Here is a 72,089-nt window from a genome sequence, read left to right as displayed (position 1 = left end):
TTATATGTGTGGCTGTAGAGGAAGAGAGAGAGGATGTGTGCCACGTGGCTACACATGATAGGAAGAGAGGGAAAATAAAAAGAAAAGAAAAAAAGAGGATGGACGTGCAAATGTGTTTCTGATGCTGACGTCGTGATCCTGATGCTGACGTCAGCAAAGTCAAAATATTTTTCTTTTCTTTTCTTCTTCTTTATTCTTTCTTCTTTCTTCTTTCTTCTTTCTTCTCTCTTCTCTCTTCTCAATGCACTTCCGCAAATACTACCGGAGGTAATTGAATTCCGCTCCCTTGATGGCGTTGACCACGGTTGACCCGCATTGATAATTTCGTCCTTTTGTCGGAAACTCCATTTTGCTCAATTTTTGCGTCATTTTCTTTCGATTTCCGCAACTCCGCTTATTTCCTACAAATAAATAAAAATGGATTACTTACATAATAATTGACTTAAAGATTAGCTCAATTCTAGTATTTAGAGTACAATTACGAGCATAGAATTGCGTGTAATCAGTTGCACCTCAGGAACCTCAACTGTAAGACCTGTCTCGCCAACAGCTTGGCTGGTTACCTCCACCTCTCCGCTATCCACAGTGATGACTTCCCGCGAGACGGGATCGCTAATCTCATCACCAAAAACTGTTTCCAGCTGTTCCAGAACCGCATCCTGCACCAGGCGAGCACGAGCACTAGTATCGCTCTGACGCCGCTCCACCTCCTGCAGCTCCTCGACGGAGATCTCCACCTCCACCGTGGGCTCCGAGGCCCGAGCCACGCCACCAAGATCCTCCCCTCTTGTCGAGACCCGGGGGGACTGCCTCATCACTTCCTGAGTCTCGGGGGACTGACGCTCGCCAACGCGCACTCGGGGAAGCTCACCCACCTCACCAGCCTGCACGAGCGGCTCATGGACATCTCGAGTTGGCTCCCGAGCACCGCGAACCTCATGCCCCTCGGCACCAGCTTCTTCCTCGGCCCGCTGATTGAGATACTCCAGCACGACATCGGGAAACCGCAGATACATCTCATCGGGCATCGACATACCTACCCGATGATTAGTCACACATACAGTATCCGGCAGGTCAACGTCCACTCGCCTCGCCATCTGCAATTCTCGCAACAACCCCTGAATAATAGTATCAGGATCGACATCGTCGTACGGGGCGTCACTTTTGCTAGGGGCCTCGTTCGGCATATCCGCTGCAAAATAAGCATACAGTGTCAACAAGGATACCACACAACATACAACAATACACCAAACAAAAAGAGAAGCCCTCACCTGGAAACCTCCCCAACTCAAATCTCTCGTATATCGGGAGCCTACACAGATGATAGAACCCTCTCGTCCCCTTGGGAAACGCACCCATCACCCTCGCCACACGCTTCCGCTCCAGCGTGGTCAAATCCACCTCCTGCCTCACTACGATGCACAAAAACGCTATTAGTATACACCAAAGGCAAGGAAACCCACCAAAAAAGGCAATCGCGATACTCACAGATAGGTTGAAATCGGCTCGGAGCACGGTGCACCATATTCGGATTCTGCCACCGGCCGCCTACTAAGCATGCCCCCCCCCCCCCCCCCCCCCCGCCAGCGCATCGCCGGCTTTAGTTGAGTACTGCCTCTTGAACATGGAATTGAACTCGCCGATACTAGGACACAACAACTTGCTAAGCTTCCATAGCAACAATACTCCCATTATTTGCCTCAACGCATTGGGCGATAGCTGCCCTACCGATATATTCAGGTAAGACAGCAGATACTGTAACTCCTTGGGTAATGGGAACGTCAACTCACACCTGAGTTGATACTAGTAAAAGCATGCCCACCCCAACTCGGGGTGACTAAAAGTTTCACTATCCTTCAACGGGCGCAACATGATGTTGTCTGGAATTGCCCAAGTGGTCCTCATCTCAGCGATCTGCTCCTCCGTCATACTCGGACCAGGCTGATCAATAGGTGTATCACCTATGAGCAATCGCCTCCGGGGCAAACACGGGATCTCCAATACCTCGACATCATCTCAGTCAAATACATCGGGCACGATGGGTTGCTCAACCCTATCCGGAATACCGTGAGACGAACCCTCGCCACTTCCTCGGGAACTCCCCATGTTACTCCCGCGAGGAGCTCCCCCACCACCTCCTCAAGAAGCGCCCTCGCCAACTCCCTGGGAACCACCTCCACTGCGACTGCGAGAAGCACCCTCTCTCTCGCCACGAGAAGCACCGACACCACCACGGGAGGTTCCTTCCCCTCCACGAGAGGAACCTTCTCGCCTACCGCGACTGTGGTTCTCACGCGCCATACTCCGTGCGATACAGATAACTGGTCAGTCGTTTTCCTTTTAAATCGCCTCCCTCAAGACTCCCCAGCAAAATTTCAAGTCTTCAAACCTTATCCGGAGCAACCAAGTGAGGCTCCGCCCAACCTGAAACTCAACCCCCCCCAACCCAGAAACCGCTGGCAAATCGCTTTCCCGGAGTACGACCCCTTACAAAACCCACGCACACCAATACCCTCAGATAAACCCAGAAAAGTCAAGAGACGGCGTACATGTTTGCTCCTCCGATCGAAACACAGAGACAACGACGACCACGTCACGACCAGTTAAGAGCTCTCCACACAACTATGGCCCCAATGTCACCCAGTTCTTATCTCAAGCTCCAACACAAACGCAGGAATAGTAACCATCCCCACATCTCTCCTCTGTCCTTATATAAGGACCTCGAGAACACCGGGACCGTTGGACGTGCAAGGACGACGACCCCAGATCTCACCACGTGTCCGACATCCCTGAGCGTTACAGAAGTCATGCGGCGTCGCCTCGGCTCCTCACCATTCCGCCATTATTACACGTTACGGATCCCAGTACACCGGTCTTCCCGCACACGAAAACAAATAATCTCACCACACGTGTCACCGGGGCATAGCCTATGCGCTAAAAGACGCATGCAACCCCACCACCGATTCGCGATAGCGACACAACGTCGAATGCCAACACGACTAACTCACCTCAGCCAAGACTCCTCTTAGGTAGGGACTTAGGGGACTGGGGGTAATGGCTCTACGGAAGCCACGTGGCATAAACTCGCCTTGAGCTTCCGATACTTTTACCAAAGACAAACTCCCCACCCAAGAGAACTCTTGACCGGGGACTTGGGGGACTTGTTGGTATGCACATACCTCCTAGGCACAAGTATCGGAAGCACAAGACTAGTATCGCCAATACACAAGCAAGGTGAGCTCCCAGCCGAGGGTCCTGATACCCCTCGGGGTGATATCGGGAACCCCGAGCGTCCCACACCGAAAGAAACGGAACCAAGCTCCCACAAATCTGCTACATTAAGGTCATCTCCAACAACCCAAAGAGGTAACTGTTTACTATCACTTTCCATTATCACTATCTTACTCAATATTGACTTAGGCATCGGAGCGTTGAAGGCCGGCACACCAGGTCTTCCCTCTGACCTTCGTCTGTTTTGCAGGTAAGAGAGACTGATAGCGATAGTTACAAACCGATACAACCTGTGTTCAGCTGGACCAGACCCCTCTCGAGACCACTGAAACATATATGTCTCAAAATTGATAACTTTAGTGTTTATTGAATATTTTGACAAACTAGTAATATTTGATAATTAAATTTTTTTTAAGTAATAATTTTTTTTAAAGTAATTAAAGGTCAAAAATCATAAATGTACTGAAATGACAAAAATGCCTTTAAATTTTAATGGTATTAGTAATCAAGTATCAAAATAATAACATAAGAATCATGGAGATGTTCCACTACCCATAAACCATGGAGATGTTCTTATCCCCCGTCTGACACAAGTACGTTCTTTCTATCAATTAATATTCTAGACTCTAGCGCCAAGGAAGAAGCAAATTAGTCTTAACTTGTCAATCGACCCCGAGAATGTACACAAAACTACAACAACTAACTTTAATTGCAAACATAGAGCAACACTTTCAATTACCTGATTGAAAAGCCCTCATCCAACAATAACAAAATGATTAGCTCATATTTTGTAAGATTGTATAACCTGATGGCAGTTGACACAAAAGATTGAAGATTGAAGAACTTAAAATTTGTTTAAAGTGTCCAACATTCATCCAAAACATTACATAAGAGCATCTATAAAGAATAAAGATTATCTAGCTACTCATCATGAATTTTTAACCCATACAACAACCATATCAATGCAGCTCCATAGTAACCAGAGGTCGTCAAAGTCTTGATGTCATCCTCCAAGAAATCATCGAAGTCATTGTCATTGGAATTAATGATTGTGGTTCTTGTAGTTCAACTCCGAGTAACCAAAATTTTCAATGTTATTTTCGAGGTCATTGTTGCTTTTGACTTCACCTTTATGACGCCCTTTGAGATGCTCAAGGAACTCAAATGAGGATGATGTTTTGTTGCGAGTTTCTTCTAGAATTGCATATGAGAGGAGAGAAAAATGGGTGAGAAGGAGAAAGAGTGTGAAGAGAGAAATAAGACTAGATTTTGAAGCCATTGTGGTTTAGGAAGGAATGTATTGCAAAAGCCTCCATATAGGATTGCTATTTATAAAATAGGACTAAATACTCGTTACTCCTCATACTTTTCCCTGAAAAACAGTTTGGTCCCTCGCCTTTTAAATTAAACTGAATAGTCCTTATTCTCTCAAATTCTCATATAACAAGTCCAAAATGATCCGAAATGACTATTATGCCCCTCATTTTCTATTTTTATTATTATTTTTATTTTTTTCTCTATTTTTTTTAATTTTTCTCCCCTTTTTTTATACTCTCTCTCTCTCCCTCCCTCTCTCCCTCTCTCCTAGCCGCACGGTCTCTCTCTCTCCCTCGACCTCTCTTCTTCTTCTCTTCCTCTGCCATCACCGGAGACCACCACTTCCGGCCACCATCTCACAGCTCCACCATCACCAGTCGAATCCAGACCGAAACCCGAGGCGAGAGCTCCGGTAATGGCGCCGGTGGTGTCGTCCGGCTGTGGTGGGTGACGGGGCTGCTGGGTTTTGATCCTTCTTGTTTACTGAGTTGAGCCAAGGTGGTGGTGAAGTAAGGAGATCGCCAGAAATTGAAGGAAGGTGAGGAGCAGTGGCGATGGAGCTTGCGGTGTGCGTGTGGGGATCGGGATCGAGGTATCGCCGTGATTGGCTCGGGTTTCGGTCTGGATTCGACTGGTGATGGTGGCGCTGTGAGATGGTGGCAGGAAGTGGTGGTCTCCGGTGATGGCAGAGGAAGAGAAGAAGAAGAGAGGTCGAGGGAGAGAGAGAGAGAGAGTATAAAAAAAGGGGAGAAAATTAAAAAAATAGAGAAAAAATAAAAATAATAATAAAAATAGAAAATGAGGGGCATAATAGTCATTTCGGTTCATTTTGGACTTGTTATATGAGAATTAGAGAGAATAAGGACTATTCAGTTTAATTTAAAGGGGACATGTGAAGGAATTGTGTCCTAAAACAATCATTTTGATGTAATTATTATTGTAATTATTATTAATCAAAAGGGCAAGTTTATTGTTCATTGCTTATATTTAATATTTGATTGAACAAGGTCCAAGGAATATGAGTTAAAGAGAAAGTAATCTAAAGAGTTAGATGTGTGAGACCTTTACTCTTTCACACTCTTATCCTAAAAGGTTCCTAGTCATATGATTATCACTTGGACATTGATAATCCGGAAAGACTAGCACATACTATGTATGCTCAATATGGAGGATGATATGTCTCTTGTCATTTGTGTAGAGACACTAATACAAGTATGTGGGTGCTCTTAACTTAAAGAGTACACTGAACGCGATCATTAGAGTTCTTGTATGGAGTCTTACTTACATGTCAAACTTGAACTCTAAATTGCAATAATACAAATTAGTCATTTGACCTGAGACACCATAGTTGTCTTATGAGTGAATGGATTATCTCTTGATGATGCAATAACATTGTGTCCCTTAATGGATATAATAGATGCATTCATTGGTATAATCAATTCGGTCATGGAGACATGTGAGTGTACAATAAGGAATCTCTATCCTTAAGTAAATAAGGTGTATGTTCAAAGATGTGATTCAATGAGTCTTTGGCCAAAGCATTGAATGGGATTAAAAAGGAGTTTTTAATCACATTCTAAGAATCACATAAGAATGAAAATCACATTAGGGGATTGACATATCAATTCCATACCCCGATGATGTGATTTAGAACATAGTGTTAGAGAAGGACCGTATTGTATTGTAATTCCAATTGAATAGGTTTTTTGTCATTCTACATTAACTAGGGTAGTCATGATATGTTGCAAGACGTCACTCATGACTTGTGAAGTCCCCGAGGATTAATAAACATTTATAATCCTAATAACAAGGGAGAATCAAAAATGGAGTTTTTGATTCGTAAACAAAATAGAATGGTTTCTATAAACTTCACTGCCTTGTTAATTAGAACCTAAGAGATCGCACACCATATAAGTGGATCCTTGAGATTGTATATGAAGAAGATTAAACAAGAGTTGGTTATGACCAAATAATTAATTAGATTTATTATTTGGACATAATTAGGTTTTTCGGGTAAAACCGAACCTATTGGGCCTAAACGATTGTCGGGCTTTTCGTGTGGACTTGGGCTTCACTAAATGAGATTTAAATGAAAGCCCAAGACACATTTTTAGTGCCCAATAACAAGTATGGACCAGCCAAAATATTGGCTTTATGAAAGTCAATATTTTCTTTTAGTAATTGGAGTTATTTCCTATTATATAAAAGTGAAAGCATGGACAAAGAGAATAAGTGTGTCTCCACACTATTATTTTAGATTTGAGATTAGAGAGAGAGAAAGAGAGTTCTCTCTTGGTCCATTTTTCAGAAATTAAAGGAAAGAACAACACTTGCATAATTTCTTCTTTTCTTTCATCTTTCTTCATCTCTTGATTCACTTGGTGAAGATCCTTAGAGGCCATATATTTTTGTGGCTCTACTTGTTACATCAAGGAGAATATTACAAGCACAAGGAGTACAAGAAGGAGCTCTTAATTCAAGGTGCTTCAAGGTGGAGGAAACACACACAAGGAGAGATCAATGAGAGGAACTTTGGTGGTTCACTTGGATCGGATTAAAATCACGCTCCAATGGTGAGTAGAACATAAACTCCCTCTTTGTTCTTCCTTACTATGCATGCTATGTTTATATACATATCACAATAAGCCAAGATCATGGGTTAAAGGAATGGATTTTATGTTTAGTTAGTAGTTTAATTGTTAAACTAATTCCGCACTAATTAAAAAGTGTTGAAATCCATCCATTCCTTCAATTGGTATCAGAGCCATTGGCTTAATTTTGATATGTTATAAACATGGCTAAGTATGTTGGTTGATGTGATTTTCTTAAGCTTAGAGTAATATGTAATTTAGATCATAAAATTTGCTTTATCATAAAAGTTATGAAGCATGTGATGTAAGGTAGATTTTATGATAGCTAGAAAAAGTTTTCTGGAAATTACATGTAAGAAGTGGTTTAAGTTTTATGAAACTTTGATGCATATGAGATATGCATTAAGGGATTCTATATGTTTCTTAATTAAGGTGTTAATCTTAGAAACATGTTAGATTATATATGCTTTAGGGTATGCATGATTTTTGGCTTCAAAGATGAAGTAAACAAGTGTTCAATGGAAGAACACAAAGCTGAAATTTTATTTCCAGCTTTGGAACATGTCTAATCTAGTTATGAACTAGCTAATTTTTCATGGTGTTTGTTTTTCACTTTTGATCCATAAATTCATGAATTCAAATTTACCTAATAGTTAATGATGACATAAAATCATTTCCATGTTTCCCTCACCAAAAGGTTGGTAGAGTTAGTCATCTTTACTATTAGTTTCTCTAAATTACTCACCAAAAGTTGGAATGAGATAAAAGACATGTCTCCCTAAATTATGAGATAAAAGACATGTCTCCCTAAATCACTCACCAAAGGTTGGTGAATCATGATGTAAAACATCATCCCCTAAATCACTCACCAAAAGTTGGTGATGCATGATGTAAAACATCATTCCCTAAATCACTCATCAAAAGTGATGTGAGACATCATCCCCTAAATTACTCACCAAAAGTTAGTGTTGCATGATGTAAGACATCATCCCCTAAATCACTCAATTAATTTACTTGCATTAAATTAAAGTAATTTAGTGGTTAATTTATTTTGAATAAGTTAATTATGCTTGTTTAATTAACCTTATTAATCTTGGTTAATTAAAGGATGATTATGGACTATGGCCTAATATAATTGAGCATGAGATTGACCGACTATTCATTTTGAATGAATGTGGTTATGTAATTAAAGTAGTTAATTCATTTGGGCTATGTAATTAAAGTAGTTAATTCATTTAGGCTATGTAATTAAAGTAGTTAATTCATTTGGTTGTGTAACTAAGTAGCTTATTTAATTTATTCAAGTTTGATTAAATTAAATGGGAGCTTGTATGCCCCTCATCCACTCTTGTAATCGAAGATGGAGGCACATGAGGATGATCCAAAGAAGAAGTTTGAAGTCATCAAGCCTTGAAAGGAGTTCAAGTGCAAAGTGTAATAGCTTAGCTTAGTTATTTAATTCTCGTAATCGTTACGCGTAATTAAAATCAACCACCCAAACATAACCTTGATCCAACATATTGGCTCATGTTGGATCAAACAACAAGTCCATAATCATCCTATGTGACCTATTATAATTGCATGTTCGTTGCACTTGATCAAGTAATTTTATACTTCCCATGATTCCATTTGAAAATGTTTTTGATGAAATCAAATTGTTTTTCCGAAAAACAATTAAGTGGGAGTATTTTATTATAGATCAAGTATAATGAAAATGTGATTGCATTAGGATCAAAGCAAATGCAATGTGATTGTTATTAATGAGATTATTAAAGATGAGACCTTAAAATTCCCTCAAAGTGATATTAAGTTGAAAAACGAAGAAGTCATTATGAATGCTTCTTTGTGGCCTTCCAACATTGTAATCTCCTAGTAGATGTTCTTGCATGTGAATATCATTCCGAACGGAGGTATTTCTTGCTAGGAGCATTAAAGAGAGGTTATTCAACATTTGATGTTGTAAGGTAGGGACAAATCTTGGTCAATATTCTATTATGATGAGATTTAATTTTTGATCCCTATACTTACATGAGATGAAGGGTATAGCTTAACTAGAGTAATTTATCAATATCCTATTATGGTGAGACTTAATTACTTTAGAGGCCAAAGTTATGGATATTCACATTTGATGTGATTGGATAAGAGTATCCTCTCATGGAAATTAAGTTGACTTATAGTTCTATTATGATGCGGTTGGCTTAATGAAAATGAGTCTTCCATACTCACTAAGAGTTTTAATTTATACTCTCGAATTCCTTTGAGGGATTTGGAATTTGTTAAAATAGTGAGAGGGTGCCATTTGATTCTTAAGACCCGAGTCACTTGGTTTTAAAATCAATCTCACTTCTTTTATTTTATGTTATGTAGACTGCAATATGTCAGGACATCCTATCACCAAAATTCTCAATGAAAATCGTCTTGAGGGCCCAAACTTCAATGACTGGCTCCGCAATTTGAAAATTGTATTGACATTCGATAAGATCGCTTATGTCTTACAAAATGCACCTCCTCACACTCCATTGGCTCAAGATGCAACCGATGAGTAACGTGTTGCTTATCAAAAGCATAAGGATGATGACACGCAAGCTAAATGTGTTATGCTTGCATCCATGAACTCACAACTTCAGAAGCAACATGAGAATATGGATAGCGCCAGTTCTATATTACTTCATCTCACTGAATTGTTTGGTGAGAGAAATAGAAATGTGCGCTTCACAGTAGTCAATGAGCTTGTTAAGACAAAGCATGTGAGGGGTACACCTGTTCATCAACATGGTCTAAAAATGATAGGCCTTATTGAGCAAATTCAAGACCTTGGATTTGCACTTGATGCGGAGCTAGCTCAAGATCTTCTTCTTTCCTCCCTAGATGATTCATTTTCTCAGTTCATAATGAACTATAATATGCAACAAATGGATCATACTCTTTCTGATCTTCTCAATATGCTGGTAACAGCTGAGAAGCAAATTAAGAAAGAGAGTGGGAGTGCGGCTATTATCGCTTCTTCTTCATCCAGTAAGTCCAAATGTAAAGGCAAAGGGAAGAAGAAACAAGTGATAAAGCCTAAGGGAGTAGTCCAAAAGAAGAAGAAGAAGGAACAAAAGGAACCAAAAGGTATTTGTTTCTTTTGCAACAAAGATGGGCACTGGAAGAGGAATTGCAGAGCTTATCTTGCATCCTTGAAGAACAAGTCTTCAACAGAAGGTATGATCAATGTGATTGAATCAATATTTACAGTTAATAATACTTCCACTTGGATAATTGATTCAGGTGCATCCCACCATGTTTGCACTTCGTTGCAGGACCTAGTGGGAGCAAGGAAGCTTAAAGCTGGAGAAATTTCCCTACGTGTAGGAAATGGCACAAGAGTTGATGCCAAAGCCGTGGGGACTTATATTTTGAAGTTACCATCAGGAGATACATTGGAGTTAAATAATTGTCTTTATCTTCCTATATGTATAAAGAACCTTATCTCCATCTCCATGCTTTTGAAGGATGGTTATAGAGTAGTTTTTGATAAACTAAGTGGTTTTGTATCTATTAATGAACGCATGATATGTCATGCTAATATTATTGATGGTCTCTTTCATCTAGCTTTAGATGGTAGTATTAACTGTATGAAGGAAAATGCTTTGGGATCTAAGAGAACTCGAGAAACGGTTAACCCCATTAAGATGTGGCACCTTAAACTTGGTCATATTAGCCAAGATAGAATTCACAAATTATCCAAAAATGGATACTTAGAGTCATTAGGATCTGATCCTATGCCTACTTGTGAGTCTTGTCTAAAAGGAAAAATGACCAAGTCACATTATGGTGGACAAAGAACAAGAGTTAAAGAACTCCTAGGCCTAATACATACCGATGTATGTGGTCCCATGTCTACTATTAGTAGAGGTGGATTCTCATACTTCATAACCTTTACCGATCATTATTCTCGGTTTGGTTATTTATACCTTATGAAGAACAAATCTGAAGCCTTTGAAAAGTTCAAAGAATTTAAGAATGAAGTTGAGAAACAAACCGACAGAAGTATTAAGGCTCTAAGATCTGATCGAGGAGGCGAATACTTAAGCAATGAGTTTATTGATTATCTCAAACAAGAAGGCATTGTTTCTTCATTAGCTCCTCCTGGAACACCACAACTCAATGGTGTCTCTGAAAGGAGAAATCGAACTTTGTTAGACATGGTTCGTTCCATGATGAGCTATACTGATTTACCTATATCCTTTTGGGGATATGCACTTCAAACAGCAATTCATTTGTTAAATAGAGTGCCTTCCAAGTCCGTCCCTCTTACACCATATGAGATGTGGCATGGGAAGAAACCAAGTCTCAATCATATTAAGATTTGGGGTTGTCCAGCTTATGTCAAAAGACTAGAAGCAAGCAAGCTTGATGCTAGATCAAGCAAGTGTTTATTTGTGGGATATCCTAAAGATAGTTTAGGATATTATTTCTATCAACCTGAAGAACAAAAGGTGTTTGTTAGCAGGAATGCCACTTTCCTTGAAAGGGACTATGTCCTTGATGGAAATGTTGAGCAAATGGTAGAACTCAAGGAAGTGTCCAACAAGCCACAAACTAACACTTCATTTCCCGTTGAACAACTTCCTGAACCAACTATAACACAAACTCCAAGAATATCTAGTAGGATCCGGATACCTCCCAAGAGGTATGGTTTGTGTCATGAAAGCCTTGGGGAGTTAAATCTCCTTGGTGACAATGAAAACCTGCATGATCCTTCTAGTTATAATGAAGCAATGTCAAACGTTGACTCAAAGAAATGGCAAGAAGCCATGGAATCCGAGATTGACTCTATGTATACCAATCAAGTCTGGACTCTCGTTGACCCTCCACCTGGTATTAGACCAATTGGAAACAAATGGGTCTTCAAGAAAAAGATAGGCTCAGATGGTAAAATAGAAACCTACAAAGCTAGGTTGGTGGCAAAGGGCTATAAGCAAAGAGAGGGCATTGACTATGAAGATACGTTCTCTCCTGTTGCCATGGTTAAATCCATTCGGATATTATTTGCTATAGCTGCTCACTATGATTATGAGATATGGCAAATGGACGTAAAGACTGCCTTTCTGAATGGCAACCTTGAGGAAGAGCTTTATATGGATCAACCTGAAGGCTTTACGTCTAAAGATGACATTCATAAAGTGTGTAAGCTTCATAGGTCCATCTATGGACTCAAGCAAGCTTCAAGGAGTTGGAACATCCGTTTTGATGATGCAGTCAAATCTTTTGGTTTCACACAAAACATGGATGAACCTTGTGTTTACAAGAAGGTCAGTGGGAGTGCTGTTGTGTTCCTTGTACTTTATGTAGATGACATCCTACTCTTTGGGAATGATGTAGGAATGTTATCTTCAATTAAAGTTTGGTTGTCCAAGACCTTCCTTATGAAGGATCTTGGAGAAGCTGCCTATGTACTAGGAATAAAGATCTATAGAGACAGATCAAAAAGATTAATTGGATTATCTCAATCCTTGTACATAGACAAAGTGCTGAATAGATTTCACATGGAACAATCTAGGAAGGGTTTTCTGCCTGTTAGACATGGCATTCACCTTTCTAAGAAAATGTGCCCACAAACGATTGAGGAAGTGCAAAAGATGAGCAAGATCCCATATGCATCTGCAATAGGGAGCCTCATGTATGCGATGCTATGCACAAGACCTGATATCAGTTATGGCGTAAGCATAACTAGTCGATATCAGTCTAATCCAGGTTTAGAACACTGGAATGCTGTTAAGAATATCCTTAAGTACTTGAGAAGGACTAAAGATTTATTCCTCGTTTATGGAGGTGGTGATTTGCAATCAGAGTTGCAAGTAGAAGCATACACAGACTCAGATTTTCAATCTGATGTGAATGACAGAAAATCCACATCAGGGTTTGTCTTCACCTTGAATGGAGGTGCAGTAAATTGGAGAAGCTGCAAACAAAGCGTTACTGCAGATTCCACTACTGAGGCAGAATACATTGCAGCTGCAGAGGCTGCAAAGGAAGCAGTTTGGATGAAAAAGTTCATCAATGAACTTGATGTGGTTCCTACCATTGAGTCACCGATTCCACTTTACTGTGACAACAATGGGGCAATTGCTCAAGCCAAGGAACCAAGGTCTCATCAAAAATCCAAACACATCGAAAGACGTTTCCATATCATAAGGGAGATTGTTAATCGTGGAGACGTTAACATTCTCAAAGTAGCATCTGTTGATAACATATCGGATCCATTCACTAAGCCTTTATCACAAGCAAAGCTAGAACAACATCTTGAGAAGATGGGTGTACGTTTCATGGCTGATTGGGTTTAGTACAAGTGGGAGATTGAAGGAATTGTGTCCTAAAACAATCATTTTGATGTAATTATTATTGTAATTATTATTAATCAAAAGGGCAAGTTTATTGTTCATTGCTTATATTTAATATTTGATTGAACAAGGTCCAAGGAATATGAGTTAAAGAGAAAGTAATCTAAAGAGTTAGATGTGTGAGACCTTTACTCTTTCACACTCTTATCCTAAAAGGTTCCTAGTCATATGATTATCACTTGGACATTGATAATCCGGAAAGACTAGCACATACTATGTATGCTCAATATGGAGGATGATATGTCTCTTGTCATTTGTGTAGAGACACTAATACAAGTATGTGGGTGCTCTTAACTTAAAGAGTACACTGAACGCGATCATTAGAGTTCTTGTATGGAGTCTTACTTACATGTCAAACTTGAACTCTAAATTGCAATAATACAAATTAGTCATTTGACCTGAGACACCATAGTTGTCTTATGAGTGAATGGATTATCTCTTGATGATGCAATAACATTGTGTCCCTTAATGGATATAATAGATGCATTCATTGGTATAATCAATTCGGTCATGGAGACATGTGAGTGTACAATAAGGAATCTCTATCCTTAAGTAAATAAGGTGTATGTTCAAAGATGTGATTCAATGAGTCTTTGGCCAAAGCATTGAATGGGATTAAAAAGGAGTTTTTAATCACATTCTAAGAATCACATAAGAATGAAAATCACATTAGGGGATTGACATATCAATTCCATACCCCGATGATGTGATTTAGAACATAGTGTTAGAGAAGGACCGTATTGTATTGTAATTCCAATTGAATAGGTTTTTTGTCATTCTACATTAACTAGGGTAGTCATGATATGTTGCAAGACGTCACTCATGACTTGTGAAGTCCCCGAGGATTAATAAACATTTATAATCCTAATAACAAGGGAGAATCAAAAATGGAGTTTTTGATTCGTAAACAAAATAGAATGGTTTCTATAAACTTCACTGCCTTGTTAATTAGAACCTAAGAGATCGCACACCATATAAGTGGATCCTTGAGATTGTATATGAAGAAGATTAAACAAGAGTTGGTTATGACCAAATAATTAATTAGATTTATTATTTGGACATAATTAGGTTTTTCGGGTAAAACCGAACCTATTGGGCCTAAACGATTGTCGGGCTTTTCGTGTGGACTTGGGCTTCACTAAATGAGATTTAAATGAAAGCCCAAGACACATTTTTAGTGCCCAATAACAAGTATGGACCAGCCAAAATATTGGCTTTATGAAAGTCAATATTTTCTTTTAGTAATTGGAGTTATTTCCTATTATATAAAAGTGAAAGCATGGACAAAGAGAATAAGTGTGTCTCCACACTATTATTTTAGATTTGAGATTAGAGAGAGAGAAAGAGAGTTCTCTCTTGGTCCATTTTTCAGAAATTAAAGGAAAGAACAACACTTGCATAATTTCTTCTTTTCTTTCATCTTTCTTCATCTCTTGATTCACTTGGTGAAGATCCTTAGAGGCCATATATTTTTGTGGCTCTACTTGTTACATCAAGGAGAATATTACAAGCACAAGGAGTACAAGAAGGAGCTCTTAATTCAAGGTGCTTCAAGGTGGAGGAAACACACACAAGGAGAGATCAATGAGAGGAACTTTGGTGGTTCACTTGGATCGGATTAAAATCACGCTCCAATGGTGAGTAGAACATAAACTCCCTCTTTGTTCTTCCTTACTATGCATGCTATGTTTATATACATATCACAATAAGCCAAGATCATGGGTTAAAGGAATGGATTTTATGTTTAGTTAGTAGTTTAATTGTTAAACTAATTCCGCACTAATTAAAAAGTGTTGAAATCCATCCATTCCTTCAATTGGTATCAGAGCCATTGGCTTAATTTTGATATGTTATAAACATGGCTAAGTATGTTGGTTGATGTGATTTTCTTAAGCTTAGAGTAATATGTAATTTAGATCATAAAATTTGCTTTATCATAAAAGTTATGAAGCATGTGATGTAAGGTAGATTTTATGATAGCTAGAAAAAGTTTTCTGGAAATTACATGTAAGAAGTGGTTTAAGTTTTATGAAACTTTGATGCATATGAGATATGCATTAAGGGATTCTATATGTTTCTTAATTAAGGTGTTAATCTTAGAAACATGTTAGATTATATATGCTTTAGGGTATGCATGATTTTTGGCTTCAAAGATGAAGTAAACAAGTGTTCAATGGAAGAACACAAAGCTGAAATTTTATTTCCAGCTTTGGAACATGTCTAATCTAGTTATGAACTAGCTAATTTTTCATGGTGTTTGTTTTTCACTTTTGATCCATAAATTCATGAATTCAAATTTACCTAATAGTTAATGATGACATAAAATCATTTCCATGTTTCCCTCACCAAAAGGTTGGTAGAGTTAGTCATCTTTACTATTAGTTTCTCTAAATTACTCACCAAAAGTTGGAATGAGATAAAAGACATGTCTCCCTAAATTATGAGATAAAAGACATGTCTCCCTAAATCACTCACCAAAGGTTGGTGAATCATGATGTAAAACATCATCCCCTAAATCACTCACCAAAAGTTGGTGATGCATGATGTAAAACATCATTCCCTAAATCACTCATCAAAAGTGATGTGAGACATCATCCCCTAAATTACTCACCAAAAGTTAGTGTTGCATGATGTAAGACATCATCCCCTAAATCACTCAATTAATTTACTTGCATTAAATTAAAGTAATTTAGTGGTTAATTTATTTTGAATAAGTTAATTATGCTTGTTTAATTAACCTTATTAATCTTGGTTAATTAAAGGATGATTATGGACTATGGCCTAATATAATTGAGCATGAGATTGACCGACTATTCATTTTGAATGAATGTGGTTATGTAATTAAAGTAGTTAATTCATTTGGGCTATGTAATTAAAGTAGTTAATTCATTTGGGCTATGTAATTAAAGTAGTTAATTCATTTGGTTGTGTAACTAAGTAGCTTATTTAATTTATTCAAGTTTGATTAAATTAAATGGGAGCTTGTATGCCCCTCATCCACTCTTGTAATCGAAGATGGAGGCACATGAGGATGATCCAAAGAAGAAGTTTGAAGTCATCAAGCCTTGAAAGGAGTTCAAGTGCAAAGTGTAATAGCTTAGATTAGTTATTTAATTCTCGTAATCGTTACGCGTAATTAAAATCAACCACCCAAACATAACCTTGATCCAACATATTGGCTCATGTTGGATCAAACAACAAGTCCATAATCATCCTATGTGACCTATTATAATTGCATGTTCGTTGCACTTGATCAAGTAATTTTATACTTCCCATGATTCCATTTGAAAATGTTTTTGATGAAATCAAATTGTTTTTCCGAAAAACAATTAAGTGGGAGTATTTTATTATAGATCAAGTATAATGAAAATGTGATTGCATTAGGATCAAAGCAAATGCAATGTGATTGTTATTAATGAGATTATTAAAGATGAGACCTTAAAATTCCCTCAAAGTGATATTAAGTTGAAAAACGAAGAAGTCATTATGAATGCTTCTTTGTGGCCTTCCAACATTGTAATCTCCTAGTAGATGTTCTTGCATGTGAATATCATTCCGAACGGAGGTATTTCTTGCTAGGAGCATTAAAGAGAGGTTATTCAACATTTGATGTTGTAAGGTAGGGACAAATCTTGGTCAATATTCTATTATGATGAGATTTAATTTTTGATCCCTATACTTACATGAGATGAAGGGTATAGCTTAACTAGAGTAATTTATCAATATCCTATTATGGTGAGACTTAATTACTTTAGAGGCCAAAGTTATGGATATTCACATTTGATGTGATTGGATAAGAGTATCCTCTCATGGAAATTAAGTTGACTTATAGTTCTATTATGATGCGGTTGGCTTAATGAAAATGAGTCTTCCATACTCACTAAGAGTTTTAATTTATACTCTCGAATTCCTTTGAGGGATTTGGAATTTGTTAAAATAGTGAGAGGGTGCCATTTGATTCTTAAGACCCGAGTCACTTGGTTTTAAAATCAATCTCACTTCTTTTATTTTATGTTATGTAGACTGCAATATGTCAGGACATCCTATCACCAAAATTCTCAATGAAAATCGTCTTGAGGGCCCAAACTTCAATGACTGGCTCCGCAATTTGAAAATTGTATTGACATTCGATAAGATCGCTTATGTCTTACAAAATGCACCTCCTCACACTCCATTGGCTCAAGATGCAACCGATGAGTAACGTGTTGCTTATCAAAAGCATAAGGATGATGACACGCAAGCTAAATGTGTTATGCTTGCATCCATGAACTCACAACTTCAGAAGCAACATGAGAATATGGATAGCGCCAGTTCTATATTACTTCATCTCACTGAATTGTTTGGTGAGAGAAATAGAAATGTGCGCTTCACAGTAGTCAATGAGCTTGTTAAGACAAAGCATGTGAGGGGTACACCTGTTCATCAACATGGTCTAAAAATGATAGGCCTTATTGAGCAAATTCAAGACCTTGGATTTGCACTTGATGCGGAGCTAGCTCAAGATCTTCTTCTTTCCTCCCTAGATGATTCATTTTCTCAGTTCATAATGAACTATAATATGCAACAAATGGATCATACTCTTTCTGATCTTCTCAATATGCTGGTAACAGCTGAGAAGCAAATTAAGAAAGAGAGTGGGAGTGCGGCTATTATCGCTTCTTCTTCATCCAGTAAGTCCAAATGTAAAGGCAAAGGGAAGAAGAAACAAGTGATAAAGCCTAAGGGAGTAGTCCAAAAGAAGAAGAAGAAGGAACAAAAGGAACCAAAAGGTATTTGTTTCTTTTGCAACAAAGATGGGCACTGGAAGAGGAATTGCAGAGCTTATCTTGCATCCTTGAAGAACAAGTCTTCAACAGAAGGTATGATCAATGTGATTGAATCAATATTTACAGTTAATAATACTTCCACTTGGATAATTGATTCAGGTGCATCCCACCATGTTTGCACTTCGTTGCAGGACCTAGTGGGAGCAAGGAAGCTTAAAGCTGGAGAAATTTCCCTACGTGTAGGAAATGGCACAAGAGTTGATGCCAAAGCCGTGGGGACTTATATTTTGAAGTTACCATCAGGAGATACATTGGAGTTAAATAATTGTCTTTATCTTCCTATATGTATAAAGAACCTTATCTCCATCTCCATGCTTTTGAAGGATGGTTATAGAGTAGTTTTTGATAAACTAAGTGGTTTTGTATCTATTAATGAACGCATGATATGTCATGCTAATATTATTGATGGTCTCTTTCATCTAGCTTTAGATGGTAGTATTAACTGTATGAAGGAAAATGCTTTGGGATCTAAGAGAACTCGAGAAACGGTTAACCCCATTAAGATGTGGCACCTTAAACTTGGTCATATTAGCCAAGATAGAATTCACAAATTATCCAAAAATGGATACTTAGAGTCATTAGGATCTGATCCTATGCCTACTTGTGAGTCTTGTCTAAAAGGAAAAATGACCAAGTCACATTATGGTGGACAAAGAACAAGAGTTAAAGAACTCCTAGGCCTAATACATACCGATGTATGTGGTCCCATGTCTACTATTAGTAGAGGTGGATTCTCATACTTCATAACCTTTACCGATCATTATTCTCGGTTTGGTTATTTATACCTTATGAAGAACAAATCTGAAGCCTTTGAAAAGTTCAAAGAATTTAAGAATGAAGTTGAGAAACAAACCGACAGAAGTATTAAGGCTCTAAGATCTGATCGAGGAGGCGAATACTTAAGCAATGAGTTTATTGATTATCTCAAACAAGAAGGCATTGTTTCTTCATTAGCTCCTCCTGGAACACCACAACTCAATGGTGTCTCTGAAAGGAGAAATCGAACTTTGTTAGACATGGTTCGTTCCATGATGAGCTATACTGATTTACCTATATCCTTTTGGGGATATGCACTTCAAACAGCAATTCATTTGTTAAATAGAGTGCCTTCCAAGTCCGTCCCTCTTACACCATATGAGATGTGGCATGGGAAGAAACCAAGTCTCAATCATATTAAGATTTGGGGTTGTCCAGCTTATGTCAAAAGACTAGAAGCAAGCAAGCTTGATGCTAGATCAAGCAAGTGTTTATTTGTGGGATATCCTAAAGATAGTTTAGGATATTATTTCTATCAACCTGAAGAACAAAAGGTGTTTGTTAGCAGGAATGCCACTTTCCTTGAAAGGGACTATGTCCTTGATGGAAATGTTGAGCAAATGGTAGAACTCAAGGAAGTGTCCAACAAGCCACAAACTAACACTTCATTTCCCGTTGAACAACTTCCTGAACCAACTATAACACAAACTCCAAGAATATCTAGTAGGATCCGGATACCTCCCAAGAGGTATGGTTTGTGTCATGAAAGCCTTGGGGAGTTAAATCTCCTTGGTGACAATGAAAACCTGCATGATCCTTCTAGTTATAATGAAGCAATGTCAAACGTTGACTCAAAGAAATGGCAAGAAGCCATGGAATCCGAGATTGACTCTATGTATACCAATCAAGTCTGGACTCTCGTTGACCCTCCACCTGGTATTAGACCAATTGGAAACAAATGGGTCTTCAAGAAAAAGATAGGCTCAGATGGTAAAATAGAAACCTACAAAGCTAGGTTGGTGGCAAAGGGCTATAAGCAAAGAGAGGGCATTGACTATGAAGATACGTTCTCTCCTGTTGCCATGGTTAAATCCATTCGGATATTATTTGCTATAGCTGCTCACTATGATTATGAGATATGGCAAATGGACGTAAAGACTGCCTTTCTGAATGGCAACCTTGAGGAAGAGCTTTATATGGATCAACCTGAAGGCTTTACGTCTAAAGATGACATTCATAAAGTGTGTAAGCTTCATAGGTCCATCTATGGACTCAAGCAAGCTTCAAGGAGTTGGAACATCCGTTTTGATGATGCAGTCAAATCTTTTGGTTTCACACAAAACATGGATGAACCTTGTGTTTACAAGAAGGTCAGTGGGAGTGCTGTTGTGTTCCTTGTACTTTATGTAGATGACATCCTACTCTTTGGGAATGATGTAGGAATGTTATCTTCAATTAAAGTTTGGTTGTCCAAGACCTTCCTTATGAAGGATCTTGGAGAAGCTGCCTATGTACTAGGAATAAAGATCTATAGAGACAGATCAAAAAGATTAATTGGATTATCTCAATCCTTGTACATAGACAAAGTGCTGAATAGATTTCACATGGAACAATCTAGGAAGGGTTTTCTGCCTGTTAGACATGGCATTCACCTTTCTAAGAAAATGTGCCCACAAACGATTGAGGAAGTGCAAAAGATGAGCAAGATCCCATATGCATCTGCAATAGGGAGCCTCATGTATGCGATGCTATGCACAAGACCTGATATCAGTTATGGCGTAAGCATAACTAGTCGATATCAGTCTAATCCAGGTTTAGAACACTGGAATGCTGTTAAGAATATCCTTAAGTACTTGAGAAGGACTAAAGATTTATTCCTCGTTTATGGAGGTGGTGATTTGCAATCAGAGTTGCAAGTAGAAGCATACACAGACTCAGATTTTCAATCTGATGTGAATGACAGAAAATCCACATCAGGGTTTGTCTTCACCTTGAATGGAGGTGCAGTAAATTGGAGAAGCTGCAAACAAAGCGTTACTGCAGATTCCACTACTGAGGCAGAATACATTGCAGCTGCAGAGGCTGCAAAGGAAGCAGTTTGGATGAAAAAGTTCATCAATGAACTTGATGTGGTTCCTACCATTGAGTCACCGATTCCACTTTACTGTGACAACAATGGGGCAATTGCTCAAGCCAAGGAACCAAGGTCTCATCAAAAATCCAAACACATCGAAAGACGTTTCCATATCATAAGGGAGATTGTTAATCGTGGAGACGTTAACATTCTCAAAGTAGCATCTGTTGATAACATATCGGATCCATTCACTAAGCCTTTATCACAAGCAAAGCTAGAACAACATCTTGAGAAGATGGGTGTACGTTTCATGGCTGATTGGGTTTAGTACAAGTGGGAGATTGAAGGAATTGTGTCCTAAAACAATCATTTTGATGTAATTATTATTGTAATTATTATTAATCAAAAGGGCAAGTTTATTGTTCATTGCTTATATTTAATATTTGATTGAACAAGGTCCAAGGAATATGAGTTAAAGAGAAAGTAATCTAAAGAGTTAGATGTGTGAGACCTTTACTCTTTCACACTCTTATCCTAAAAGGTTCCTAGTCATATGATTATCACTTGGACATTGATAATCCGGAAAGACTAGCACATACTATGTATGCTCAATATGGAGGATGATATGTCTCTTGTCATTTGTGTAGAGACACTAATACAAGTATGTGGGTGCTCTTAACTTAAAGAGTACACTGAACGCGATCATTAGAGTTCTTGTATGGAGTCTTACTTACATGTCAAACTTGAACTCTAAATTGCAATAATACAAATTAGTCATTTGACCTGAGACACCATAGTTGTCTTATGAGTGAATGGATTATCTCTTGATGATGCAATAACATTGTGTCCCTTAATGGATATAATAGATGCATTCATTGGTATAATCAATTCGGTCATGGAGACATGTGAGTGTACAATAAGGAATCTCTATCCTTAAGTAAATAAGGTGTATGTTCAAAGATGTGATTCAATGAGTCTTTGGCCAAAGCATTGAATGGGATTAAAAAGGAGTTTTTAATCACATTCTAAGAATCACATAAGAATGAAAATCACATTAGGGGATTGACATATCAATTCCATACCCCGATGATGTGATTTAGAACATAGTGTTAGAGAAGGACCGTATTGTATTGTAATTCCAATTGAATAGGTTTTTTGTCATTCTACATTAACTAGGGTAGTCATGATATGTTGCAAGACGTCACTCATGACTTGTGAAGTCCCCGAGGATTAATAAACATTTATAATCCTAATAACAAGGGAGAATCAAAAATGGAGTTTTTGATTCGTAAACAAAATAGAATGGTTTCTATAAACTTCACTGCCTTGTTAATTAGAACCTAAGAGATCGCACACCATATAAGTGGATCCTTGAGATTGTATATGAAGAAGATTAAACAAGAGTTGGTTATGACCAAATAATTAATTAGATTTATTATTTGGACATAATTAGGTTTTTCGGGTAAAACCGAACCTATTGGGCCTAAACGATTGTCGGGCTTTTCGTGTGGACTTGGGCTTCACTAAATGAGATTTAAATGAAAGCCCAAGACACATTTTTAGTGCCCAATAACAAGTATGGACCAGCCAAAATATTGGCTTTATGAAAGTCAATATTTTCTTTTAGTAATTGGAGTTATTTCCTATTATATAAAAGTGAAAGCATGGACAAAGAGAATAAGTGTGTCTCCACACTATTATTTTAGATTTGAGATTAGAGAGAGAGAAAGAGAGTTCTCTCTTGGTCCATTTTTCAGAAATTAAAGGAAAGAACAACACTTGCATAATTTCTTCTTTTCTTTCATCTTTCTTCATCTCTTGATTCACTTGGTGAAGATCCTTAGAGGCCATATATTTTTGTGGCTCTACTTGTTACATCAATGAGAATATTACAAGCACAAGGAGTACAAGAAGGAGCTCTTAATTCAAGGTGCTTCAAGGTGGAGGAAACACACACAAGGAGAGATCAAGGAGAGGAACTTTGGTGGTTCACTTTGATCGGATTAAAATCACGCTCCAAGGGTGAGTAGAACATAAACTCCCTCTTTGTTCTTCCTTACTATGCATGCTATGTTTATATACATATCACAATAAGCCAAGATCATGGGTTAAAGGAATGGATTTTATGTTTAGTTAGTAGTTTAATTGTTAAACTAATTCCGCACTAATTAAAAAGTTTTGAAATCCATCCATTCCTTCAAAATGATCATTTACCCAATTTCAGCTTAAAAATTGCCCACTTGCTCCACTAACAGTTTTTTAACCCCATTTACCCAAAACACTCTAAGAGATTATTTCCCTAATACCCAATTAATTCTTTTTTTATTCTTTTTATTTATTTTTGAGACTTTTTTGCCCTCTCCTTCTTTCTCACTTAGAGAGAAAAGTCATCCTCCACCTTGCTATGCTCCGCTGACCAGTGGCCGGCCGCGGACTCCGGTGACCGGTGACCGGAATCCGGCAACCGATGACCGGAATCCTGCTACCGGATGTTGAGTCATAAATTACTTATGCAATTGTGCCCCATAACTTAGAAATTGATTTGTCTTGCAGGCTATTTTACTCTTTTTAATCCATTTCCTTTTATTTGTAGGAATCCATGCTTTAATAATAAAATGACTATTTGAGGCTTGAAATGCGGAGATTTGAAGCAAGGAAAAGAAGACACGGAGATTGGAAGAAAATTACAAATCGGCATTTCCGGCGACTTTTCCGGTGAACTTTTCCTCAAGCCGCCACTCATGGAGGATCATTTCTCCAGCAATGGAGGAGCATAGTTATGTGAATCTCTCACTTGAAATTCAGATATTTTCCCTACACATTGTGCTTTTGTCTCTTGCACACTTTGGAGCTTTGTGGGGAGACAAGGTGGTAGACAACTTTTGCACACTTTAACACCAAGGGGAACATGGATGGCTGAATTTAGGGAGTCCACTCACTCAACTCCATCCAGCTGCAATCTCTCTCTGACACTCACGGAAGGAAGGCTGGAAGGAATCTCTCATGCTCTCTCTCATCTCTCAAGGAAGGCCACCATTTTTGCAGCAGCAAAAACCTCCATTTTTCCACCTTTACACTCATCTTCTCACCACTTTCATAACCCTCCATCACCACAAATCATCACTAGCTGCTCTTACTTTCACCATTCCCACATCATCAAGAGCTTGGAGCAAGGAGAAGGAGACATCCACCACCTCATGAGCTTGGAGACCCATCTCCACCACCACTTTTGGCATCATCAATAATCACTCTTTACTCCTTAACTCTTTATTCTTGATGTATCTTAGAATGTTGAAGTTTGTTTATCTAGTTATGAGTGAATAGTGAATTTGTTGGGGCTAGGGTTGAAAGCCCTAGCCAATCTTGTATGATATTGATGTGAATCCTATGTTTTATGCAATTTTCCATTACCACCTTCACATGCTAATTCAAGAAGTGAATGCTTATATTGGAATTTGACTAGTTCAAGTATAATGCATTTGTCATCTCATGATTAGTGTTTTGAGATTAGTCACCTCTAGACATTAAGAGCATGAAAGCACACCATGTGTGCATATGAAGGTTGTGAGTTAAAATCACCTAGATCTAGGATTGGTTTGCTTGCATGATTATCTAAACTCAAAGCTTTATGCATCTAGGAACAATGAATTGAGACTTATCCGGTAATAGGAATTGTTCTTAGGTAGTTAATTCTAGACTTATCCGGTTAGAATTGATAACATTAAAGGAGTTTAAGCCTTTGTAATCTTATCCGGATGCAAAGAGGGTAATTGGGTATTTGGGATTGCATCACTTGTAGTTTAAGCATCAATGCATACAAGGGAGGCTTTGGTGGACAATCTAAGCTCTAACTCTCATCCATTTGACAACAACTTGTTTAATTAGCTTAGTTTACTTTTCTTGCTCCTGTTGTTTGAATTTGAATCGAAACCACTCCCAACATCAAATCAAATCTCTACACACCATCTTGCACATACTCACCATGAACTTGTACTCACTTGTGAGCCTTTGTTTGTGATTGTACATTTGCATATTCTTCTAGTTTTCCTTTAGGTTTTTTCCCTAGCTAGGAAAGGATTTACCAATCCTCGTGGGTTCGACATCCTTACTTAATCCTCTAATCTATAACTTGTACCTCTTGCACTTGAGGGTAGCTATTTGGCTTAACAAGTTTTTGGCGCCGTTGCCGGGGATTGGAGTGAAATCCGATTCCTAGCTCGGTTTGCCTTCGGGGAAGCTAGAAACTTTACTTTTTCTTTGAATTTTTGTTGTTGTTGAAATTTCCCAGAAAACGATCGATCTCAGCTTTGAAACGATCGATCTTTTCAAGTGTCAGAGAGGAAAAATACCAAAAACGATCGATCGTTTGGAAAAAAACGATCGATCTCGACTGGACGTTCCAATTTTTTTAAGAAAACGATCGATCTCAGGGTATAAACGATCGATCGTTTACCCTGTTTCAGCATTTTTTTTTGTTTTCTTTTGTGTTGCAACTTGTGTACTTACCTTTGCTTTGAATTCTTATAGGTGTGCATGAATCTTATTGCTCAATCAAGTGAAGAGCATCCATCTCCTCCAAGCACACCAAGTGACGATCAAGACTATATCATTCAAGAGAATAGTGGTGAAGAAGAACCTTGTCCCATCGGTCCACCCACTCTATTTCAATACATTGATCAAAGAGCACAGGAGTTGTTAAGGGAACTAAGGGAGGAGTGTCCTAAACTAAAAATGGGTGATGAACCAAGGCCATTGAAGGACTACACCGTTCCTACTTTCACAAATCATCCAAGTTGCATTGTCTTGCCACCATGTGCTCATGCCTTTTCTATTATGCCAAGTACACTACTACAAAAACTCAATCAGACGACGCCTCTCACACGACGTATCATAATTTTCCGTCGTCTGATTGATTTTTATTTTTTCAGACGTCGTTTTTACAAAATTTGTCGTCTGATATGGACTTGTGAATTAGTTCAGACGGCGTTTAAGGAAAAAACCGTTGTGTGACGCTTAAAAAATTGAGCGGCAACTTTCCCACCATGTAAGTGGTGCCAAACCCCATCTGAAACCCCCAATTTCCCCCCAACATGTATTAATCCGACGACGAAAAATAACAAAACTGTGGTGTGATCAGTATGTTTGGCTGAAGGAGGGAGATTTCCCACGCCACAATTTTTCTCCAACTCCCGAAGGAGGGAAGTCCAATTAATAGGATACAACCCCCAAATTTAAATGGCTTCATTCAGACCACCTTCTTACACAAATCTGTTGTGTGAGTCCTTTTCCAAATTGATAGGGCATTAGGGCCTCACAAATCTAGCTGAAACCCTAACAAGTACTTGGAGCAAAAAACATAACAAAATAGCAAAACCCTCTCTCGACAGCTAGCGCCTCGCTCTATCTTAATTGACCCGTCTCACTGTCAATTGACACACCCAAAAACAAAGCCCTCCTCTTGGTCGCCTCACTGTCGACAGACCCAGACGAAAACTAGAATCCTCACCCTCTACCCTAAACCTCACTCTCCCAAACCCTCATTCTTCTCTCTATCTCGACAGACCCAAACCAAAATGAAAATCCTCACTCTCTAGCCAAAACCTCACTCTCCGAAACCCTCATTCTTCTCTCTAACCAATCTCATCTCTCTGCGAATGGGATTGAGCCGGTGAACTGAGATTGAGCCAGTTTAGCCTCTCCGGATCGAGCCGATTCCCTTAGAGCGAAGCACTATTGGCCAGTTTAGCCTCTCGGACTGGTTCCCGTCGCATGCAGCCTCAGGTATCAAAATCGTTTCTTTTGATTGATTCTCTTCGATTCTGTAACTGGGTTTTGATTATTACGCCTTGTTTTCAGTTGGGTCCTCTCAAGTTTTGATCTTTTTGGTGTAATTATCATGGGCTAAGCTTTCGGCTTTTTAATAATCTGTGAATATGCTTGATTCTGTTCCTCCATGTTGATTCTGTTTAATTATCTTCTGGGTTGCTTAAATTTTTGTTTATATGTATATACATGCGGTGATGATAATGAGATGCAGATTTGAATATTTGATTTCATCATCTGAGTTGTTGTTCTTAACTGGTACAACACCGTATGAGCTATTATAATACTGGGCTAGCAGTTCGGGCATACACATGCAAACACAGAATTTTATTCTTCTCCAACTCGTAAGAGCTAGTTGTTACTGTTATGTAGAGGTAAAGTAAAGGATTTAAAGGTTACACGTGTTTGGATTGATTTGAATCAAAGAGTCTGATTAACTGGTTTTAGCTAAGCTAGGAATGAAAAAGCTGCATATATATGCTTAAATTTTGATGGGGTTGGAACTAAAGAGTTGCATGATGGTTGTTGGGACAGGTGGATGAGTTGAGTTGGATATGTTTTTGTGTGGGGATTCATTATGAAAGTCTGAGCTAAAGTGTCTGCCTCCATCACTCCATCTTTAATTGTCTCTTTCTTTATTGAACCACATTGAACCTCTGCTCGATCATACACCTTAATTTATTTTTACAGTGCAGTTTTTGAAAGATAAGTTACTAATGGCTTGAAAAAAAAAAAAATTATCTGATTTAAAATATAATTAGTTTGGGGAAAGATTTACGAAAAAATAAAGTTCTGTTCAGTAAAGATGTAATGTGCCATTGGGGGAATTTTAAATGGATGATTAATACAAGCCTCAAAGATCTCATTGATTGTAGTAGTGTAGAGAGGGTCTATTATTGGAGGTTTGTTATTAATTTAGCAACCTAATGAGCATGTTATGGTCTAGATGAGTTGATATTTGTTGCTTTATTAATTTGGATTGAATGATACGGGGAATTTAGGAACATTGTTCAGATCACATGTAGTTCATCTTTAGGTGTCGTTTTGATCTCCTATTTGAAATTCTAACTAAGATACTTGATTGTTGTTCTATTTGTAGGTTTTCTCAAGTGCAGCAAGAGTTGGAGGCTTAGATGGAGTATTGGTACCTTGGGCTTGGGATTAAACACGGTAACTTTACTGGTCATGATTTTCTATTTTCATTTGGTTGGTTAATGATTGAACAATGAGAAGTTGATGAGGATACATCAACCCTATGTATTCATTGCACTTACTGGTTGAAATTGCTTATCAAATATTGATATTGGTTCAATTTTATAGTGATTTGCATCAGTTTTGCATACTGCTCTTACTAAGTAATGATCTTATTATAAGTAAGCTCAAGAAGTTTAGATATTTTGTTGATCTATGAGTGTCATTACTGTCTTCCAGTCCAATAAGTGTGATTTATTTAAATGCTTAGTAGGTAAGCGTCCGTTTTGCTTAACTTTTGTACTAAAGTACCGCTTTTGTTAAATTTTGGCAGGAAACTTGTGGTGATTGCAAGGGTGAGAGAGAAAGGGAGCTCAAAAAGCTGCTTGAAAATTTTAATAGCAAAATAAGGTTAGTCAATTCAATCCTACAATTGATTTTCTGAACTTGCTTAATTTAATGGGGTTGATAAGATATTTTATTGAATGCTTAAACTTTGTGGCAGCATATAAAATGGGTTGTTGATAAGAATTTTTTGTATATATTTTGTGCAAAGTATAAGTACTATAGATACAACTTATTGTTTTTTGCTTGGTTAATGATGGATTTGGATTTTGAAGGCTGTGTATTTGCATATGTGTTTAGAGGGACAGCATAATGATATAGTCTGTTTATTGTTGTCTTCTTTGCTTAGATGGAAGATAGGTCTTGGATGCATGCGGATAAAAGATCTTTAGCTTATGAGTTAGGGGTGGGAAGTTTCTTGAAGTTTGCTTTAGAAAATGCGAAAAATCCTAACAATGTCGCTTGTCCATGTTCAAAATGTGGGAATATGGATTTCTTTCCCATCTCTGTTATTAAGACTCATCTGTATTATAATGGGGTTGATGAAACTTATAAGGTGTGGAAGTGGCATGGGGAGAAAGAAGATACGTCTTCGGGTAGTAGTGAAGATTCAGCCTCAGGTTCGATTGAATCTGAATCAGTGGATGAGAATGTTGGGGTAGATTGTACAATGGATAGGTCTGATGATGACAATGAGTTTTCATCAGAGTGCAATGATTTTAAAGAGTTTGTTGAGGATGCAAATAAGCCATTGTACCCTGGCTGTGTACGATTCACAAAGTTGAGTGTGCTGGTGAAGTTGTATAATTTAAAAGCTAAACATGGAATGAGCGATGCAGCTTATTCCGATTGGCTGATTGCTTTCGGTGAGCATCTTCCCGAAGGTAATGAAATTCCTACATCTGTGTACGAGGCCAAGAAGACTTTGGGGGCACTAGGGATGGATTATAGGAAGATACATGCATGTCCTAATGACTGCATTTTGTATAGAAAACAGTACACAGATAATATCAATTGTCCTACTTGTGGTGTCTCTAGGTGGAAAGTTGGAAAAAATTCGAAGGAGAGAGAGGGTGTACCCGCTAAGGTACTCTGGTATTTTCCACCAATTCCTAGGTTTAAGAGAATGTTTCAATCTACAAAAACAGCTAGTAGTTTGACTTGGCATGCCACTGATAGACCGAAAGATGGGTTAATGCGTCACCCGGCAGATGCGTTGACCTGGAAATCAGTTGATGAGAAGTGACCTGAGTTTGGTTTGGAGTCAAGAAACCTTAGGCTTGCGCTATCGTCAGACGGGTTTAATCCTCATAGTTCCCTAAGCAGCAAATACAGTTGTTGGCCAGTCATTCTTGTCAACTACAATCTCCCTCCTTGGCTTTGTATGAAAAGAAAATATATGATGTTAACGTTGTTGATTTCCGGGCCTAAACAACCTGGAAATGACATCGATGTCTATTTAGAACCATTAATCGATGATTTGAAGGTTCTTTGGGAGGGAGTAAAGGGAGTTTATGATGCCTGCAGCAACGAGTATTTTACTCTCAAGGCTGCACTATTTTGGACAATCAATGATTTTCCAGCCTATGGTAACTTGTCTGGGAGCATTGTTAAAGGGTATAATGCATGCCCAATATGTCTTGAAAAGACATTACCAAAGAGGCTGGTCCATGGAGGGAAGATGGCTTATATACGGCATAGAAGGTGGAAAGGAAGAAATCATCCTTACCGAAAGCAACGGGCTGCTTTTGATAACCAGCAAGAACTTGAAGCTGCTCCTGTTCCATTGAGTGGAGAAGAAGTTCTAAAAAGGATGGAAGAAGAAGTGTTAATTTGGCCGTTTGGGAAGAAACATCCTCCTCCTCCGTACAAGGGTGATGAGGATGAAAATAGACCTTGTTGGAAGAAGAAGTCGATCTTTTTTGAACTTGAATACTGGAAATTTCTTCCGGTTCGCCACTGCCTAGATGTGATGCATATTGAAAAAAATGTTTGTGACAGTCTTTTAGGCACATTGTTAAACATTCCAGGAAAAACAAAAGATGGCATCAAGGCCCGTTTGGATATGGTTGAGATGGGTATTAGAACTGAACTTGCACCTAATCTTGATGGTTCGAAAAAAAATCGCTTGCCATTAGCGAGTTGGAATCTGACCTTAGATGAGAAGAAATCAGTTTGTGGTTGTTTTTGTTGTATGAAGGTCCCTCAAAACTACTGTTCTAACATTCATAATCTGGTTTCAATGGATGACCTAAGGCTTAGTGGGATGAAGTCTCATGATTGTCATGTGTTAATGCAACAACTCCTTCCCGTTGCATTAAGGGCTGTATTAGACAAACCGGTTAGAGTTGCTGTTATCAGATTATGTCTTTTCTTCACTGAGATTTGCAGCAAATCATTTGAGGTATCTAAGCTGCCCAAAATTCAAAGTGATATTGTTGAGACATTGTGCTTGCTTGAGAAGTATTTTCCCCCTTCATTCTTCGATATAATGGTACATTTGACGGTTCACCTAGTTAGAGAAGTTGAATTATGTGGACCAGTTTTCTATCGGTGGATGTATCCTTTTGAAAGATACATGAAGGTTTGCAAGGGTTATGTTCGCAATAGAAATCGGCCTGAGGGTTGTATAGCAGAGAATTATATTGCAGAAGAAGCTGTGGAGTTTTTAGCCGAACGCTTATTGTCCGACCAAACTATTGGAATTCCAAAACAGCGTTCTAAGGAGTGCAAACCGACTTCTGGTGCTAAAGTCTCCTCTATCTATGGCAGTGAGTTCAACCAAGCGCATCTTTGTGTTCTACAAAACACCGAAGAGTTCAGAACCTACTTTATGTAAGTCCAACTTTTTGTTTAGCTTTTCTCTTTTATATATTTAATATTAATCTCTTCATAAGCACTAAGTAACCCTGCAACTTTTCTTTGGCTTTTTGTTTGCAGCGAGCATACGGAATATTTGAAGAGAGCTTTTCCGAGGTTCAAAAAGAATAAGAAGTGGCTTAAGGACAAACAAAACAATTCATTTGCAGATTGGGTGAAGATAAGGGTAAGTCATGGGATGTATCAAGTTCTATATCATCTTGTTAGTTGCTTTCAATTAGTTAAATGATGCTTGTTTATGTAGACCTGACTTAGTAATAATTTATCTTTACAGGTGGGGCAACAACTGGATGATCCTGCAAGCAACATATCTGAAACAATTAGGTGGATTGCAGATGGACCAAGCCATGAAGTAGCAAAATTCAACAGTTACAAAATTGATGGAGTTCAATTTTACACAAAGTCACTTGACAATGTTCGAGTGTGTCAGAATAGTGGCGTTTACCTAGAGGCTGAAGCTATGGTTGTTGCTAGTGCTAGGGACAGAAAACCTGTAGATGACGATATGGTCTTCTATGGGGTGATAGATGAAATTTGGGAGCTAGATTATGCTAAGTTTAGGCTGCCCCTCTTTAAGTGTGATTGGGTTGAGAGTTCAAAGGGTGTCAAGGTGGACGACATTGGTTTCACTTTAGTGAATTTGAATAGGAGAGGCCATCTAAATGACATATTTGCTTTGGCTACATCTGTCTATCAAATTTTTTATGTCCAAGATCCGGTAGATCCTAGGTGGTCAGTTGTTCTAAGAGTCCCACAAAGGGATTACAATGACTTGGCTCATGATGATGAGCTTGGGGACACTATAATTGATCACCAGCCCTTTACTGATAGAATGCCATCTATTGAGAGTGGAGATGGAGAAATAGGATACATTAGAGCAGACAATGAGACTATTTTGGTTAATGAATAATAGAACTGCTCATTGTAATGTTATTTGAAGAATGATTATGTTTGTTAATGTAAGGAATTTCATATTACGGTGCCTTTTATGGTTGTTTGTTCATGTTTATGTTGAAGTTAATATACTTGGATTATGGCTGATTTGATTTTACTTGAATGTACTTGGATGATTAGTATGATTAGTATGAAATTTGAATGTACTTGGATGATGACTGATTTGTTTTTATTAAAATGATTAGTAGGTAAGCGTCCATTTTGCTTAACTTTTGTACTAAAGTACCCCTTTTGTTACATTTTGGCAGGAAACTTGTGGTTGATTGCAAGGGTGAGAGAGAAAGGGAGCTCAAAAAGCTGCTGGAAAATTTTAATTGCAAAACAAGGTAAGTCAATTCAACTCTACAATTGATTATCTGAACTTGCTTAATTTAATGGGGTTGATAAGATATTTTGTTGAATGCTTAAACTTTGTGGCAGCATATAAAATGGATTGTTGCTAAGTTACAACTGATTGTTTTTTGCTTGGTATAGATAATGGTGCATTCAAAGGCTGTCTCAAATCCAACAAAGAAGACTTCAAAAACACATAAAGTAAGGAAGTCGAAGTCTTCAAAGACCAAGGATAGGGAATCTGTTTCAAATAATTCTGCTGCAAGTGTGAGTAAATCAAAGAAGCGCGGGAAGAAGAAGACGCAGGAGGAGGATGATGGATGTACTGGAGGGCTTAAGTTGCTCAAGCGTCACCGCGTTACAATGTCAAGGATGACAACGAGCAGGATTCTAAAGAAGAGACTTATAGTCGAGTTTGATAAGAATGGGGATCCAATAGGGAATAATGCAGATGCATTGCAATCCTACATCGGTGTTTTGGCAAGGACTAATATCCCAATTTCAATAGTATCTTGGCCTAAAGTATCGAAGACAAAAAAAAGCAATCTTTGGGAGACCGTTCTGGTAAGGGTTGATTAATTATTAGTGAAGCTTGTTTTTATTAATTCACATTCATGTTAGAAGCATGTTGTAATATTATTTATGCAACTGAAGCTTGTTTTTATTAATTCACATTCATGTTAGAAGCATGTTCTAATATTATTTATGCAACTGAAGCTTGTTTTTATTAATTCACATTCATGTTAGAAGCATGTTCTAATATTATTTATGCACTGATGGTTCTTTTTATATAGACGTCATTCGTATTGGGACCTGAATGCAAGAAGATGGTTTTAAAATCTGCTGGAACGAAATGGAGAGAATTTAAGTCAAGACTCACAACATTGTATGTGTTGCCATATTTGGATGCTCCTGAATCTTTACAATTTCCCCCCGATGACTATAGGTTTATAACTGTTGATGATTGGAATGTTTTTGTAAAGGAAAGGACAAGCGATTCATTTTTGGTAAGTTTACTGATCGCATTTTTAACTGTATTTCAGAAAGACTGATTGTATTTATGTGTGCTTATTTATGTAAATGAAATGCAGAAAATGCATGAGGAACAAAAGGCAAGGCGTCACAAAAATGTGTATGATCACCATATGTCGCGTAAGGGATACGCGGGATTGAGAGAAGAGCTGGTTAGTACAAGTGTCAGATATGTTTAATTGTAAGGCTACATCATATATCATTTTAATGTAAAACTGATAGAGCTTTTTTGATATATATATAGTCTAAAACTGTGCCAGAAGAGGAAATCGATAGAGCAACGCTTTGGGTCAAAGGACGCCAAACCAAACAAGGAACTTTTAAACATGATGTGATTAAAGATACTGCTGAAAAAATTGTATGTACCTTATACTTGTTTCATTTTGCTATTCTAGTTTGGTGTCATTATTGAATTTCTTAAATTTAACCTGAAACCTATATTGCATATGGTAGGAGACACTGAAACGTAAGGAACGCGATGGCGAACTGACCGTAAATGGAAGTACCGATGTGCTGACATTAGCTTTGGGGACTCCAGAGCACAGGGGCAGAGTTAGAGGCATAGGGGGTTATGTTTGTAACCCAAATGGATACTTCCACCTCCCAAAACGCAGAAAGGAGAGCGTTAATGAGTCAATGAGACAAAGTGTGAGGAAGATAATTGAAGAAGAGAAACAGAAGTTGGAGGATGAGTTGAGGGAGAAGATATATGCTGAAGAGAGAGAAAAGATAGTGGCCGAAGAGAGGGAAAAGAGAGTTGCTGAAGAGAGGGAAAAGATAGCAGCCCATGAGAGGGAAAAGATAGCGGCTGAAGAGAGAGAAAATATAGCAGCCCATGAGAGGGAAAAGATAATGGCATCTGAAAAGGCATTCTTGCTTTCTAGGATTGAACAATTGGAAGCAAGAGTTGATGTAAGGAGCCATGAGGTAGTTACCACTGTTGGAGAAGCAAAAGTTGTAGTCAATGACCACACATCTGGGCAAGCAAGTTGTTCACATGCGGTAGATTCATGTCTCAAGGCTGCTAACAAACAAGACAATGTTGTGGAAGATGGTGCAATGACAAATCTGTTGGATGTGATGGAGAGACAGTTGCTGCAAAATCAGAGGAAGAAGACTTCAAAGGTCAAGAAGTCCAACATTGATTTTGAAGCAGCAATTGAAGAAGTTGCCCATGAAGATAATGCCGGAAAGAATCAGGTGCATGTTGATGGGGTGATAAATGATAATGAGGAAATGGAATCGGTGGATTTGACCTTGCTAGATAAAAGAACAAAGGTATATTTAGTTGCATTATTATTTACATATTGTTCTAGTTGTATGTACGTGTGATTCAATCCTTGATCAGTAATTTAGTGGCTAGGTTTCGATTATAGTATGTATGTTGAATTGTTTAGCAATCAAAATTTGTAGATTGACAACTCATGCTCAAAACTGATTGTTCTTTCATTGTTGCACAAGTTTCTGCATATCATTGTGTTCATATGATTATGTGTATTATTATTTACTTATTGTTGGTGTAGGTAAATCCTACTGAGAAGAAATGCAAGTTAGCATTGGGTTCAGCTGACCATATTGTTGCTCTTGCAACGGTTATGACAAGCGATGGTCCATTAGAAGTTTGTCATGGGACTCCATTGGGAGATGACAGATTACGTGTTTCTGTTTATGCTGCTTTGGAGGAAAAGGCTGTGATTCCATTTGTTGTAGAAGATGAGATTACGACAGTAAAGCAAGCTATGGGGAGCTGGGTAATGTGGCCGAAAAACCTGATCATATTTGATGAAAAGGTAAATATATTTGTATATGAACAGTGAGTTTTTATTTAGATAATGTGAGGTTTTTTCCATTGTTAACTGTCTTGTTTCTTCATTTAGAAAAAAGCAAGTGGTAAAGCAAGTAGGAAGCAGAAAAGGAATCAGTTTACGGAAGATGTAGAAGAAGAGTTTGACTTGCAGTCACTCGAATTAAGCTTGCCAGCCGCATTGCAGAAGTTATGTCAGTGGGGAAAAGAAGGATTCAAAGATAGGAAAGCTGTTTGCTTTTATAAAGAAGAGCGGGTATTTGGTATTAATGCTAAGAGCTATCTACTTGACTTGGATGTTAAGAGGCTTGCAAACATGGCAGAAGTAACAGGAACCCTTATAGTGTTGTACATGAGGTAAATTTATTTTTTTAACATGAAGTTCCATGATATTTATGTATGGTTGTCCCAAGTTCAGAACCTTTCTTGGTTATTAATTTATTAGTATGTGATGTATGCATGTTCCCTGTGCTTTAGGTACTTATATGATGTACTAAAAGAGTCTATGATGCTAGACATGGTTGGTTTCATTGACCCAGCATTGATTGGTGAGATAGGGTGTGGGAGTGCAACAACGAGGTCCCGAAGTATAAAAGATCGCCTGATAAGTTCTTCTCCAAATCAGATTTTCTTGTTGCCTTACAATGCATCGTATGTGTGCTTAAACCAAACCTTTGTTATTCATATGATTGCCGCTTTTACATGCACATGGATATTTTCCTATAATGATTTGAATGAATTGTAGTGCTCATTGGATATTAACTGTGATTGATCCGGACAATGAGACTGTCTATTACATGGATCCATTAAAAAGACGCCTTGGGGGTAACGGAGAATGGAAAGATATTGTTGACACGTAAGTTGCTCGAAACTGAATTGTTCACTAGAAGTTTGTTCCACTATATATGCTGGTCCTTTCTATTGTTGGTCAGCTTAATTATATATTGTTGGTCTTTTCTAATGTTGGTCTGCTTATATATAGTGCCATATCAATGTTTAGAGGGGACCGCAACAAGAAAGGACGGGGTTCTATTCAATGGAAGAACATGGCAGTATGTGTTAAATATATTTATTTCCTTTTGAATAATAATTCAGTCAATAATTAGTATATATATGTATGTTGTTGATTGATGGTGCACGTTGTGTATTTTTTTAGGGTATTCCATCACAGCCAAACGACAAACAGTGCGGCTATTTTGTGATGAGATATATGAGGGACATCATATATGATACAAACTTGGGTTTTGCAGATAAGGTAACTCATGAAACTTTTCATTTTGAAAATGACAGAGTCTGCATGTTTGCTTTTAGTTTTCAAAGTAGTATTGTTTCAGTTTATCAAATGGCATGGCATGAGTTTAAATTTGTAATTTTTAAACTGTTACAGTGGGGTAGGAGAGCCAACCATGTTTATTGTCAAGTGGAAATTGATGAAGTGCGTAATGAGCTCGCAAGTTATGTGGTGAAGAACATCCTCAAGTTGTAGTCTGCAGTTGCTCATGGCCTAGAAGCTCAGAAGTGAAATAGGCTAGAAATGTGTTTTTGTGGTCTGAAGTGACAATTTAAAGTACATTTCTTCACTTATTTTGCTATTGGAGTAGCATATACAGATGCACGTGCTCCTTCTTTTGCTATTGGAGTAGCATATATAGATGTGCTCCTTATTTTGCATTGTCTAATCCATTTAGGTACAATTATGTGGATTATAACAATATTAGATAAAATTATATATTAATCTAATTACTGTTCATTTGGTAATTTCTGATTTCGGCGTGTCGTGTGAAAGCCTACATTTGGCTAATTTTCTGTCGTCTGAATTCAAAACAGACAATGCAATGCTTATAAAAAAAGAGTCGTGTGAATGAAAGTCCCACAACGCGCACAAAAATAAACAACCATCGTCTGAATTCAAAACAGACAACATATGCTTATAAAAAAAGAGTCGTGTGAATGAAAGTCCCACAACGCGCACAAAAATAAACAACCATCGTCTGAATTCAAAACAGACAACATATGCTTATAAAAAAAGAGTCGTGTGAATACAAGTCACACAACGGACACAAAATAACAACTGTGGCCTGAACTCAAAACAGATAACGGATGCTTTGTAAAGAGCGTTGTGTGAATAAAACTCACACAACGGCCATAAAATAAAGCGACATCTGAATCGCAATCACACAACAGTTTTTAAAGTCGCCCGTTGTCTGAAGAATAGTCACACAACAGCTAATGCTGTCGACAGACTGCCAGCATGCTGCCGACATGCTGCCGACATGCTGCCGATCCCTTCACACGACGGTTCCCTATAATCAACCTTCATCAGACGGCGCCTCGATATACGACGGTCAGCATCCATATCAGACGACAGTTTTTGCCCGTCGTCTGTTTCAATTTCTGTAGTAGTGGTACCTTGCAACTTCTACCGGCTTTTGATGGTGGCTTCACCGGTGATCCATTTAGGCACATCAAGCTATTCAATGAAGTTTGCTCAACGGTCCAACTCAATGGTATTGATGAAGACAACCTTAGGCTAAGGCTTTTTCCTTTCTCATTGAAGGATAAGGCCAAAGATTGGTTGTACAAGATTCCGGCGGCAAGTATCAATTCATGGGATAACATGAAAGCCGCATTCCTCAAGAAGTACTTTCCACCATCAAAGAGCAATGCATTAAGGAACTTACTCATGACTTTCCAAGAGTTTCCATCTGAATTGTTTCACGAGTCTTGGGAGAGATTCAAAGACATGGAGCAAAATTGCCCTAATCATGGTGTCAAGAAATGGTTGTTATTGAGCACTTTCTACAATGGGTCAAGCCAAGATACCAAGAGAAGAATTGACAATGCTTGTCAAGGGAGCTTCATGGAGAAGAATGAGATCGAAGCGGAAAGTGTTCTTGACTCGTTAGCCGAGTCATCCCAACTCTATGATAATCAAAGTGATAGAAGACCGGTGAAAGAAGCCAATGTCATTTTGAAGGATCAACACAGAAGAGGAGGTATGTATGAGATGGATTCACCAAATACTCAAATGCAAATTGAGTTGAAGAGGATTGAGACCAACATGAATAAGAAGCTAGACTTGATTCTTAATGCTCAAGGAAACCGGGAGCAACTCCAACCTATGTCGAGCAAGATGGTTGAGCAAGTGTGCTTAATTTGTGAGAGTGATCAACATGAGACAATGCTTTGTCCAAGAGGAGGTGCACTTCAAGTTGATATGGAGCAATGCAACCAAGTTGGTTTCCAACCAAGGCCAAGAAATGATCCATATAGTAACACCTACAATCCCGGATGGAGAAACCACCCCAACTTTGGGTGGGGAGGCAACCAAAACCGAGATCAAGGGTTTGGCAATCGTGAGCAAGGCCAAGGTTTTCAAAGGTCTAGTGGTGGCTATCAAGGTGCAAGCTCCTCCAACTACAACAATCAAGGAGCCAACAATCAATTCCAAAGGGCACCTTATCAACCTCCACCTCAACCACAACCTATAGTACCACCTCAAGAGTCATTGAAGAAGCCTAGTGTTGAAGACATGTTGATGAATTTCTTTGTGGAGAACAAGGGTACTCAAGCAAAACAAGATGAGAAGATTAATGTCCTTCACCAAAGCATGAGCAAGCTTGAGATACAAATGGGACAACTAGCCCAAGAGTTAAGCCAAAGGAAGCAAGGTGTGTTTCCAAGCCAAGTGGAGAACAACCCAAGGCATGAAGCCAAAGCCATTACTACTTTGAGAAGTGGGAGGCAAGTTGAGAACAATGTGTACATGCCTAAAAATGAGGAAGTTGTAACTCCAAGGGAGCCACCTGGTTTTGAAAAGAGAGAAAAGGGTAAGGCAAGAGAATTGTCACATGGAGAAGTCATCTTGGGGTTTAATGATGGTGAAGAAGAAGCTTTGAATGACAAGATGAATGCCTTTGACAAGCCTTTGGGTTTGAGAGTAGCCTTAGAAGAAGAAGTGCAAGAGGAAGCCTTGAAGAACGAATTTAATGTCAAGGTCGGAACTCATGACAAAGAAGGCTCTACATCTACTCCAACAGAAAGGCCATTCAAAAGAGGTATCACCTTCAATCCTCCTATGAAGATAGTTCAAGAGAAAGAAATTTCCCTTCCTTATCCTCAATTTCAAAGGAAAGAGGTATTGAAGCAAAAGAATGAGAAGGTGAAGAAAGAGTTCCTTGATTTATTTAGGAAGGTGGAGATTAACATCCCTCTTTTGGATGCAATCAAAACCATTCCTACATATGCCAAGTTTCTCAAGGAGCTATGTACCCACAAGAGGAAGTTTGAGAAGGATGAGAAAGTGTGTCTAAGTGAAGAAGTTAGTGCGGTTTTGCAAAGGAAGCTTCCACCAAAGTTGAAAGATCCGGGTTCATTCACCGTTCCATGCAAGATAGGTAAAACTTTCTTTGATAAAGCTTTGATGGATTTGGGTGCTAGTATCAACTTAATGCCTTATAGTATCTATGAGTCTCTTGGAATTGGTGAAATCCGGCCCATTGCTATCTCTTTGCAAATGGCGGATAGGAGTGTTGTTTACCCAAGAGGGGTTGTGGAAAATGTTCTTGTGAAGGTACAAGACTTGATCCTACCGGCCGATTTCATCATTCTAGACATGGAAGAGGCTCCTCTCCATGAGAAGGAGTTGCCTATCATCATTGGGAGAGCATTTATGGCAACCGCCGGTACTAAGATTGATGTCAAGGAGGGGTTGATGACCATGACCGTTCATGATACTACCATTGATTTTAGAATCTTTGATGCAATGAGTAAGCCATCAAATGCCTATGATTGTTTCCGGATTGACGTTTTGGATGGTATTGACAAGATGGTGGAGAAAACTTTCATTGAAAATGCATCTCAAGATCCATTGGAGACATGTTTGCATCATAATGGCATAGAGTTCATTGAGGAGGCAACCAGAGAAGCCGAGCTTACACTTGAAGCCTTAAGGCCTTGCACTCCACATTTGCAACCAAAGGTTGAGATACCTCTTGCTAACTCTACTCCTTTACTTCCATCAATTAAATATCCTCCTACTCTTGACATGAAACCACTTCCTTCTCATTTAAAGTATGCTTTTATTGGTGAAAACCACAAGTTGCCCGTAATTATCTCTTCATGTTTGAGTGCTTTGCAAGAACAAAAGGTACTTAGAATGTTGGATGAACACAAGGAGGCCATTGGTTGGACTATTGCTGATATCAAAGGCATAAGTCCAAGTATGTGCATGCATAAGATCCTCCTTGAAGATGATATGAAGCCTAGGAGGGATCCACAAAGGAGGCTCAATCCTCCAATGCAAGAAGTAGTGAGGAAGGAAGTAATGAAGCTACTTGATGTTGGTGTCATCTACCCCATTTCCGATTCAAAGTGGGTGTCACCGGTTCAAGTGGTTCCTAAGAAGAGTGGCATAACGGTTGTGGCCAATGATAAAGGAGAGCTTGTCCCTCAAAGAGTGGCAAATGGGTGGAGAGTGTGCATAGACTACCGAAAGCTCAATAATGCCACACGAAAGGATCACTTTCCATTGCCATTCATTGATCAAATGCTAGAAAGACTTGCCGGCCATGAGTATTATTGCTTTCTTGATGGGTATAGTGGCTACAATCAAATCCCCATTGCTCCAGAAGACCAAGACAAGACTACCTTCACTTGTCCATATGGTACCTTTGCCTATAGAAGAATGCCATTCGGTTTGTGCAATGCACCGGCAACTTTTCAAAGGTGCATGATTTCCATTTTTAGTGATATGGTGGAGAGATTCATTGAAGTGTTCATGGATGACTTTAGTGTCTTTGGGGATTCATTTGATCAATGCCTACACCATTTGGCACTTGTGCTTCAAAGATGTGAAGATTGCAACTTAGTCTTGAATTGGGAGAAGTGCCACTTCATGGTGAATGAGGGGATTGTTCTTGGGCATGTGGTGAGTGCAAGAGGAATGGAAGTTGACAAGGCCAAGGTGGAGCTCATTTCTAAGTTACCACCTCCACATAATGTCAAAGCAATTAGAAGTTTTCTTGGACATGCCGGTTTCTATAGAAGGTACATGAAGGATTTCTCCAAGATCTCTAAGCCTCTTTGTGATTTGCTAGCCAAAGAAGCTCCTTTTGTGTTTGATGAACATTGTTTGAAAGCATTTGAGACAATCAAGGTGATGCTCACTCAAGCTCCTATCATGATTGCACCGGATTGGTCTCTTCCTTTTGAGTTAATGTGTGATGCTTCGGATTATGCTATGGGAGCGGTTTTGGCTCAAAAGAAGGAAAAGGTACTTCGTGCTATTTACTATGCTAGTCGTACCTTGAATGATGCACAAATTAACTACACCACAACGGAGAAAGAATTTCTTGCAATTATCTTTGCTCTTGAGAAGTTTAGAAGCTATTTGCTTGGTACCAAAGTTGTTGTGCACACGGATCATAGTGCCTTGAAGTATCTTTTGTCAAAAAAAGAGGCTAAGCCAAGATTGATAAGATGGATTTTGTTGTTGCAAGAGTTTGATATTGAGATCAAAGACAAACCGGGAAAAGAAAACCAAGTGGCGGATCATTTGTCAAGATTGGTTGAAGGAGGTGATGACTCCTCCATTCCTTTGAAGGACACTTTTCCGGATGAGCAATTGTTCAATATCAATGTCAAAGAGCTCCCATGGTTTGCTAATTTGGTGAACTACCATGCAAGTGAAGGGAAGTACATTCCAAGTGAGCTTGATTATCAAGGAAGGAAGCGATTCCTCAAGGAAGCACGCCATTATTTGTGGGATGACCCATATTTGTTCAAGTTTGGCAAGGATCAAATGTTGAGAAGATGCATAGCTCAAGAGGAGGTTCCTAGTATCCTTTCTCATTGCCATACACTTGCTTGTGGAGGTCATTTTGGAGGGAAGAAGACGGCATTCAAGGTACTAAGTTGCAGTTTTTATTGGCCTACTCTTTTCAAAGATGCACATGCCTATGTTAGTGCTTGTGATAGATGCCAAAGAAGTGGTAACATTGCTTCAAGGAATCAAATGCCCCTCACCAACATCATGGAAGTAGAAATTTTTGATTGTTGGGGTATTGACTTCATGGGACCATTCCCAAGCTCTTATGGCAACCAATTCATCCTTGTTGGAGTTGACTATGTTTCTAAGTGGGTAGAAGCAATTGCAAGTGCCAAGAATGATCACAATGTTGTGCTCAAGTTCCTCAAAGAGAACATTTTTCAAAGGTATGGCACTCCAAGAGCCATCATAAGTGACGGAGGATCCCACTTTCTCAACAAGCATTTTGAAGCTCTATGCAAGAAGTATGACATCAAGCACAAGGTTGGCACTCCCTACCATCCCCAAACAAGTGGTCAAGTTGAAATCTCAAACCGAGAAATCAAGAGCATTCTAGAGAAGATTGTGGGGATCACAAGGAAAGATTGGAGCACCAAACTTGGAGATGCTCTTTGGGCATATCGGACCGCCTACAAGACTCCACTTGGCATGTCACCTTATCGGTTAGTTTATGGAAAAGCATGTCATTTGCCTGTGGAATTGGAGCATAAAGCATATTGGGCTATCAAGAAGCTCAATTTTGATCTTGCTAAGGCAGGAGAGAAGAGGAAACTTGATCTATGTGAGCTTGACGAAATTAGAATGGAGGCATATGAGAATGCCAAGCTATACAAGGAGAGAACCAAGGCCTATCATGACAAGAAGTTGATCAAGAAGACATTTGAGGAAGGACAACTTGTTCTTCTCTATAACTCAAGGCTCAAACTCTTTCCCGGAAAACTTAGATCAAGGTGGTATGGCCCTTTTGAAGTTGTGAAAGTCTTTCCCCATGGTGCCATTGAGATCAAGAACCCAAGTAATGAGAGCACATTCAAGGTTAATGGCCACCGATTGAAGCCTTACTTGCTTGGTAGCTTGGGAGTTGAAGAGGAGGTCATGTACTTCATGGATGCTCCTCTTGTTCCTCTTCATTGATTTGGAGAGTCAACGGACCGGCAAGATGTCCTTAAAGCAAAGCCCTACTTGGGGGTAGCCATGCTCTTGATGCAAGACGAAGGAGAAAGAAAACTCTTGGAGTAACACCAAAGATGACAAGCTTGGTGGCAAGACTTCGGTATTGTTTGCTTGGTGATTGGAGGTGTTTATAATGGAAACCGTGGTCTTCAAGGGGGAGTTTCTCATAATCCTTTACTTACATCTTTCATTTTCATGTTTACTTAGTTGTTTGTAGTGTTAAAAGTTTAAGTTTGGTGAGTGGTTTTGAAAAAACAGAGCAAACGATCGATCTTCACTTCCAAACGATCGATCGTTTAAGAGTCACAGAGAGTTTTGAAATCAGAAACGATCGATCTTCACTTCCAAACGATCGATCTCAAGCCATTCCCAAAAAAAAAAAAAAAAAAAAAAAAAAAAAAAATTGAATAAACGATCGATCTCACCATTTGGTGCGATCGATCGCTGAAAGAGGCAGAGAGTTCACAATTTCAAAACGATCGATCGTCCAATTGGAACGATCGATCTCAAGCCACTTCAAAAAAATAAAAATAAAAAAAAAAAAAAATTCGGGCCAGATTTTAAAGTTCTTTTTCTTCTCTTCTCTTCTTTTCTCTTTCTCCCTGCTTTCTTTCTTATTTCTTTCTACCCAGTTCGACCCTCTCTCTACGGTGTACTATTCATCATCTTCCTCCTCCATTCTCCTTCATCTTTCACTCAACTTCAAGCCAAAAACTTGGGTTTTTGTGGGATTTTCGGGTTTCTCTCTAGATTTCTAGGTGTTCTTGAGTCTTTGGTGAAGCTTTTGAGCTTTCTCCAAGAGGTAAAGCTCTATCTCTTAACTTTGAACTTCTTGTGTGTTGAAGGTGTACATTCCGATTTTGTTCATATTGTAGGTTAATTCTAGGTTGTTAGAGTTATGGATTGATGGAATTTGGTGTTCTTTTGTTGAAACTTGATGATTTAGATGTTGGGCACCATAGCTAAATTTCCAGATTTTCTAGAATCCTAGATTTCCAGATTTTCTTTTGCTTTGATTGTTTTTCCAGATTTTCTTTTGCTTTGATTGTTGTTGTTTTTGCTTTTAGTTTCTTGTTTCTTGATTGTTTAGTTATGGGTTAATGGAATCTAGTCAATGAGCTTCAAGAATTTTGATATTGTGATGATTGCCATGATTCTTTAAATCCTAACTTTACCATTGTTTCCTTGCCATTTGTTTATGTGATTGTTGGATTCTTACCTCAATTTGCTTTAATTTCATGATGAATTTGATGGTGGTGGTTAGGAATTTGGTAACCCATAGTGAATTTTGTGTTCGCAATAGTCATAGTTACTTGAGTTGTTCTCTTGTTCAAAGGTTGCTTTCTAAAAATGTTTGTGTGTAATTGTTCTTGTTTTTAGGTATCATACTCATCATCGCTCATCTAGCCAAGATGTCAAGACGTCAAACCGAAGCGAGCAAGAGGCCTAGGGAAGAATCCTCCTCCGGCCCCGTGAGGAAGATTCATTCTGAACGGAATGTTGACTTGGTTAGAGCCACCTCCTATCCTCCTCTTGTCACTCTTAGGGCTTATATTTCATCTAGAGGGTTGACCAACTTAGCTTCCAAAAATGATGCATTTGATGAAAGTTGTGTTAGAGACTTCTATAGGGGTTTTCCTCCGGCTAAGCCTACTATTAAGGAAGTTGTGGTTAAGATTCGAAAGAAGCAAATCACACTCAGTCCGGCATTCATCCAAGATTTTCTTGATTTGCCACATATTTCGGAGGATGAAATAGAAAAATTTGAGGACAAATACAATGCGTTAACACTACCTTATCTTGCGGAGCATGTGCTAGAGAGTAAAGATGCATATAAGAGTAGAGTTGGCCAAAAAGTTCATCAAGGTGATTTTCCTCAACCTTATCGAACCTTTTGGCAATTTGTTAGGAGAAATATTAGTCCTCACACCCAAAAGTCCGAGATCCCTACGGTTGGTGGCAACATTCTTGTTCTTATGGTAGCGAATGAGATTCCTATCTCATTTGCCCTTATTATCTATGAGGCCATCATTTCGTGTGCTTATGGTTCGCCTAGGAGCCAATTAGTCTTTCCTTGTCTCATCTCACGCATTTGTAAGACCAAAAGGTTCCACAAATGTCACGTGACGATAAGTGGCTCAAGGCTTATTCTCCATTAGATGATGAAGCCATTCTTAGGAGTGAGGCCCAAATTACCAATGCTAGACATGGTACCCCATCTTCTTCCTCCATTCCCACTCCATCTAGCATTCCCACTAGCTTTTCTTTGAGTTCCTTTGACATTTCAACTTTGAAAGGTCGGGATGCTAGATTATTGGCACGCCTTCAAATCCGTCAAAATGAGGAAATAATGAGAGGAATTGGTACTATCATGGCTCGGCTTGATTTGATGGGATCTCCACCGGCTCCTATGGGTCCCTCCTTTGTACCACCTTCTGGCGACATGGATGTTGATGATGATGAGAATGGCAATGACGATGATGGGGGGGATGCTTGAAGACTTTGTTTGCTGTTTGTTTAGTTCTTTTAGTCAATTATTGTTAGCTGTGTTTAGTACACTTTTTATTTCTCGGTTTTATTTTGTAACCCCTAATGTTTTAGGGGGGGGGGCTTCATTTTAGTTATAGCTTCATATTGCTTTTAGCCATTTTTGCAACATTTTATGGCTAAGCATTTGTTCATTCACGATCATATTCTTGAAGCATGTTGGTACTTTTGTTTTCTTCTTCACTTTGTTGTTTGAATAATGTTGGGTTTGATGTTGATTCTTGATGGAGAATTTCTTGCTCAATGACGATGTTTGGCACTATTGGAGTTGGATTGCAAGGCCCTTGCCTTGTTGGTTATATGTTGGTGTCTTGCTTGGAATTCATGGACTTCAAGGGGGAGAAATCTCTAACTTACTCTTGTCATTATTTACTCTTGTCTCTAATTTCAATTTGTGATTATTTACTTGTTTCTTTTTGTTTTATAAATAACTTGTGTTTTTCTTTCATACTTGGACTTTTCATTGAAATTGCTTTCAAGAAAATACTTTGTAACATTGAGGACAATGTTAAGTTCAAGTGTGGGGGGATTGTGTGTTATTGTTTTATGATTAAATAAATAAATAAATAAAAAAAAAAAAAACATTCATTCAGTCTTATTTACAAAAAAAAAAAAAATAAAAAAAAAAAAAAAATTTAATTTACATATATTTACAAAATAAAATTGTAACTAAGCCATGTCAGCAGATCCGGAGGAGTTGAGGCTGAGCTCAAGAACAATGCGAGAGCCACCGTTGTAGCCGCCACCTGAGTAATCATCATAGCTGCTACCTCCCTCGGAAGGAGTCTTCTTGTTGCCAATGTCCTCATCGTGCATGGGGAACAGTGGAAGGGTTTCAATCTCCTGGTGATCTTCTCCTCGTTGTTCCATGGAAGTTTGTTCTTCATTCCTGCCAAAGAAAGTAGTACTAGTACTAGTAGTGAAGGGTGAGGAGAAATACGGGTCAACACTGCCTGGCCCAAAATTGAGATCAATGGATCCACCAGCACCAGTGGAACTAGTGGACCCAAAATTGATGTCAATGGATCCACCAGCTGGCCCAAAATTGATGTCGATGGATCCACCAGCACCAGTAGAACCAGTGGACCCAAAATTGAGATCAATGGATCCACCAGTACCAGGAGAACTAGTTCCCATGGGCACTTGAGCAGCCTGATTACACCTCTTCATCTGCCTCTCTCGAGCCCTGACGTTCTGGAACCAAAAATAAATGTTCTTGCCCTCAACCTGTCCATACTGGTTCAGCTGGAGACAGATCTCGTGAATGTGCTCTGTAGTTGGGCACTTAACTCCCTTGTCGTAGTAAAGATCCTTGAGGATTCTTATTTGATCTGGAGTAGGAATCCACCTGGTACGGCTTCACCAGAAATCCGTGTTGGCACTACTCCCGGCTGCTTGGTTGTTTCCTACATCCTCGATTTGTTGCTGGGTTGGTAGCTCCATTAGTTGCAGAGTTCGTGGTTCCATGGTGATGAGTTGAGAGGAAGTGTAAATTGAAGAACAAAGTTGTTGAGTGTTTGTGGGAGATTGACCTTAGAAGGATTAAGGTCGATGAAGGGGTGTTGGAGATCTGAAAGTTCAGAGAAAAGAAGAGATTGAATCTACCAGATGGAAGAGAAGATCGGGAGAAGAAGGATTGAAATTGATGAAAAAAGGATTTGAGTTTCGAGAGGACGGTTGAAGAGTTTGAGAGAGAATGGCTGGGGAAAATTTCTTTTCTTTGGTGTGAACAGTTTTTCTCCAGGATGCACCTATTTATAGAACAAGGTAAGCAGATCTCCACCGTTGGATGGACGATCTCTGAGATTCATTCTACGCGTTGGATTAAAGTCGCCTGAAAACACGGAAAAGCTGTTGGCGCGTGGAGAGCGTGTGAGGGGACTGAGAGGATCTCGAGGAGCTACAACAGACAAGCTACAGCCGAAAGCAGATCTAATTACCGTAAATCACGGAAAAGAAAGGAATATTTACGCGTGGGGGAGTTGTTCATGTGCATACGTGTTTCTTGGGCTGTGAACTGTCATAACCCTTCTCTTTCCCGGAGAAGCTTTGTTCAAACTGTGTGCCTTTTCAAATTCCTTCTCCTTCATCATGGTTCGAACCAGGGTTACTGCTCGCATGGGCGTCAATCAACGCCATGTTCTCTCTTTGGAGGAAGAAGGTCGTCAAGCGGCCGCTAGAGCTGGCCTCACTCGTCCTGGGGACCATCGTCCTATACGTGAGCGTAGCCGCAGTCCCCCTCCTCTGCCTCGTCGCTCTCCCAAATTGCATCCCGGAGAGTCCTCTTCCTCACCAGCTGCTCATGCTCCTCGGCCTGTGGCCACCCTGGAAAGCTTGTCGGATTCGATTGATGATTTGCGTTCCTCTCTCCGCGATGGTATTATGGTGACAGATTGGAGAGTCACATGCATGATCGATTACATCTCTGAGATGAACCTCTCTTTGATCCGCTGTCACACTGCAATAAACAAGCTTGCTCAAGAAGTCAATAACTTGCAGAGTTATCCTCCTGGATTTCCTCGCAAGGACTCTACCGCATCACACCATGAGGACCCTCCTCCGGAGGCTGAAACCAGCAAGAGGGCTGCTACTCGCCCGCATACCGCTCCTCCAAAGGAGTAAATGGAGGTATAAGTCTAGGCTGAAAGACTTTAAACATTAAGCGCTGCATGGGAGGCAACCCATTTCAACTGTAGCTGTGGAGGAGCCATCAAACACAGATTTGCTCTCTTGAACTCTTCCTTCTATTTTATTTTCATGAATTTTAAGTTGTTTTAGGTTTCGTTGCGTTAACTTTCTCTTCTATGCTTGATTTATGCTTTGCATGCTTTATATTTGTTTATACATTGAGGAAAATGCATGAATTAAGTATGGGGGAAAGATTATTGCTTTATTGTGTTTTTAGTAGTTAGTATATAAAAAAAAAAAAAAAAAAATTGCAAAATAGTTGATATTGGATTGTGTGTGTTTTAGTTGATATTGTGATACACTAAGGTATATTGGATTAAACATAGTCTTGAAAAAGGGTAGCTGTTTCAGTCTCATTGCACATCGAGACTCCCTGTTCCCGTACCTAAGTGTTGAATTTGAATTATATAAAAAAAAAAAAAAAAAAAAAAAAAAAAGTCTTTTCTTTTCTAGTTTTGTGTGTGTGTTCTTTTAGGTTCCTTCCAACACCAATGATGAACTTGAGCTTAATATAAATGTGGGCTAGAAAGCATGTTTGGGTCTTATGAGCTTTATTTTTCAAAATAAATCATTATGGATCAAGTGCTTGCTTTCATTTATATCCATATTTGTCATGTCAATATATTGAGCTAGAGAAGCATAGTGAGACTTGTGGGAGCCATTACATGCCATATAGTGAGATTTGAGCTTAATTGGAGTGCATACATGCCTTATAAGCACTGATTTCTTCATGAGTGAACATCTCATTTGCTTTGCATCTCTAGAACTTGCTTCATATCTTTCGAAACTCTTTGTCTCAATGTTACATCTTGGAAATGATTTAGGCAACTAGGAATCCACCATGGCCAAATGAGTATGTCCCAAAAGATTGAATATCCTTAGATTGCCATTTTGAGCCTTTGTGTAATTAGCCTTTCAATTCTTCACACCATAAATGTTTACCCTTAACTTAAACACTTGCCTTACCCTTTCAAGTTTTCTTAATGAGCAATACGAGATTGTTTGTGTTATGATGCTAAAAGAAACAAGTTTGGGGGTACTCGGAAAAGAATAAGTTTGGGGGTGTTCTTTGTTTTGCAATTTTACTTTTTATTAGTGAAAAAAAAAAAAAAAAAAAAAAAAAAAAAAAAGTGAAACAAAAGAAAATCTCAAAAGAATGTTATTTCAATTCAATAATTAGTTTTTGTTCAAGTTTGGGGGAGTGGTGAGAAAGTGAAAATTGAGCATCTTTAATTTTTAAGTTCTTAATCTCAAAAGGATTGTTGCTTATTAAGTTGCTTGAAAATTGTTATTCCATTCCATTTCATTTCTTTAACCCCTCACCCCTAAGCCTCATTACATCCAATAAAAGTCCTTTTTCATCCAAGGTGTGATTTTGTTGATAAGTGGAGATAAGATTGAAGAGCAAGCATATGGCGGTATTGCATGAGATTGTTTTGAGTGTAGAATAGATAACCCATAAACACTTGTGTGAAAAACAGAGTGAATATCTTGTGAGTTTATGGTTAACATGGTTTGACATGCATTCTCAATTTCGGTATGTTGAAATGACAAATTGAAGACATGCTACACATTTCAAAACGCAAGCATTTGATCCATGATCCATGAAGCTTTAAGACTTAACTTGATTTCCATGCCCTATCTATGTTGTGTTCTTTGAGGAAATTGTTGGAAGGATTAGGTAGTTGTTGTAGTGTCGGATTTGGGTTAGTTTGCTTGAGGACAAGCAATGTTTAAGTTTGGGGGTATTTGTTGAGTCATAAATTACTTATGCAATTGTGCCCCATAACTTAGAAATTGATTTGTCTTGCAGGCTATTTTACTCTTTTTAATCCATTTCCTTTTATTTGTAGGAATCCATGCTTTAATAATAAAATGACTATTTGAGGCTTGAAATGCGGAGATTTGAAGCAAGGAAAAGAAGACACGGAGATTGGAAGAAAATTACAAATCGGCATTTCCGGCGACTTTTCCGGTGAACTTTTCCTCGAGCCGCCACTCATGGAGGATCATTTCTCCAGCAATGGAGGAGCATAGTTATGTGAATCTCTCACTTGAAATTCAGATATTTTCCCTACACATTGTGCTTTTGTCTCTTGCACACTTTGGAGCTTTGTGGGGAGACAAGGTGGTAGACAACTTTTGCACACTTTAACACCAAGGGGAACATGGATGGCTGAATTTAGGGAGTCCACTCACTCAACTCCATCCAGCTGCAATCTCTCTCTGACACTCACGGAAGGAAGGCTGGAAGGAATCTCTCATGCTCTCTCTCATCTCTCAAGGAAGGCCACCATTTTTGCAGCAGCAAAAACCTCCATTTTTCCACCTTTACACTCATCTTCTCACCACTTTCATAACCCTCCATCACCACAAATCATCACTAGCTGCTCTTACTTTCACCATTCCCACATCATCAAGAGCTTGGAGCAAGGAGAAGGAGACATCGACCACCTCATGAGCTTGGAGACCCATCTCCACCACCACTTTTGGCATCATCAATAATCACTCTTTACTCCTTAACTCTTTATTCTTGATGTATCTTAGAATGTTGAAGTTTGTTTATCTAGTTATGAGTGAGTAGTGAATTTGTTGGGGCTAGGGTTGAAAGCCCTAGCCAATCTTGTATGATATTGATGTGAATCCTATGTTTTATGCAATTTTCCATTACCACCTTCACATGCTAATTCAAGAAGTGAATGCTTATATTGGAATTTGACTAGTTCAAGTATAATGCATTTGTCATCTCATGATTAGTGTTTTGAGATTAGTCACCTCTAGACATTAAGAGCATGAAAGCACACCATGTGTGCATATGAAGGTTGTGAGTTAAAATCACCTAGATCTAGGATTGGTTTGCTTGCATGATTATCTAAACTCAAAGCTTTATGCATCTAGGAACAATGAATTGAGACTTATCCGGTAATAGGAATTGTTCTTAGGTAGTTAATTCTAGACTTATCCGGTTAGAATTGATAACATTAAAGGAGTTTAAGCCTTTGTAATCTTATCCGGATGCAAAGAGGGTAATTGGGTATTTGGGATTGCATCACTTGTAGTTTAAGTATCAATGCATACAAGGGAGGCTTTGGTGGACAATCTAAGCTCTAACTCTCATCCATTTGACAACAACTTGTTTAATTAGCTTAGTTTACTTTTCTTGCTCCTGTTGTTTGAATTTGAATCGAAACCACTCCCAACATCAAATCAAATCTCTACACACCATCTTGCACATACTCACCATGAACTTGTACTCACTTGTGAGCCTTTGTTTGTGATTGTACATTTGCATATTCTTCTAGTTTTCCTTTAGGTTTTTTCCCTAGCTAGGAAAGGATTTACCAATCCTCGTGGGTTCGACATCCTTACTTAATCCTCTATTCTATAACTTGTACCTCTTGCACTTGAGGGTAGCTATTTGGCTTAACACCGGACTGCTGACTGGATTCCGGCGTCTGAATTTATTGCCCCCTAATAACACCCAGTAACCATATTATTGCCCCCCAGTAATCATATTATTGCCTCCCAATAATCATATTATTGCCTCCAACAATCATATTATTGCCCTCCAATGAATTGCATAAACTCCCAAAACCAAAATGAATACACTACAGGCACGTCTGAATTTATTACCCCCTAATAACACCTAGTAACCATATTATTGCCCCCCAGTAATCATATTATTGCCCCCCAATAATCATATTATTGCCTCCCAATAATCATATTATTGCCTCCAACAATCATATTATTGCCCTCCAATGAATTGCATAAACTCCCAAAACCAAAATGAATACACTACAGGCACAATTGATCAATTTATATACATATTATTGCCCCCCAATAATACTCATATTATTGCCTCCTAATAATCATATTATTTCCCATAATAATCATATTATTGCCATCCAATAATCATATTATTGCCCATCGGTGAATTGCATAAACTCCCAAAATCAAAATAAATACACTTCACGCACAATTGATCAATTTATATGTTCAATTTTACACACACACACACACACACACACACACACACACACACACACACACACACACACACACACATATATATATATATATATATATATATAATAATTAAAAAAATTTCTTCCTGGCGGCCTACCCACCAGATCGTCCTTCATCCCCGTCAGCCCATAAGGAACTGCAGCACCGCCTCCCTTTCACCGGAGTCATCTGCAGCACCAACCACCTGCAGCACCGATCCCAACCGCCTGCATTCCGGCCTTCGATCCAGCCTCCTCATCGGAGCCTCCCAGCCTTTGATCTAGCCTCCACCCGTGCATAGTCCCCCTCCTGCTCGCACAGCAGCATCCCATCGTCCTCCTACCCACGCGGCCAGCACACCCACGCCGGCCAACCGCGCAGCCCAGAGCGCAGATCCCAACACAGATCGCTGCAGAATCCAGTAGCCCTGCCCCGCCGCCTGCGCAACACAGCACACCCACGTCTTGCGCAGCCCAATGCCTGCCCAGCACGCTGCCACAGAGAGGGAGAGAGAGAGAGATAGGAGAATGGGGGATGAGAGAGAAAGAGCAGATCGGGGAGAGTGGAGAGAGACAAGGAGATGCACATGTAATTAAATAATTGAGTTAAGCGCAAAACTGTACTTAAATATTAAATTGGGTAAATGGGAATAAAAAACTCTTAGTGGAGTAAGTGAGAGTATATTGGCCCAAATTTGGGTAAGTGGTCACGGCCCCTAATTTAAAAGGCGAGGGACCAAACTGTTTTTCAGGGAAAAGTATGAGGAGTAACGAGTATTTAGTCCTATAAAATAATTACAAAAGCGAGAACAAAAATAATAGATAATTTATAATGGGAAGAATACGTTGGGTTTCTAACGAAGTAGTCTTTCTAAGGGACTATTAATGTAAGAAGGCTAGTCTTGCGTACGTATGCGTATAGTTTGGGTGGCTAACTGCTTGAATGAGTCAATGAAGCCATTAAGGAGATATAGATGTTGAAAGTTGTCAAAGTTTCTATGTCTTACAGTGAAGACATGAAAAGTCATCAAATTTGGTTACTTTCAAAATTGGGTCCATTTGCATTCCGATTTACTTTGTGTTAGTAAATACATGGAAAGTAATGTATTAAAATCATTCATCTTATTCTCATACTAATTTCAAGTTAATAAACGTATCATAAGTTCGTAATAAGAAAAGTCGATGATCATCCATAGAAGTACCGTGCAACGGAGGTCTTCATGAACAGTAGCTACTTATTGGGAGCCTAACACTGATTAATTGGTCGAAGGATGAACTGGTAATTGGTCTCATTTTTACAATAGGAAAAGGATTATCAAAATTGATTTGTATCATTTTAGTTTTCCTTTTTCTTGTTCAATCAAGACTACTCTCCCAAAATTCTCTGAAAGAAGCACATAGACACACCCCTATGTTCGTCTTCCATCAGTTAAGGAATGATATGAAAACCAAAAAATAAGAAGAAAAAAAGTGGTTAAAGCATAATAAGAGAAATTTCACCTATTGGATTAGGGTCATAAAATAGTAGGTTACTTTTTTATTGTCGTTTCCACTTGTTGAGTTAGAGTCAACTAAAGTCACAAAAAATGAATCTTTTTGTTTTCAATCATTTATTTGTTGTTGTTTGTTTAAAAGATATTATGCATGATAATTTACATAATCAGAAAGCACTATATAGTAATTTGTTGGTGAAAATGTATAGTATTTGACTATATATATGTAGTGTTTAAGTCGAAAGAAGTGAAAATAAGAGATAAGGTTCTACTGTCAGCATGGTACAGAATTCAAACACTCCACAACCAAGTATAATTACTATTTAGACTCACCACTTAGTCTTCGCGGCGAGGTTTGACTCTGCCACGACTGTTATGCCGTTTGGGAGGACGGTGACACGTGTCTCCTGGGTGGTGAGCATGTGTGAGTGATCTGTCAAGCTCCGGTAGGGCTACCCGTACTTGAGGAACCTCATGTCGGGGTCGCGCGTGGTGAAAAGGGATTGGGTGGTGTCTCTAGCGCTTGAGGACGTAATGGTTGGGATTGTGGTTGAGGTGGCGGTAGTGGCGGTGGTTGGTGGAGGGAGGGTGTCATAGGGGCTTTGGAATTGGACTATATTGGAGAAGGGAAATGAATAATTGGAGTTTGGAAAACAAATTATTTTTGGGGAATAAAATTGGAAACGTTATAGATTTATTGAGAGAGTTCTATTTTAGTACAACTTGGGAGAAAAAGTGGTGGTAGAATTAGATTTATGAGCATTACCCTGATTTCTATCTAATAACAATAGAGGATTAGGCAATATCAACCCCTTGTTACCAAACTTCGTGCGAGGCTCCTATGTATTTTGTCAGTAAATGAGAGAATACCACTGCACCTAGAAACACATCGACCATCCCTCCATTTGTTTTATTAATTAAGTAAATGAAATTACAAGATGGGGAGAAGTGGAGAAAAACCAAAATCTCTCCGAAATAACGAATAGGTGAAAGAGTAGTGAAGATTTTCAACAGAGTATTTGGGTCTGTCTTAGTGTATCATTCTAAGGAGTATTTTGGTTATTTTAATTCTATATTCGGTGGTGCTGTTCATTTTGTTTCAATGTTTTATTGAAGTTTTATGAGATATCATAATAAAAAGCTTAATATTATTATTTAAAATCTAAGAATATTCATTACAATAGTCAGATTGGACTAGTGGACTGGGTATCCGTTAATCCATCGGATAGTGATTTGAATTTGGGTATTCAAAGTTATAGATCAAAATGAAATGTTGTCATAATGAGATATTTTATTGAGAGGTAAAAAGGTTCCATTGTATTAATAACGAAATCAAATTCGAATAACAGAATAGTACATACAATAAGCATAAGTTTTGTTATTTGTATTTATAGTATCTCACGCATAAACTACTATTCACAAATATCACTCATTAAAAAGCATATAAAAGCTCACACAAAAGACGTCTAAACCAAGAAAAACACTTCGCTTTTCTTCAACCACCCTTCAAGGAAAAAAAAAAAAAAGTCTTCAACCTATCACCCTATATATTCACGAATTACGGTACGTAGAAGCAAATTGAATATAAAAAAAATAAAAAATAAAAAATAGAAACTTAGAAAAGGTCTTCTAATAGAAACTAGGGTTTCATTTCCAAAAGAAAGGAAAAAGGATAACTATCAATTTCTAAAAGAATCATGATCCAAGCTTACTTTTGATTTTGAAACAAGTAGTCATTAGAAATCTGTGCCCTGAATATTGAAAAGCTTGCAAAATTCAAGACGAGACTATCCAAATATCATCAGTCAAACCATGACAAGTGCTTCAGTGGATACACTAGGTCCCCCCACATGAACTTTTAAGATGTGGAACTCCCACCTCTTGAATTCGAACACTAGATTCGCTATAGTGTAATTACTGAATTATAAATGTGGCCAAGGAAGGGGCTAGAATGCCCTGTTGGCCGTCCGACTCCCAGCAGATTAGTCCTTGGGCCTAGAAAGGAGGGTACATAAAAAAAAAAATCATCAGTCCAACTCCACTATAAAAGAGGGTCACTTGTTTGTCCGACTAAATAGGGATCATAATCCTAGCCACTGCACTGACGGGGCCAGATGTGCACAGTCTCTAGGTTGCACCACAGTTGAAGTCGTTAGTCAAAACGTCCATTGCAGTCGTCAAGAAAAACTTGTGAACCTCCAGATCGTATTAGTAACAGTTATCTTGATACGTTTCAAGCCGTCAATTAGGCATCAGTTTGTATCACTACCAGAACCATCCCAGATGTAGTGTTGATGCTTCTAGCAACCGTCTCTAATTTCAAAGGTGATGACAATGAAGGACAGGTTTTTATTTGGGATACCCAATGCTATTGCAAAGGCGCATAAGTTTTGAATTTTGACCCTAGTTGTGCTAAGATCTACATAAAAAAGACTCTAAAACACCATTAACTCCACCACGACCACCTCCAGATCGTTGTCAAAATATCATGGTCGACCATGAAATTAATACGCCGTTACTTTAACTATGCAACGCGTCATGAAGTGACCAAACAAGCATCCTTGATCTGGGGAACAAATTTGCTGCCCACCTTCTAAATTAATTACTCCTGTTCTTTTGCTTGACCATGATTAAATAATTTACATTTCACAAAAAAGATCAAACTAAAACGATGAACTAGAAACTACAAAAATATATTTCTTTGTCTTCTTCCTCTTCCTCTTCCTCCTCTAAATCAACCGCGCAAGTTTTTCCTCTCTGACGCAATTGGAAAGTAACCTGGATTTACAAGTAATAAACCCTAAAACAAGAATTTTGGAGTCTGCTTATGTAGAACGGATGGCAACAAGGATCATAGAGCAGCTTGATCATGAAAAAGAAAAAATTGGTTTACTGCAAATTTGGCATTCGGTGTCAGAATGCTTATTTTTATACCTTTTTGATCAAAGGGAACGGCGCCAGGAACAAAACTCATGGCTATGCCACGATGTGTGGACTGTTTCGGGCATTTGAGGTCGTGTCGGGCCTCAAAACTGCAATTTACTATTTTTAAGTATTTTAGGGTTTCTTAGTTCGATTTGGATTTGTTTTGTTCTAACATGTGGGCTTTTAGGATTCATTGTTAGTCGCTCTAGGGTTTCTTTTCTCCTTACTTCCTCTGCCTCTGCTAGATCATTGCAATTGATCCCACGAAACTGCAGCAGTACTCTTGAGACGGAAAGCTAGCAGGTCAAGATATATAGTTGTTCGTGGCAAGTTGAGGTGGATAGATTCTTCTAGATCATGGAGGTTCCAGAGCATAATCAGGTCAAGATGGTTGCTTTCCTTCTCAAGAGTATTGCTGCAGTTTGGTTAGGCCATTTTTAATTGCAAATCCATTTCAAGGGTACACATGTGTACCAGCATGGAGTAGAGATTTCAATCCTCAACTTGCACCGAATTCTCAGTACAATCCAAAGCAGCCTATATATATGAAAAATCTCATGTATATCTGAACAACCTGTAGTAAATATAAATTATCTTCTTAATTATATCTAAGCAGTTGGTAGAATATACTGATGTGACCATATTTTAATTATCGATCTTCTCAACTGTGTATTATTTTCTTGGATATTTGCAAAGAAATTAAAAGTGATCTAATCTCAGATATGAATATCATAGTTGTGTAAGTGAAGACTAATAATTTGCTCTTTGCTGACTAATAAAGAAGTGGAGATCACCGGAACCTAATTTCAAATTCAGTTTATAATTGATAAGTTCTGATCATGTTATAACATTACTGAACTCGGAAACCAAAAGTTTACGTATATATGTTGACGTTGTTGAGTTCAAATTGTCATTAACCAGCCAAGATATCGAAGTTAAATTAAGATCGATGACAGAAGGTCAATGAGTCATGCCTATACCAAACGATATATTAGCATATAATCAAATTCTTGATGCCCTTTGTCATCATTACAATCACTAATTAACTTCACCCCGGGGGGGGGAGTAGTAGAGAGAGAGAGAGAATCGAACAATTAAGAAATAAGCACTACAATCTTTTGATCATTGCAATCCCCTCAAAAAAACATCCAGAAGCTTTTCGATTCCATAGCACAAATTAAGAGGGGTCGTCAATGAGCAAGATGACAACGATATTAATACGGCTAATCAAATCACTAGGTTGTGGTGTTGATCTGATATATGCGACTGCAGTTGTATCCTGGGCAAAATGTTTGCATTGTCATCAAGACCAGGAGCAAAATGGCAGCGAGCAAAGCCAGAACTTTCCAGCAACCAATCACGTAAGTGTTAAAAAACTTCATCGTCTTCACCTTCCATCTACCATTGTAATACTTGTTGGCATCTTCGATTGCCTTATCCAAGAAGGGCACTTTAGTCAATCTAATGGACTTGCTCATGCCATTGAACAGCTTCGCCACTTCTTCATCACTCTTCAAATGGTTCAAGATGATACCTTTCCCTCTAAGCAACTTGGCATCCTCCTCGGTGTCTATGATCCCATTCATCAACTCGGTGTAGCGAGTAAAAACCAATGGCCCCGATGCAATTGATGCTTCGTAGGCCACCAAGTTTCTCAGGATCACCTCTGTGTTCCCATCTAAGCTAGTACTGGGGAGGTAAAATGAGCAAGTTTTAGCATCGAAAGAGATGCTCGAAATGCTATTTGTGGGCAGGAACTTGACACCGGATTTTGACAGATCAGAGACAGATGGAATAGTGATCTCCTCTATCAAGGGCGGTTTACACTGCTCGAATTTTCATATTCTAGTTTGACTGCTTCTTTGACTTGAGAGGAAACTAAGGACTCGAGAGGTTTTTTCAAAATTGCAAATCCAGGAAGGTTGGAGAGGATAGTCCAAGGTAGTTTGGATATCACCTTTACAGGTCCAGATATTAGTTTTTTTGTCAGCAGACGTATTGGACCTTTATTCAACTTCAAAAGCAGCTTCCATACCTCTTCCAGAAATTGTTTGACGAAATTCGAGTTATCTGATGATTTTGCCTTGTCTAGTGTGGCCTCCCCACCCTCGACTTCTGTGATTTCCAACGGCCCAGCTTCTAACTTGGGGGTGACCATGTTGTACAAAAAGTCCAACAAGTGACAAAAACTCGAGACTTGGATCTTTTGCAAGTCGTCATCATTCATCTTGAATGGTGAGAGCTCTTTGCACAATCCCATAAACATGGAAAGAAGCATATTGCGGCACATTCCAACGTTGGGAACTGAAATTCCAACACTTTTCTCAACACAAATAGTGGGATTTGATTCTCAAGCATCACCAAGTCCCTAAGGATTGCATGATGCGCTGACTTCCTTCCTGCATGATCAACCAAATGCGCCATCCTTGAAGAAACTCTCGTCAAAGTCTTCCCGTCTTGGACTGCATAGACTCGGAGGATTTCGAGGAGAAATGAAGCATCAATGACCATCATCCACCCCAAAGTCTCACCATTAAACTCCAAGTACTTGTGGTAACAAGCACGAATCCTCGGCTCGAAACTCATCAATTGGTCAACAAGGTGCTGGAATTTGAGGGTTTGGAGCTGCTTTCGCGTTCGTTTTGCCGCAGCCACTTTGTACCTCTCCATCTCATACAGCTCCAGACGCCAATAATGGTAAGGACCAATCGCAACTTGTTGAGGGGTGTACGATTCCGGGTTAGTAGCCAAGAGGGATTTGGGGACGTTGAAAATGGAGACGGGGATTTCTCCATCATCTTCGAGCTCCTCGTCTAGGGTTTTTCGTATTTGAATCACCCATTGAAGCTCATTGAAGTTGGAACTGGATTTGGAAGAGAATGTTGGTTGGAGAGAAGACATGTTTAGGCTGTTCTTCTAAGCTGGGGATGAACTTTGGCAACAGTTGCTGATGAGCATTGAGGTGTGAGGACGTTGAATTGAGTAGAAGAGTCCATAAATACTGTGATTAATGACTTTGATTGAGTGCGATAGCCATTAAACCATTGGGAATGCGTTTTCCTCATGGGTTAATTCTTTTTAGTGAAAACTGTCTTTCACGTGGCTCCCATTTTGACATTTCTTCACCACCAAATACCAATTGGTATTATTAGATCCGGATCCTCTCCTTGGCAGTAGTTGCTTCTTGATTGTTCTTGACTTTTAATCCTATTCCTCCATTAAATTTCCAAAGGTCACCAATTAACCACCTCAACACTTGGCCATTAAATAATAAAAAATATGCCTTCTCTAAGGCTAGCTAAAGGAGCTGTTTCTTCCATTCTACCGTCAATTGAAAAAAAAAAAAAAAAACAGACGAAAATTGCAGCCCTGTTATCCTCTTCTTTGTTATCCTTCTTTCTCAACTCTGTTTCTCATAAGATTTCAAACATCCGGTCACCCGGAACTTAATTCTAGTTCATATTATTGAACTCGATTTCTCTCGCTCTTTTTAATCTTCTCTTCTCACTTCTCTTTTTTTTTTTTTTTTCTTCATCTTTTTCTAGTTTGATCGCAGAAAATTTCACTCTTTTTGCCATAAATGATGGCTTTCCTCTATCTGTTCAGGTCTTGTGTTCTCCCAATTTTGTCTTACTTTTGGATTACGAATGGGCATACTCCCAAAATGAAGAAATAATGATCTGATGTTGTTAAACAAAACCTAGGCCACTGAATCTATAGTTCAAGATTCAAGAGCTTCAAAGGGAAGCTGATGGGTGGTTCCTGAGAGTGAGAGTGTTTGCTGATGGTTTTGTGACTCGTGAAGTTTGGGTTTTTAAGGGGTCGTTTGAAACCCAGGATAATTGTGGGTAACTCTTATTTATCAATTAGATTTGAGAACCCAATAAAACTATACCGATTAACCAAATTAGATCAACCACAAATTGACGAGAGCAAAAAAAATCAAGGAGTAGAATTACTATGGAGACCAGAAGCTTCATTTCACAGAGCCTTGAAACTTGAAATTTCGCAGTGACTCACAAATTAACGAAGTCTTTCTCCTCACAAATTAACCAAGTCTTTCTCTTCCTTCCAACCCATAATTAAATTCAACAAAGAATGAGGAATTGAAAAGGAAAGAGACAATAGCAAATCTGGAAGAAGAAGAAGGGAGGAAAAAAGCACTGTGCACTGTAAATGTCGGAAAGAGAAGAAGAGAGGCTGAAGTTGGCTGAAGAATATCCAGATAAATAGGAAGTTCGTCTTCAAATTTTTTGTTTTTGGTTGACGGTGGAATGGAAGAAACAGCTCCGTTAGCCTTGGAGAAGGCATTTTTTGATTATTTAATGGCCAAGTGCTGAGGTGGTTAATTGGTGACCCTTGGATATTTAATGGAAGGATAGGATTAAAAGTTAAGGACAACCTGTTGAGGTTTACGTGAGTTGTTAGGGTTTGTGTCATTATTTCTGTTAGGATTTACTTCATTTAATGCTGTTAATAAGTCCTATTTGTTTGGGACGTGTAGATAGGGTTTTGAATCATTCCTGCATATCATGTACCACGTTCCTAGTTTCATGCTTGGCGTGGGCTGTTTTGTGTTCAAGTTTCTTTGTAAAGGCTATATATGCCTCAAGTAACAATAATGAATATGTAGAAAGATATTCTCCCAACTCTTGTTCAGTTTTGTGTGCTTTGATATTCAACAAATCTGGTATCAGAGCCCCTCACAGGGCCTGATCGAGGGTGTGAGAGTTTGAGAGCCAAGAAACAGCAGATTTCTTAGAGAGATAGTAACTGAGTGTGAGTGAAACACTTAGAGTTCGAGAGAGAGTTTGAGATGGCGACAGAGAACAACTTTGTCCAACCTGCCATACCTAGATTCGATGGTCACTATGACCATTGGTCTATGCTTATGGAGAATTTCTTGAGGTCGAAGGAGTACTGGAGTCTGGTGGATAGTGGGATTCCGGCAGTAGCAAGTGGAGCTGAACCTACTGAAGCTCAACGCAAGGCCATTGAAGATGCAAAGTTAAAGGATCTGAAGGTGAAAAATTACCTTTTTCAAGCCATAGACAGGACGATCATGGAGACCATCCTGGACAAGGAAACTGCTAAGGCCATCTGGGACTCAATGAAACAGAAGTACCAGGGCTCAACCAAGGTGAGACGAGCTCAACTTCAGGCCTTGAGAAGAGAGTTCGAAATTCTTGGCATGAAAGAAGGAGAGAAGGTAGACGATTATTTTGCCAGAACTCTAACAATTGCAAATAAAATGAAGGCTCATGGAGAAAGAATGGAGCAGAATGTGATTGTGGAAAAGATTTTAAGGTCGATGACTACTAAGTTTAACTATGTAGTATGTTCGATTGAGGAGTCAAATAACCTAAATACTATGAGCATTGATGAGCTTCAAAGTAGTCTGTTGGTTCATGAACAACGAATGCAAGGGCAGAAAGAGGAAGAACATGCCCTGAAAGTCACAAATGTGGAGAGATTTGGAGGTAGAGATGAACACAGGTTTGAAGGAAGAGGTAGGGCTCGTGGAGGCTTCAGAGGAAGGGGCCGAGGCAGAGGTAGGCAGTCCTTCAACAAAGCTCTAGTTGAATGCTTTAGATGTCACAAACTAGGGCATTTTCAATACGAATGTCCTAGTTGGGAGAAAGGAGCGAACTATGTCGAGCTGGATGAAGAAGAAGAGATGTTATTGATGGCTTATGTAGAGGAAAGCAATGCAAAACGAGAAGAAGTATGGTTCTTGGACAGTGGGTGCAGTAATCACATGAGTGGCAACAAGATGTGGTTCTCTCAACTCGATGAGGAGTTCAAGCATTCTGTGAAGCTTGGCAATGATACTAGAATGGCAGTACTTGGGAAAGGCAACATTAAGCTCGAGATTCATGGGAAAACTCAGGTAATCAGTGATGTGTATTATGTTCCTGAACTAAGAAACAACCTGCTTAGTATAGGACAATTGCAAGAAAGGGGTGTTGCTATTTTAATTCAAAATGGAGAATGTAGGATCTATCATCCGAGCAAGGGTCTCATCATATACTCTCCTATGTCTGCAAATAGAATGTTTGTGATCCTTGCTTCTGTTGTGAAAGCTAACTCCTCTACCTGTTTACAAACAACATCACAAGACCTCACTTATTTGTGGCATAGAAGATATGGTCACTTGAACTTCAAGGGACTAAGAACGTTGCATTACAAGAAAATGGTGAAGGGTTTACCTCAGCTCCAAGCTTCCACAAGTGTGTGTGTTGATTGTATGGTAGGGAAGCAATGCAGAGACCCAATCCCTAAGAAAAGCATGTGGAGAGCCTCACAGAAATTGGAGTTAGTTCATGCAGATTTGTGCGGACCTATTTCACCTACATCAAATAGTAGCAAGAGGTATCTTCTCAGCTTTATTGATGACTTTAGTAGGAAGATGTGGATTTATTTCCTAGCAGAGAAGTCCGAGACTTTTGCTATGTTCAAATGCTTCAAAAACCTTGTGGAGAAAGAAACCGGTTATGCTCTTTGTTGCTTGAGAACTGACAGGGGAGGAGAATTTACTTCTTCGGAGTTTAATGAGTTCTGCAAGTCTAATGGAATCAAGAGACAACTTACTGCAGCGTACACACCCCAACAAAATGGGGTTGCGGAACGGAGGAACAGAACTATAATGAACCTTGTGAGAAGCATGCTCTCCGAGAAAGGGATTCCAAAGAGCCTTTGGCCTGAAGCTGTTAATTGGACTGCTTATGTGTTGAATAGAAGTCCCACATTGGCAGTTCGAGAGATGACCCCTGAGGAAGCTTGGACAGGAATAAAACCTAGAGTTGATCACTTTAGGGTTTTTGGGTGTATTGCTCACGTACACATTCCTGATGCGAAGAGGACTAAGCTTGACGACAGGAGCTGCAAGTGTGTGTTGTTAGGCGTAAGTGATGAGTCAAAAGCTTACCGATTGTATAATCCCACTTCAAAAAGGATTATAATCAGTAGAGATGTAGTGTTTGAAGAAGATGCAAGCTGGGATTGGGGAAGGAGTGCTGAACAAGCAAAGTTGGATGTGTTAGTTTGGGAGGACAGTGAAGAAAGTCAAGATGAGCAGGAGGAGTCAGAAGAAGAAAGAGAAGAAGCAGAACCAATCGTTCAAGAAGAAAACTCACCTGCTTCATCCTCAAGCAGTTCCTTGCAAGAAAGCCCATTAGAGATGCAGGAAGAGAGAAACAGAAGGCAACCAATATGGATGCAAGACTATGTTAGTGGAGAAGGCTTGGGTTTATCTGAAGGAGAAGAGGAGCTTCACAACTTTGCTGTGTTTACAGTGAGTGATGATCCGGTTAGTTTTGAGGAGGCCGTGCAACATTCAAAGTGGAGAACTGCAATGAAGAATGAGATAGAAGCAATCGAGAGGAATGATACTTGGGAACTCACAAGTCTGCCTAAAGGTGTTAAGAAGATTGGAGTTAAGTGGGTCTTTAAGACAAAGCTTAATGAACATGGAGCAGTAGACAAATGCAAAGCACGTTTAGTCGCAAAGGGATATGCACAACAGTTCGGTGTAGATTACACTGAAGTCTATGCACCAGTGGCTAGATGGGATACTGTCCGCATGATAATTTCTTTGGCAGCACAAAGGAATTGGGTTATCTACCAGCTAGACGTCAAGAGTGCATTCTTGCATGGCGAGTTAAGCGAGGCAGTGTATGTTGAGCAACCGAGAGGCTTTGAGAAGAAGGGAGATGAGGAGAAAGTTTATAAGCTCAAGAAAGCTTTGTATGGGCTTAAGCAGGCTCCAAGGGCGTGGTATAGTAGAATAGAGACTTACTTTCTCAAGGAGGGATTTAAGAAGTGTGATTTTGAACACACTTTGTTCTTCAAAGCTGGAGAGGGAGGTAAGTTTCTGGTTGTTAGCTTATACGTAGATGATTTAATATTCACTGGAAATTGTGATAGTATGTTTACTGAGTTTAAGTCATCTATGGAAAGGGAGTTTGACATGAGTGATCTCGGCAAAATGAGGTACTTTTTGGGAGTTGAGGTTATTCAATGCTCTGAAGGTATCTATATTTGTCAAAGGAAGTTTGCTAGGGAGGTGCTTCAGAGGTTTGGAATGGATAGAAGCAACTTTGTAAACAATCCCATCGTTCCTGGAGTTAAACCAACAAAGGATGAAGAGGGAGTCAGAGTTGACGCAACTGAATACAAGCAAATGGTGGGTAGCTTAATGTATTTGACAGTGACAAGGCCGGACTTAATGTATGTGGTGTGTCTAGCTAGCAGATTCATGGCCAATCCAACTGAGCTTCATTTACAGATTGTGAAGAGGATACTTCGATATGTGAAAGGGACAGTGGACTTGGGGATTTTCTATAAGAGGAGAGGTGATGCGGAGCTACTAGCCTACACCGATAGTGATTATGCAGGTGATGTGAACGATCGTAAGAGCACATCTGGTTATGTGTTCTCTTTGAGTGGAGGAGCTGTATCGTGGAGCTCAAAGAAGCAACCTGTGGTCACATTGTCAACCACTGAGGCAGAATATGTTGCAGCAGTTTCTTGTGCTACACAAGGCATATGGATGAGGAGGGTGCTTGATAAGTTCGGTCATGCACGAAGCAAGTGCATTACAATCCTGTGTGATAACAGTTCAACAATAAAATTATCCAAGAATCCAGTTCTTCATGGTCGAAGCAAACACATCGACATTCGGTTCCATTTTCTACGTGATCTGACTAGGGATGGAAAGGTGAAGCTGACTCACTGTGGTTCTCATGATCAGGTGGCTGACATTATGACCAAGCCTCTTAAGCTTGATACCTTTGTAAGGCTTCGTGAGCTGCTTGGGGTCTGTAAAGTTCCAAGTTTAAACTGATTGCTTACTGCAATTCAGTTTAGGGGAGGACTTGTTGAGGTTTACGTGAGTTGTTAGGGTTTGTGTCATTATTTCTGTTAGGATTTACTTCATTTAATGCTGTTAATAAGTCCTATTTGTTTGGGACGTGCAGATAGGGTTTTGAATCATTCCTGCATATCATGTACCACGTTCCTAGTTTCATGCTTGGCGTGGGCTGTTTTGTGTTCAAGTTTCTTTGTAAAGGCTATATATGCCTCAGTAACAATAATGAATATGTAGAAAGATATTCTCCCAACTCTTGTTCAGTTTTGTGTGCTTTGATATTCAACACAACCAAGGACCAACGACTGCCAAGGAGAGGATCCTTAATTATGATGCTCTCATTGTTTGCTTTACAAGTTACGTGTAGCTAAGAGAAGCCTGTGGGATAAAAGTCCACACGCTACAAATTCTTCTTCATAGATCAGGACACTGTTTGTGTCAACCGCAAGTCCTCAACCTTGACTCAGTTCAAAAACGACAGTCAAAGAACTTGCCTAATTACTTTGCGTGGGCATTTACTTCAATTTTGTAGGGTTGCTCAATTTTCAGGTATGATAACAACAAAAACAACTTTTCTAATGTGATCAACGTTCGTCTTGAGTTTCATAATCCTCAAAACCTTAATTCAAAAGATGACGATAAGGTCTTTCTCATTCTTGTCATCATGTGTGCTGTTACTTGTTTTATTTATATTTACTTTAATTATCACAAGATAAACTTCATTAATCCTACCGGTAAAGAAAAATACAAACTGAAAAAGGATATATAGAGGAACATACAAACAAACAAGGGATAAGTGACAATAGTTTGGTGGCCATGTTATACCAAATACATATTCACACCACTTCTGCACTTGGATCAATTGATAGTAATACAGACACAATAACGAACAACATGAATTTTTGCATATATAGAAAATAACATGATTTAGAACTTGAGATCATACGCACCTAATAAATCCATCAAGATTGCAAATGGTAAATAATTAATAGCTAGTCTTATGTAATTCTCTAAGTTCAAAGGCTGAATGTTCTATTTCACGTAAAGAGGGGCAGGGTAACAACCTTACATAGATTTCGATTTGAACACTTTAGACTCTTTCCATAAATAAGTCAAAGTAACTTAACTACATCTTCAAGTAACCATAAATTGTCATATCATATAATTAATAATTATCTCGATAGATTTCCGTATCTAATCAAATATATACAAGTTCGTTAAATAATAATTGGGTTCTTGACTCATAAGGACAAAAATCCTAATCCAATATTTTTTCACAAGTTGAGGGTCAAAAAAATATTTCCTCATAAGGAAACTAAACCCAAAACTGAAACAAAATAATAATTCCTCAACTACCACAAAGTTGTTCCTCCCTCCCTCCCTCTCTCCCACGTGTCATAACAAAATAAGCAACGTAATTTATTTTCTTTGTATATAGGCTGATCATCTCCATATACACCATCGTTGTAAAATAGTTGACCTCCCGTGAGTTAATTCAATAATTTTGTTTTTTGTTTTTGAACTCAAGCGTGTTGGCTCTACATGGACCCGGCCAAGAGCTAGAACTGATATTCATAGTTGCCTGGCATTAACAATCATTTCACTGTGCCAAGAAGAACCATTTTGTTTTATTGCGTTTAGGGGTCATCATGGGCCGGGTTAGGGCCGGCCCTACCCTAAATTTTAGGGCTTAGGGTCGGGCCGGGCCGGGCCTAGTCAAAGTGAACAAAATTTAGGGCCGGTTACGGTCGGGCCGGGGCTTAAATATGCTAACCCTTACCCGCCCGAAAAGCCCGATCCGTTAGGGCCGGGTAGGGTCGGCCCTCAAATAGGGCCGAAATGGGCCAAAAATGGCCTTATTTTGTTTAACAAAAAAAATCATTATTTTTTTCTTCTCAAAATATGGCTTAATGGTATATATTGGTGATAAAAGACACATTGTTTTTTATTGAACATATTTAATACACACACACACTTGTAACTTATAATATTTATTAATATTACTTAAGGTGGTTATATTCAATTAACTATTTATATAAATCTCCCAATATTAATTGTTGTGTAACAAAGAAAATAGAAATTAAAGAAAACAAAACTTATGAAATCAATTACAAAGAAAGAGATAAATTGCATATTATAGAAAAAAGAGAAACATAATTAAAAAATAGAAAAAATAAAAAAAAATTATGGCTTATTCGAGCGGGCCAAAAAATTCGAAATGGAAATTGATCAATCTGACAATGCTCATGGAGGATAACAAGCCTAATAAACAAGGACTACATTAATAGGCATATAAGGATTATATGTGATCCAAAAATTCTGAAATGGAAATCGACCAATCTGAAAATTCTCATATGTTTATACAACATTGATAGGTATTGTGTAAAAAAATTAGGCCGATCTGCCATGAATAAGGCGTCCAACGTAGCGGTCAACGCTTTGCACAAGCAAACTTCCCTAAGGGGAGCGGCATCATGCGCGGACAAACGTTGCGGAATTTTGACATCCGTAAGTAGACCCCCTACCCATGAGAGTGTGGGAGCTGAAAGATCGAAAAAAGTGAATTGCCAAGGACCGGTTAAGAGCATATTTGTTTATGTTCTATTTAGGGTATTGAGTTGACCGGGTAGATCGAGGTCCAACCGAAGGTGGAAATTGCTGAAATTTCTACCACTAACATATATTCATATGCAAACAACATCCAGCGGTTCATTTTAAAAAATTCCATTTCGTCCCCATTTTGCTCATGGAAGGTAACAAGCCTAATAAACTAGTTATACTACATTACAAGGCATATAAGGATTATGTGCGATCCAAAAATTTTGAAATGAAAATCGATCAATCGGAAAATTCTTATATGTTTATACAACAGTGATAGGTATTGTGTAAAGAAATTAGGCCGATCCGCCGTGATAAGGCACCTAACAGAGCGGTCAACATGCACTTTGCACACGCAAACTTCCCTAAGGGGAGCAGCACCATGCGCGGACAAACGTTGCGGAATTTTGACATCCGTAAGTAGACCCCCACCCATGAGAGTGTGGGAGCTGAAAGTGTTTGGCTCCAATTTTGTTGCAGCTGGTCAACAGTCTCTTTTCTGCGCGGGCGTGCCAGCACCGTTCGGGTGCGGTCGTTGGGGGTGTCCCTTGACCTGACTTCTTTTGAGCGACTGTAGACGAGGAGAGCACCAACCTCGTCGCAGGATTCTTTGTGCCTCGTGCTGGAGGACTTTGTCTTGTGTCACCAAGTCGATACTTAACGTTGTAGGTTAAGCAGAGCGAAATCACCGGGAAGTAGAGAGAAGTACTTGCTAAAGCATGACTTTAGCTTGGCTGGGTTGCTAGGGCGTTACCCTTGCTTGGCTGGTTCCGTAACCGTTGTGGTCACGGTACTACAGTCGGCTCCCGAGGAGACTAGGACCGAAGCACTTTGACAGAGGGTTTGGTGGCACTGATAGTCGGCTCCTGAGGAGACTAGGACTTAGAGTGTGATCACCTATAAGAGAAAGAGAAGGAAAGGAGTTGCTCTTAGAGAGGTTTGCTCTAGAGAGAACTTAGATCATCTTAGAGATGTTTTGATGTATGAATGAGTGAATTGTTCTATGTTGTAGCCTCTATTTATAGGCTACCAAGCAACACTATTTGGCATTTAAACAAATCATAATGGAGCACTTATGAGTTTATGGAGCACTTATGAGTTTATGGAATTGTTAGGTTTAAGCACTTAAACACTAATGGAATGTTAGGTTTAAGTCATTTTCTGCTCCCTTATCCCTCAATTTTTATCTCCACTAAGAACTCAGATTCAACCTTCGATTTCTTCATATGAAATGATCCACCATGAATTTAGATTATTGTGGTAAAATTTCAGAATTTATTTCCATGTGGTTGGGCCAGAAATGCTGCTGGACCTCTTACAGGTCCAGTTTCCAAGTTTTGCTTCTGCAGAAAATTGGACTGTTTGTTTGAAGGTTTTCCACTCCGAACGAGCTTTGGCACTCTTCATAAGAAATGATCAATGGGATGTCTAGAATTAATCTGGAAAGTTTCAACTCATTTGGAGTTCGGATGGTTAGTCCGCCATTCCTCATTTCTTGTCTAGCTCGCTTTCTCCTAGCCGAAGTAGGAAAATGTGCTAAAGTTGATTTTTCATTTCCATGTTTGGTAGGCCTTATTTAGCCTCTTAATAATATATTTTTGAACTTATCGAAAATATATATGTGAGCCACTGATATTGGCTCAATTTCTCCAAGACACGCTTTGTCAAACCAAAATGCTCATTTTGGGTCCAAACATTGCCCCCCAGACCTCGAAGTCAAAGGTCTTCGTCTTGACTGAAGAGGTCTTGAATCAGCACTGCTCTTATAACATCGTTGCTCCAAAGCCACTTGTATTGGCTTGACTGATAATACTTGACTGATTCCATATAGGCCTCTAAATAGGCCATAAAGCTTGAATGCCACAATCTGGATTGCCTTTGTTATGAACTGATGCTTCCTTTGCCAACTTTAGTGCCCCCCATGGATCTGGCGAAACTTGGGCAGGTTGTAGGAGATCAGAACTTTAGCGTGCCCCCCATGCGAAGGAGACTGCTTTTGATCGCGAATGAGTATCCTTCTCTTCCTTGGTGGTAGCTTCGCCATGTGTATAGCAACATGTATCTGCCTTGTTTGCGGGCTCTCTGTTGATTTTCTCAAATGTAGGTGTTGAAGCCACTTTCCTGGCTAGATCAAGGCCTATAGTACTTGGCGAAATAAGATGCAAAATAGCAAACTGTTTGCTGTCATTTAATCCTTCGCGAGTCTTATGTCGAAGAGGATGATTAGATCATGGCTATCGACATCATGACGTGTGACCAGGTGAAACCACCGTATCTGCTACAACTTTAGTATCTAAAACCGCATCGGTTTTAATCATGTTTTATTTAAAAACTTCAGGCCACTATGTTGGCCCTGCGGTGGTAGGAAAAGGTGGAATATCTTCACTGTCGCCTTAGATGCGATTCTCAAGATGGAATAATGATTCATTAATTATTAACTAGGGCCACTCACTGGCCCAGCTAATAAATTAATCTCCAGAAAGATCTGAGCTATAAATCAAAGTGTAATGGAGAAGTATCTCCGCTGTCGCTTTAGATGCGATTCTCAAAATGGAATAATGACTCATTAATTATCAACTAGGGCCACTCATTGGCCCAGCTAATAAATTAATCTCCAGTAATATCTGAGCTATAAATCGAAGTGTAATGGAGAAGTGTTCCTCACAACCCAGAAATGGCATCCAAGAAACCATTCGTTATCGATCAGGCAGATGAAATCACTGAGAAAGCCGCATTCACCTGGCGGACTAACATGAGTGTTCGATGTAGAAGTCAGACCGGAGAGGAGAGAAGTCGACTGATGGGCTTTGGTGGCGGCGATAGTCAAGCGAGTCTGGGTCCCACACCTCGCGATCGTTTGCCAGATGATGCTATGGCCTATTATGCGCTTCCCATCCGCCGTCCCATAGCGGCTCTTCGGCAGGTGCCTGGTGATTTTAGCAGTTGGGGACCAAGGAGGAAAGTGGGCTTCTGGCCTACCGTCGCTCCCGAGGAAAAGGTTTGGTATCAGGAGGTCCGAGCGAGAGATTTGGCCCGATGGGACGCGGTGGGTATCACCCAAACCATCGATCTATGCTTCTGTCTTCCCCATAATACTAGCCCTGCACCGCTAGCCGCCGTTCTTTGCTTCTGGAACACCTCCAGCAATACATTCGACTTCCAGTTTGGGCAGATGAGCATAACTCTGCTGGATGTTCTTACCATCACGGGGTTGCCCATTGACTTTGACCCCTATGTGCATGGTCAGTTTGATGGCATTCAATTTTCTTTGAGAATGGATATGGCTGGTCGAGGGCATCACAGCAGATCCTACCCATTCTGGCGCGACTATTACTATACCCAGCGTGACCATACAGGAGGTATCGCATTCCTGGAATTTTGGCTTTGCAAATTTATCTTTTGCACTTCTTCCAACAAACC

The 72,089-nt window shown here is 39.1% G+C and overlaps 3 protein-coding genes and 1 pseudogene across 3 annotated transcripts; 3 read left to right on the top strand and 1 right to left on the bottom strand.

Annotated features, from left to right (window-relative positions):
- The first annotated feature begins 28,101 nt into the window (after positions 1–28,101).
- LOC133728851 (uncharacterized) lies at positions 28,102–29,786 on the top strand. Its single transcript, XM_062156283.1, has 3 exons — positions 28,102–28,174; positions 28,530–28,606; positions 28,890–29,786. The coding sequence occupies exon 3, from the start codon at positions 28,890–28,892 to the stop codon at positions 29,784–29,786; it is 897 nt and encodes a 298-aa protein (XP_062012267.1). The 5' UTR covers positions 28,102–28,174; positions 28,530–28,606.
- Positions 29,787–36,302: 6,516 nt separating this feature from the next.
- Positions 36,303–37,080, top strand: LOC133738412 (uncharacterized). The gene is made up of 4 exons (XM_062165953.1): positions 36,303–36,399; positions 36,526–36,595; positions 36,700–36,798; positions 36,931–37,080. Exons 1-4 carry the CDS (start codon positions 36,341–36,343, stop codon positions 37,027–37,029), a joined length of 327 nt encoding a protein of 108 aa, XP_062021937.1. The 5' UTR covers positions 36,303–36,340; the 3' UTR covers positions 37,030–37,080.
- Positions 37,081–44,158: 7,078 nt separating this feature from the next.
- Positions 44,159–45,930, top strand: LOC133725038 (uncharacterized). The gene is made up of 2 exons (XM_062152054.1): positions 44,159–44,347; positions 44,926–45,930. The coding sequence occupies exon 2, from the start codon at positions 44,958–44,960 to the stop codon at positions 45,702–45,704; it is 747 nt and encodes a 248-aa protein (XP_062008038.1). The 5' UTR covers positions 44,159–44,347; positions 44,926–44,957; the 3' UTR covers positions 45,705–45,930.
- Positions 45,931–58,302: 12,372 nt separating this feature from the next.
- Positions 58,303–60,181, bottom strand: LOC133738403 (putative UPF0481 protein At3g02645; annotated as a pseudogene).
- Positions 60,182–72,089: the final 11,908 nt, after the last annotated feature.

The sequence above is a fragment of the Rosa rugosa genome, chromosome 1 (genome assembly GCF_958449725.1).
Source record: "Rosa rugosa chromosome 1, drRosRugo1.1, whole genome shotgun sequence".
Lineage (NCBI taxonomy): Eukaryota > Viridiplantae > Streptophyta > Magnoliopsida > Rosales > Rosaceae > Rosa > Rosa rugosa.
Note: the sequence above shows the minus strand (reverse complement) of the source record. Positions and strands in the feature narration are given on the sequence as shown.

Bases quoted from the DNA above. Each gene is read 5' to 3' on its own strand.
- LOC133725038 (XM_062152054.1), top strand. From the start codon at position 44,958: ATGTCAAGACGTCAAACCGAAGCGAGCAAGAGGCCTAGGGAAGAATCC.
- LOC133738412 (XM_062165953.1), top strand. From the start codon at position 36,341: ATGGATCCATTAAAAAGACGCCTTGGGGGTAACGGAGAATGGAAAGAT. The intron at 36,400-36,525 runs GTAAGTTGCTCG...GCTTATATATAG, and splicing joins TGGAAAGATATTGTTGACAC to TGCCATATCAATGTTTAGAG. The intron at 36,799-36,930 runs GTAACTCATGAA...AAACTGTTACAG, and splicing joins ACTTGGGTTTTGCAGATAAG to TGGGGTAGGAGAGCCAACCA.
- LOC133728851 (XM_062156283.1), top strand. From the start codon at position 28,890: ATGGAAGATAGGTCTTGGATGCATGCGGATAAAAGATCTTTAGCTTAT.